This window comes from Bos indicus, chromosome 29 (genome assembly GCF_029378745.1).
Source record: "Bos indicus isolate NIAB-ARS_2022 breed Sahiwal x Tharparkar chromosome 29, NIAB-ARS_B.indTharparkar_mat_pri_1.0, whole genome shotgun sequence".
NCBI lineage: Eukaryota > Metazoa > Chordata > Mammalia > Artiodactyla > Bovidae > Bos > Bos indicus.
The window spans coordinates 38,491,523-38,563,611 of record NC_091788.1 but is presented as its reverse complement, the minus strand read 5'-3'; the positions used below and the strand labels follow the sequence as shown (position 1 = coordinate 38,563,611).

Genomic DNA, 72,089 nt, shown 5'->3' with positions numbered 1-72,089 from the left:
TCTATTTTTCATCTCCACTGTAAAATCATAAGGGATTTGATTTATGTCATAGCTTAATGGTCTAGTGGTTTTCCTTACTTTCTTCAATTGAAGCCTGATTATTGCTTGCTTCTGCCTAAGCAATAGTGCCAGATGACCACCCACCACTCCCAGTGAGTATGGAACAACAACAACAACAACAAAAAACAACAAAAAACAATTTGAGGACTATACAGTGGAAGTGAGAAATAGATTTAAGGGACTAGATCTGATAGACAGAGTGCCTGATGAACTATGGACAGTGGTTTCTGACATTGTACAGGAGACAGGGATCAAGATCATCCCCATGGAAAAGAAATGCAAAAAAGCAAAATGGCTCTCTGAGGAGACCTTACAAATACCTGTGAAAAGAAGAGAAGCAAAAAGCAAAGGAGGAAAGGAAAGATAAAAGCGTCTGAATGCAGAGTTCTAAAGAATAGCAGGGAGAGATAAGAAAACTTTCCTCAGTGATTAATGCAAATAATAGAGGAAAACAACAGAATGGGAAAGACTAGAGATCTCTTCAAGAAAATTAGAGATACCAAGGGAAGATTTCATGCAACGATGGGCTCAATAAAGGACAGAAAGTGCATGGGCCTAACAGAAGCAGAAGATATTAAGAAGAGGTGGCAAGAATACACAGAAGAACTATACAAAAAAGAACTTCACTACCCATATAAACACGATGGTGTGATCACTCAACTAAAGCCAGACATCATGGAATGTGAAGTCAAGTGGGCCTTAGAAAGCATCACTATGAACAAAGCTAGTGGAGGTGATGGAATTCCAGTTGAGCTATTTCAAATTCTGAAAGATGATGCTGTGCAAGTGCTGAACTCAATATACCAGCAAATTTAGAAACTCAGTAGTGGCCACGGGACTGGAAAAAGTCAGTTTTCATTCCAATCCCAAAGAAAGATAATGCCAAAGAAGGCTCAAACTTCCAGACAATTGCACTCAACTCACACGCTAGTAAAGTAATGCTCAAAATTCTCCAAGCCAGGCTTCAGCAGTAAGTGAACCATGAACTTCCAGATGTTCAAGCTGGTTTTAGAAAATGCAGAGGAACCAGAGATCAAATTACCAACATCTGCTGGATCATCAAAAAAGCAAGAGAGTTCCAGAAAAACATCTATTTCTGCATTATTGACTACGCCAAAGCCTTTGACTGTGTGGATCACAATAAACTGTAGAAAATTCCAAAGGAGATGGGAATACCAGACCACTTGACCTGCCTCTTGAGAAACCTGTATGCAGGTCAGGAAGCAACAGTTAGAACTGGACATGGAACAACAGACTGGTTCCAAATAGGAAAAGGAGTACATCAAGGGTATATATTGTCACCCTGCTTATTTAACTTATATGCAGAGTACATCATGATACACACTGGGCTGGAAGAAGGACAAGATGGAATCAAGATTGCCAAGAGAAATATCAATAACCTCAGATATGCAGATGACACCACCCTTATGGCAGAAAGTGAAGAGGAACTAAAAAGCCTCTTGATGAAAGTGAAAGAGGAGATTGAAAAAGTTGGCTTAAAGATCAACATTCAGAAAACTAAGACCTGCTGGGAGCCAGCATGGGAGTTCCTACCCATGACAAGGCCATGCGGGAGAGGCCTGACAGGCAAGGCGAGTCAGGACTCAAGGGTCCCCCCTGGATCTGCTTGAGCATCTACCCCAAAACCAGAATCTGTCTGTTTTACTATTTTACGACTTTCATCAACTCTTCTGACTTTGGCGCGGGGCTATCCCCGACCACATTTCTCTGTAAGAAAATCAACTTAGAGCTCTAGTTAATAAGTCTCCAGGGTATAATAGGTGTGTTCAAGTTCAAATCCCTTGGATAGCTCTCTAATTTGCCTGACAGGTTTCTGGACTCTTACAGCTACACATGTGATTGTTCACAGCCCCCCAACCATGAGAAGCACGGGAAGCTTAAGATATTCTAACAGTGCAGAGCTTCTCAAGGGAGTTAAAATTGTTGGAATAAAACTAATTAGAGGATTTCTTTGTTGAGCTAATGGTTGCTGCCAAGTTTCCATATCCTTTACCCACTCATTGTGTCCCTGAGAGTGTATTGATTAATATAGTTGGTATATAGAAATATAAGTAGCAACTTTGATGTTAACAGCCTTAGACCCCTGAGTTAATAAATTCTTCCCTTGATTATCCCCCACTACACCTTTTGCCCTATAGGAATGCAACTCTATCTAGTGCTTTCAGAGAGTGGCGCCAAACTTTAAGAAAAATCACCTTTGGAGAAAATAAGTTTTTCTGGTTGACTAACCTTTATCAGAAGGAGAATGTTAGCAGATCTCCTGAACAGAAGATGATGTAAATCACCTAAATCCTTTGTATATGATAAGTTTGCAGAAAGAAAGCCTGGTTTCAATAAGAGTCAAGGACTGCTGACCTTGCATGACTTTGCATCCCCTATTATCTTCTATGTACAATTTAGGGTATAAAAGCTCTTTTTGAAAATAAAGCTATGGACCTTGCTCATCAGGCTTGGTCTCCCCGTGTGGTTCTTATTTCCATTTCTCTGTTTTTCTTCTCTGTTCTTCCTTCAGGATGACTAATTGGAGCGTGGGGGCCCTCTAAGACCACTTATTTGCCTGGGCTTCTAAGACCCACTCGAGAAGGTGCGCTAAGGTGGGGCACTGTCCACGATTTGAGAGGGTGCCAGTGGCCTCCGTGGTCAGAGCGAGTTCAGTGTCACAAACTTTATTGGCTTTCTGCGTAAACCAGTTAGATCAAGCCTGTGATCTCTCCGCTTTGCTATCCTTTTGCCGACGCTATCATCCTGAGGGAATTCCTGGATCCAACCAGGGCTGGACCCTGGTAAAGACCATGGCATCTGGTCCCATCACTTCATGGGAAATAGATAGGGAAACAGTGGAAATAGTGTCAGACTTTATTTTTGGGGGCTCCAAAATCATTGCAGATGGTGATTGCAGCCATGAAATTAAAAGATGCTTACTCCTTGGAAGGAAAGTTATGACCAACCTAGATAGTATATTGAAAAGCAGAGATATTACTTTGCCAACAAAGGTCTGTCTAGTCAAGCCTATGGTTTTTCCAGTGGTCATATACGGATGTGAGAGTTGGACTGTGAAGAAAGCAGAGCACCAAAGAATTGATGCTTTTGAACTGTGGTGTTGGAGAAGACTCTTGAAAGTCCCTTGGACTGCAAGGAGATCCAACCAGTCCATCCTAAAGGAGATCATTCCTCGGTGTTCATTGGAAGGACTGATGCTGAAGCTGAAACTCCAATACTTTGGCCACCTCATGTGAAGAGTTGACTCATTGGAAAAGACCCTGATGCTGGGAGGGGTGGGGGAGGGAGGAGAAGGGGACAACAGAGGATGAGATGGCTGGATGGCATCACCTACTCGATGGACATGAGTTTGAGTGAACTCCGGGAGTTTGTGACAGACTAGGAGGCCTGGCATGCTGTGATTCACGGGGTCACAAAGAGTCGGACACAACTGAGCAACTGAACTGGACTGACCTTAAGTGTGTTCTGGCATTTCACATACTTAGCTGTGTGACCTTGATCAAGTCCCTTAATCTCAGTTTTCTCATCTGGAAAGTGGGCACCATGATGATACTTCAAAAATTTCGATTGCATACATGCCTGCAAAGAGCAGGTGGCCCTGAGAGGGCTTTTGGGGTTCCTGAGTCTGGAACAAATATGAATTATTCTGCTACCTGGGGAGAAGGAAATCTTCTGTTTAGAGGTTATGCCTGACATCCCCAAGGTTAAATATTGATTCAAGCCAAATGACATCTATTTCTGAACCATAACACAGAACTCTGACTGAACCAATGTTTCTGTTTTCTGGGGTCCCACAATAGCTAATGATTACTATCTCAGATTACTCCCCTCCTTGGCCTTACCTGTCAGCCTTTCCTTGTTAACTACTTCTAGCCTGAAATCAACTGCAAGGAGAGTTGTAAGGCTTTTGGTCTCTTTTTGGTTTCCCACATCGCCAGCGTAGCAACAAGTAGCTGTTATGGCTACTTGTCATAGCAACAACTATGGCAACCTACACAGTCCAATCTCAGCCTGTTAAATTAAACTGTCCCCATATGGCCCCTCATGGTTAAAATAACTGCAGAGGCCTTAGAAACCTGCCTGTGCCCGCTGTTTAATGAGGAAATATGTGTGCACCTGATCTAGTTTGCTTTCCCAAGCATGAGTCCAACTATGCATTGAAGGAACCAGACATTTAGTCATCTAACTACCCACAGGAACTGACAAAAGCAAACCACCCATCGGGCATTTCTCACTTACCTTAAAACAATATTGAAGTGATCTGATGCAACAATCTGATACATTGGCATGTACACTCTAGACAGGACACTTTTCCTCTGGATTCGTTTTCCACCTAGTGCAGAATGTCTTCCACGAGGCTGGCCCTCCAGCATCTGGTGACCTGGTTTTTGCAGACTTAGCCCACTCCAGATCCCTTCCACACCCATCAGTAAAATTTAGAGAACAAACTCAGTCAAAGTTCTCACTTGTGCAGAAAACAGCTTTTGGGTTTTTTTAAGAAAACAATGTTTGGTAAAACATTTAAAATCTTGTGCTCCTTGCCTTGGATTCAAGGACTTGTACCAGCGGATGGGAAGCTTCCCCTTCCACCTAAATCTTTCTGTACTCCCACCAGGGCCAGAGGCTTCACTGGATCCTGTGCCCTCACTGGTATTGTTCAGTTGCTAAGTCATGTCTGATACTCTGTGGTTACATGTACAGCAGCAAAACAGGTTTCCTTGTCTTTCACTATTTTGCTGAGTTTCCTCAAACTCATGTCCATTGAGTCAGTGATGCCATCTCATCATCTCATCCTTTTGACACCTCCCCTTCTGCCAACAATGTTTCCCAGCATCAGGGTCTCTTCCAATGAATTGGCTCTTCACATCAGGTGGCCTAAATGTTGGAGCTTCGTCTTCAGCATCAGTCTTTGCATTAAATATTGCTCTACAACTTCCAAAACAAAACTCATGTCTCCAATCACCTAACAATATTGTGCGTTGATAAGGTTTAATAGAATAGGGATATTGTCCCCTGGGAAATCCCAGCACTGCCGCCCTGCCTTTCTCTTACCATTCTCTGAACCTGGCATAGAATTGCTTCCCTACAGCTTCTCTTGCTTGAAAAAGCCTACAAATCTATCATTGTCAGCTATCCAGGAACTGTTCCTTCCTCCTTCCCCAAAGACTTCAGCCTGCTTCCTGATTGTCCTCTGTACATCTGTTCAGAGGACTTGCTATATCATGCTAACTTCTCGCTATAATATGGGGTGCAGCACACCAGGCTTCCCTGTCCATCACCAAATTCCGGAGCTTGCTCAAATTCATGCTCATCAATTTGGTGATGCCACCCAACAATTTAATCGTATGTCTTCCCCTTTACCTCCTGCCTTTAATCTTTCCCAGCATCGGGGACTTTTCTGATAAGTCAGTTCCTCCCATCAGGTGGCCAAAGTATTGGAGGTTGAGCTTCAGCATTAGCCCTTCCAATGAATATTCAGGACTTATTTCCTTTAGGGTGGACTGGTTGGATCTCCTTGCAGTCCAAGGGACTCTCAACAGTATTGTCCAACACCACAGCTTAAAAGCATCAGTGCTTTTGTGCTCAGCTTTCTTTAGGTCCAACTCTCACATCCATCACAACTTCTGGCAAAACCATAGCTTTAAATATACAAACCTTTGCTGGTAAAGCAATGTCTCTGCTTTTTAGTATGCTGTCTAGGTTTTTCATGGCTTTATCTTCCAAGGATCAGCGTCTCTTTTTTCACAGCTGCAGTCACTATCTCCAGTGATTTTTGAGCCCAGGAATATAAAGCTTGTCACTGTTTTCATTGTTTCTCCATGTACTTGCCATGAAGTAACGGAATGGGATGTCAAGGTCTTCGATTTTGTGAACTGTACATACCATATCAAGACCATCCCTAAGAAAAAGAAATGCAAAAAGCTTGTCTGAGAAGGCCTTACAAATAATTTACAAAAGAAGAGAAGCAGGAGGCAAAGGAGAAAAGAAAGACATACCCATCTGAAGGCAAAGTTCCAAAGAATATCAAGGAGAGATTAAAAAAAAAAAAAAAAAAAACTTCCTAAGTTATCAGTGCAAAGAAATAGAGGAAAACAACAGAATGGCAAAGACCAGAGATCTCTTCAAGAAAATTAGAGATAGGGAATATTTCATGCAAAGATGGGCACAATAAAGGACAGAAATGATATGGACCTAACAGAATCAGAAGTTATTAAGAAGAGGTTGAAATAATACATAGAACTGTACAAAAAAGATATTAATGACCCAGAAAACCATGATGGTGTGATCACTCACCTAGAGCTAGACATCTTAAGACGCACATCAAGTGGGCCTTCAGAAGTATCACTAGGAGCAAAGCAAGTGGAGATGATGGAATTGTAGTTGAGCTATTTCAAATCCTAAAAGATGATGCCGTTAAACTGCTGCACTCAGTATGCTAGCAAATTTGGAATACTTAGCAGTGGCCACGTGACTGTAAATGTTGTATTCATTCCAGTCCAAAAGAAAGGCGATTTCAAAGAATGTTCATCTCCCACACAGTCGCACTGATGTCACATGCTACCAAAGTAATATCTCCAAGTAAGTCTTCAACAGTACATGAACTGTGATATTCCATATGTTCAAGCTGGATTAAGAAAAAGCAGAGGAACCAGAGATCAAACTGCCAACATCCGCTGGATCATAGAAAAAGCAAGAGAATTGCAGAAAAACACCTACCCCTGCTTCATTGACATTGCAAAAGCCTTTGACTGTGTGGATTACAACAAACTGTGTAAAACTTACAGAGATTGGAATACCAGACCATCTCATCTGCCTTCTAATAAATATGTATGCAGGTCAAGAAACAACAGTGAGAACTGAACACGGAACAGCAGACTGGTTCCAAATCAGGAAAGGAGTATGTCAAGGCTGTATATTGTCACCCTGATTACTAAACTTATATGCAGAGTACATCATGAGAAATGTCCAACTGGATGAAACACAAACTAGAATCAAGATTTCCCGGGAGAAATATCAGTAACCTCAGATATAGCGATAACACCACTCTCATGGCAGAAAGTGAAGAGGAACTAAAGAGCCTCTTGATGAAAGTGAAATAGGAGAGTGAAACATCTGGCTTAAATTCCCCATTCAGAAAATGAAGATCATGGCATTTGGTCCCATGACTTCATGGCAAATAGATCGGGAAACAATGGAAACAGTGACTTTATTTTTAGGGGCTCGAAAATCACTGCAGATGATGACTACAGCCATGAAATTAAAAGACACTTGCTTGTTTGAAGAAAAGCTATGAAAATCCTAGACAGCATTTTTAAAAGCAGAGACATCACTTTGCTAAAAAAAGTTCAGTATAATCAAAGCTATGATTTTTCCAGTTGTCATGTATGGATGTGATAGTTGCATCATAAGGAGTTGTGAGCAATGAAGAATTGATGGTTTTGAACTGTGGTGTTGGACAAGACGTTTGAGAGTCCCTTGGACTGAAAGGAGCTCCAAACAGTCAATGCTAAAGGAAATCAATCCTGAATATTCACTGGAAGGACTGAATCTGAACCTGAAGCTCCAATACTTTGGCTAAACGATGTAAAGAACAGACTCATTAGGAAAGACCCTGTTGCTGGGAAAGATTGAAGGCAGGAGGAGAAGAGGATGACAGAGGATGAGATGGTTGGATGGCATCACTGACTTGATAGACATGAGTTTGAGCAAGCTTCTGGAGTTGCTGAAGGACAGGGAGGCCTGGCGTGCAGCAGTCCATGATGTTGCAAAGAGTCAGACATGACTGAGCGACTGAACTGAACTGAACATACCCCATAGAAAATACTATTTGTAATTTAAATGTTTCTCCAGCAAGACTGGGGCTCCCTAAGGTCCCAACACTTATCCCCAATCAAGTCTGCACCCATGCACAGAAGTCAGTGCCTAGCATTCACAAGGCATTCAGTGAGTTCTGATTGTAGGGGGACCTCCATTTTGGTAGACATAGAGGAGCAAAGGACACATTTATCCTCCTGTCTCAAACAACTCCAAAATAGACAAGATAAATGAAAGAGTAGTTTTTTACATCAAACATCTGGCAGCAGAGAATGGATTCCTGGGGTGGGAGTGGGGAGCAAGCAAGGTGAGTTCTACAATTGCCCCAACTCTATAAATAGTTTCCAACATATACATGGAAGGGGGTATCTAGGCAGAGACAAACAGTCTCCCCAAGAATAGAGATTTGAAACTATAGATAGTTAAGAGCTCACAGGAGAAAGCTACACAGATAGAACTGTGGGAAGGTACAGATGATACCCCTCCAGTTTTCAGTGGAGAGTTGATCGTACTGGTCAGAATTATAGGGAACAACGCTTGAGCCTCAAATTGAGCCAAGTCTAATTGTGTTCTCACCCACCAGAATGGAAATAATTCATAATTCCCATGACATCTGTAGGGTCTTAAAGACAATATTGCCTTGCTAGTGGGGAATAATATATCGGGTCTAAAGGCTGGTCTCATCTCAGCTTAAAAAACTGAACAGCAAGCCTTCAAAAAGTACAACTGTTTCCAAGAAATTAACAGTGTTTGAAAACAGTGCCAGGAATAATTTATAATACTTAAAAATATCCAGCATCCAAAGGGTAAAAATGACCACATTCAACATCCAATTTAAAATTTCCATATAAACTGTGAAAGTATTTGTCCTAGTTCCTTCACAATATTTTAAAGTAATTATCCTCTAATTAAGATATCTAAATTTAAAAAGAAATGAATCACCAGTCCAGGTTCAATGCATGATACTGGATCCTTGGGACTGGTGCACTGGGACGACTCAGAAGGATGGTAAGGGGAGGGAGGAAGGAGGGGGGTTCAGGATGGGGAACACGTGTATACCTGTGGTGGATTCATGTTGATGTAGGGCAAAACCAATACAGTGTTGTAAAGTAATTAACCTCCAATTAAAATAAATAAATTTATATCTAAAAAATGCTCTGATTAAAAAAAAAGAAAAAGAAAAAAAAATTCCCAATGTGCAAAGAAGCAAGAAAATATCCAAAATGAGGGAAAAATCAATCGGTAAAAACACGCTCAATATCTACAAACAAATCCGGATGATATTTACCAAGTCTTTCACATACCCCAGTGAAAAATTGTTTCCTCCTCTTTTGTACTTCTGGCTCTTTTCAACCAACCATGGCTCTTGTGCCACGTCCTGGAATTGTGGTCTTCTGTCGTTTACAGTGATGTCCTAGTTCCATCAGTATATTGTAAAGTAATTATCTCAAATTAAGATGAATGTATTTAAAAAGAACAAAGTTCCGGATGTGCAAAGCAGCAAGAAAATATCCATAATGATGGGAAAATCTATTAGTAAAAACACAGTTAAAAATATACACTACATAATTAGCAAGGAAGGACATTAAAATGCTTACTACAACAATAAGCCTTATATTCCTGAAGCTGAAGAGTATTGAGTATGTTAAATAGATACACTGAAAACAGTAATGGAAAGAATGTGGGAAAAAAATAATTGTCCATCACAGAACTTTGAAACAACTTTAAGAATACTAAAATGTATGTAGATGGAATCCAACAGGAAGTTAAAGACAGTAGAATAGAGAAAAGAACTTCATAATTAATGGCTGAAAATTTTCCAGATATGATGAAAGCTTTAAACCCACAAACACAGAAGCTCAATTAACTCAAGGACAAGAAGTATGACAACTGTACAAAGGCACATCATAATTCATTGCTTAAAACAATCAACCAAAGAAACGTAACCAGAAGGAAAAACAGACACAGCAGAACAAAAAAGCGGAATGACAGCAGATTAGACATATGAAACAATATTAGCCAGAGGACACTGGCACCACATCTTAGAGTGCTGAGAGAAATAGAATTGACTCAGAATTCTATACCCAAGAAAAACACATATCAAAAACAAGATAAAATACTTTCTCAGACGTACAACAACTACAAGACTGTATCACCACCAGCAGACCAATATAATAAACGTTTTATAAAAGGTCTCAAGTCAGAAGGAATTTAAAAGGAAGGGGAAATATGGATCTACAAGGGGAATGAACAGTAGCCCAAATGATCAACATGTAATATATACTAACAGGTAATTATAATGACTTTCCCAGTGGTCCAGTGGTTAAGGATCTGCTTTGCAATGCAGGGGATGCTGGTTTGTTTCTTTGCCTGAGAACTAAAATTCTACATGACACTGAGCAACTAGGCCTGCATGTCTCAAATAGAGTTTACACGCTGCAAGTATTGAGCTTGCCCTGCTCAAATAGAGAGTCGTTACCACAAGGAAGATCCTGCATGCCACACGAAGACCCAATACTGCCAAAGAAATGATAAATAAATATATAATTTAATAATTATTATCATAATTAATAATGATAGACTGGAAAGTTAAAGATGCATACCATGGATATTAAAACTACTTTAAAAAAGTTACAGTTAATAAAGAGACAAATTCTATAAAAGGGAATCATAAAAACTACTCAGTCACAAAAAAGTCAGGGATAAAAAGACATGGGAAGAAAGAACATGGGACAAACTGAAGATGATAGAATAAACCCAACTAGAGTTAACCCCTCAGATGTGAACCCAGACTGAAGATATACGCCAGGGCACAGACGACAGCAGATCCCCATACACTGCACTCTGCAGCCAAAACAGAGCCTGCCAGGCTCCAGGGCCCCATGTGCCTGGGCACAGAACAGCACCAAAAGTTTATATGGAACAGTAAATTAGAAGCCTTCAATCATATGAAGTACATCCTCTGTTTATAAAGAAATGGCATTAGAAATCAATGTTCACTGGACAGAAGAAGAAGAAGGTGCTAGCATAGTGCAGACCTTCCCTCCTTTACTACTCTAATTCTTCCCAGGAAGGAGCAGATAAATTGACAGGACTTACATCTCTTCAATACTAGATATATTTGACCTGGGACACATGCTCAATTTTCATGGTTCATTCTCCTCTCTTTGCTCATACTGAGGAACAGAGACTGCTCCTCTGAACCACAGCTCAATCACTACAAAAAAATCCAGGTGATATTTGCCGAGTCATTCACATAAACCAGTGAAAAGTTGTTTCCTCCTAATTTGCACTCCTGGCTCTTTTCAACCAACCATGGCTCTTGTGCCATGTCCTGGAATTCTGGTCCTCTGTCCCTTGCAGCGATGTTCCCATACACTGGGCCTCAATTATGCTCAATGGAATTCCTATTCAGAGTGGCCATAGTACATGCAAGAATGGAAAGAACAGGCAGCTCCTTACTCTCCTTTCTTGTTCATTCACTACATACAATCACTGAACACCTGTGTAGCAAGTCTGTTACAAACAAACCTTCAAGTTGAAAACTTTCAAACATGTAAAAGTGCATTTTAATGTGCAATCACATCAGTTAGTTCACAGATCTGACACACATTGTCTTGGGCACATCCCAGACAAGTGGGTGTGCTTTTGTGTACTTTACTGTACAGAACTGTATGGAGTACAGTAAGTGTTAGTCACTCAGTCAGGCCTGACTCTTTGTGACACCTTGGACTGTAGCCCACCAGGCTCCACTGTCCATGAGATTTTTCCAGCAAGGATAAAAGGAGTGTGTTGCCATTTCCTTCTCCAGGGGATCTTCCCAACCAAGGGATTGACCCCGGTTCTCCTGCACTGCAGACAGATTCTTTACCGACTGAGCTACAAGAGAAGCTGACAGAGTACAATAGTGCAGTATTTTTATTTCAAGCCTACAATGTCTGAAAGGAAGCATAAATGCAGTGGTAATATAAATGGTACCACTATTCTATTTTTTTCCCAGATTCACAGTTTTAAAAATTCATCCTGTGTACAGTGAATTAGAGTGAGGAGACCTTTCAGATCTGTCGACCTGAAACAGGTGACAGGAGTAGCTGCTATAAGGGTACCAGTGAGTTAGAGAGGAGTGTATGCATTCTGGAGACATTCAGGAGGTAAAACCTACAAGAACTGGTTTTGTTAAACAAATACATGAATGTTGGTGGGAATGCAAACTAGTACAGCCACTATGGAGAACAGTGTGGAGATTCCTTTAAAAACTGGAAATAGAACTGCCTTATGACCCTGCAATTCCACTGCTGGGCATACACACCGAGGAAATCAGAATTGAAAGAGACACATGTACCACAATGTTCATCACAGCACTGTTTATAATAGCCAGGTCATGGAAGCAACATAGATGTCCATCAGCAGATGAATGCATAAGAAAGCTGTGGTACATATACACAATGGAGTATTACTCAGCCATTAAAAAGAATACATTTGAATCAGTTCTAATGAGGTGGATGAAACTGGAGCCTATTATACAGAGTGAAGTAAGCCAGGAAGAAAAACACCAATACAGCATACTAATGCATATATATGGAATTTAGAAAGATGGTAACAATAACCCTGTATACGAGACAGCAAAAGAGACACTGATGTAAAGAACAGTCTTTTGGACTCTGTGGGAGAGGGAGAGGGTGGGATGATTTGAGAGAATGGCATTGAAACATGTATATTATCATATGTGAAACGAATCGCCAGTCCAGGTTCGATGCACGATACTGGATGTTTGGGGCTGGTGCACTGGGACGACCCAGAGGGATGGTATGGGGAGGGAGGAGGGAGGAGGGAGGGGAGTTCAGGATGGGGAGCACATGTATACCTGTGGCAGATTCATTTTGATATATGACAAAACCAATACAATATTATAAAGTTAAAAATAAAATTAAAAATTAAAATTAAAAAATTAAAAAATGGTTCTACCACAAAAAAAAAAAAACATTTCTATTCTATTTTTAAAAGTGTGCTTAGTTGCTTAGCTGTGTTCAACTTTGGCAACATATGGACTGTAGTCAGCCAGGCTCCTCTTGCCTTGGGGATTCTCCAGACAAGAATACCAGAGTGGGTTGCCATGCCCTATCCAGGTACTGCAAGATTAAAAATGTTTATTTTATTGTTTGTGTTTGCTTTTATGTATTATTTGCATGAAAACTATCATAAAGCTATTATACTACAGTAACATATAGCCATTTGTCTTAGGTGGCTGTGTAAGTAACTTTGCTGGACTTATGAAGAAATTGGGATTTTTGAACACCCTTTTGAAATGTAACTTGTTCATACACAGGGGACTTACTGTCCTGCTAAGACCTGTGGATCCAAAAGTAAGAGCTTCCCTTCCAGGTCCAAGGAAGTCACATTCTTGGTTGGGATTTTAGAGGAAACGTGAGATCTCCATAATTCTATCCATATCAGTCCTTCAAAAGACCTAGATCAGGAGAAACTAATATTAAAGTAGAAATAGTCATTGTGTTTCTACACACTTCTAGAAAGTGTTGCTAACTCCTCAGCACTGGATCGTGTAATGCTGGTGACTGGATGGTGAAGTGATGTGAAGAGAAGTAAGAAAGGTGAGACAGGTAGGTCAGAATGTGAGGTAACAAAGACAAGGTATTTAGAAGCTGAAGAATTGATAGACGTTTGGGACCCGAGTTGGAAATGCAGTTTTCAAAACAAATTGGGTCCTGTGGTATGTATAATCCTCACTTCAGTCCTTAGAAGATCTCTACTGACCAGTCTGTCCTTTTTTTTCTGGAGCACAGTTCAGATCCACCCAGCTGTCTCTCATTGCTGCTCCTTCCTCCTGGCTCCCACACTGTGCCCAGCTATTCAGCCTAATATATTCAGAAAAGGTTTGTTCTTTAAGGCAGACACTGCTGGCTGTCTACAAAATGATCTATTCTCTGCTTCTCTTTCAAAACTGAAAATAGTTTGTTGTATAGCCATGAGCCCAGTAGCTACAGGACTGCATTTCCTACCCACTGGTGCTCTTAGTTCATGATTCATGACTGGTGACTGAGATGCAAGCAGACCTGTAAGAGGGATTTCTTGGAAGACTGCTTTCAAGGAGCTGATTTAGCTGGGAGATGAGTCTCTTCCCTTCCCTACTTTCTTCTAACTGTTGTATAGATTTTAGTTGTGTGGCTGGAACTCCTGCAGTTGTAGTGGACAATCATGTAACATTGGAGACGGATACCACCCAAGCTCTGGCTGGCCCACTTCCAGCTTTGTTTCAGTGGGAGAGAAAAATCAATTTTATCTTGCTAAAGCTATAGTTGTTTTAATATTTTGCAATGTGCTTCCAAATGAATCCTGATACTACTATGTATTTAATGTGATATAGGTTTATTGTTTTGTTGGGTTTAGTGAATATATTTATATTTTACATTTCTCTTATTTTTTATTTAATAAATCTATTCACCAACCACAGATATACCTAAATTGTATAACTGTGAAATTATGATTATAAGCATACTTTCCTATAGATTTTGCATTTTTCTACTTTTTTATCTTCTTTGCTTTCTTGTTTTCTCCATATTTGTACAGCCTGGGCCATTTCCTCTCTTATAACCTCATCCATATCCATATCTGCAGGCCAAAACAGGCTAAAAGCTGTGTGGGGGAACCAAAGAAGAATAAATTACAGGGACATGAATGAAGGGTGGCGGCCCTTCGTTCATGAATAACAACTCATCATAAATGTTCTGTAGTAGGATCACATTCCCCTGCCTTTCTGTGGACCCACCACCCCCAGGTTTGCCACGACCATGGAAGATACTTCAGCCTGTGGAATTTGAGTAGAGGTGATATGTCACTTCCAAATGGAAATATTATTTTCTGTCCCACTAGCTGGAATGCAGATGTAATGACAGGGGCTGGAATAGCCATATTAGACCAGAGGTAAGTAGCATAGGTGGAAGGTGTAACAAGAAAGAAGTGGGTCCCCATTTCTGTGGAGAGACCTGTACTAATATTACATGAAAGAGAATTGAAATTGTATTATATTTAAGACAATGTTATTTAAGGTTCGATTACAGTAGTTGAACCTGTAACCTAACACTCATAAAGAATAACGGATCTTAGTGTTAGCCTTGTCTTGTTATTGGATTCTGGTATAATGCAACAAGATTTACTGATGTATACATCCAGGTGAGTCAAGTGATAGTCCTGCCCTCTGGAAGCTGTGGTCTAGTGTGGGTATCAGAAACTCAAGCAAAAACAAAGCGACATGGTGGGGACAGCTTCAAGATGCTGTAGGTACATTTGGGAGGGGAACCTAAATCAGTCCTTGTCTCAGGCAGTTGCTTGAAGTAGCGGACAATCCTCAATTGGTCTCCTTAAAAATAGGCCTGGTGCCAAGTTTCATGTAAATGTTATGTATTTCAAATTCCTTCCAGAGTGTTTTCCCTTTTGATCCAGTGCTTAAGATATGCATTTGAGACCTGACTTGGGAAGATTGCAAGTGCCCCAGGGCAAATAAACTGGCTGGCCACAACTACTGAGACTGAGTGCCCTAGAGCCTGTGATCTGCATCAAGAGAAACACAAGATTGAAAAGCCAGTGTACTGCAATTACAGAGTAGCCCCATATCAGATCAGATCAGTCGCTCAGTCGTGTCTGACTCTTTGCGACCCCATGAATCGCAGCATGCCAGGCCTCCCTGTCCATCACCAACTCCTGGAGTTCACACAGACTCATGTCCATTGAGTCAGTGATGCCATCCAGCCATCTCATACTCTGTCGTCCCCTTCTCCTCTTGCCCCCAATCCCTCCCAGCATCAGAGTCTTTTCCAATGAGTCAACTCTTCGCATGAGGTGGCCAAAGTACTGGAGTTTCAGCTTTAGCATCATTCCTTCCAAAGAAATCCCAGGGCTGATTTCCTTCAGAATGGACTGGTTGGATCTCCTTGCAGTCCAAGGGACTCTCAAGAGTCTTCTCCAACATCACAGTTCAAAAGCATCAATTCTTCGGCACTCAGCCTTCTTCATAGTCCAACTCTCACATCCATACATGACCACTGGAAAAACCATAGCCTTGACTAGATGAACCTTCGTTGGCAAAGTAATGTCCCTGCTTTTGAATATGCTATCTAGGTTGGTCATAACTTTCCTTCCAAGGAGTAAGTGTCTTTTAATTTCATGGCTGCAGTCACCATCTGCAGTGATTTTGGAGCCCCGAAAAATAAAGTCTGACACTGTTTCCACTGTTTCCCCATCTATTTCCCATGAAGTGGTGGGACCAGATGCCATGATCTTCGTTTTCTGAATGTTGAGCTTTAAGCCAACTTTTTCACTCTCCACTTTCACTTTCATCAAGAGGCTTCTGAGTTCCTCTTCACTTTCTGCTTGCTGCAAATAGAGAAGTCCTGAGCAGCAATGAAGAACTAGTGCAGCCATTTTTTTTTTTTTTTTTAATATGGGGAAATTAACAATAACACGAGAATTGTGGAAGACTTTAATATCCCACTCACACCTACGGAGAGATCAACTAAACAGGGAAATAACAAGGAAATACATACTTTAAATAATACAATAGACCAGTTAGACCCAATTAATATCTATAGGACATTTCACAACAAAACAATGAATTTCACCTTTTTCGGAGGTGCACATACAACCTTCTCCTAGATAGAGCACATCCTGGGCCATAGATCTAGTCTTGGCAAATTCAAAATAACTGAAATAATTCCAAGCATCTTTTCTGGTCACAATGCAGTAAGATTAGATGTCAATAACAGGAGAAAACCTATTAAAAATTCCCACATATGGAGGCTGAACAACATGCTGTTGAATAACCAACAATTCGCAGAAGAAATAAAAAAGGAAATCAAAATATGAATTCAGTTCAGTTCAGTACAGTCTCTCAGTCGTGTCTGACTCTTTGCGACCTCATGAGTCGCAGCACTCCAGGCCTCCTTGTCTATCACCATCTCCAGGAGTTCAATCAAACTCATGTCCACTGAGTCAGTGATGCCATCCAGCCATCTCATCCTCTGTCATACCCTTTTCCTCCTGTCCACAATCCCTCCCAGCATCAGAGTCTTTTCCAATGAGTCAACTCTTCACATGAGGTGGCCAAAGTATTGGAGTTTCAGCTTTAGCATCATTCCTTCCAAAGAACACAAGAAATGAATAAAAATTAAAACACAACAACCCCAAAACTATGGGACACTGTAAAAACAGTGTTAAGGGGAAGGTTCAAAGCAATATAGGCTTACCTCAAGAAACAAGAAAAAAGTCAAATAAATAACCTAACTTTCCACCTAACACAACTAGAAAAGGAAGAAATTAAGAGCCCAAGGGTTAGTAGAGGAAAGAAATATTAAAAATTAGGGCATAAATAAATGCAAAAGAAACAAAGGAGACCATAAGAAAAATCAACAAAGCCAAAAGACGTTTTTTTGAGAGGTTAAATAAAATTGACAAGCCATTACTCAGACTCATCAAGAAACAAAGGGAGAATCAAATCAACAAAATTAGAAATGAAAATGGAGAGATCACAGCAGAAAACACAGAAATACAAAGGATCATAAGAGACTACTATCAGCAACTTATGCCAATAAAATGGACAACTTGGAAGAAATGGGCAAATTCTTAGAAAAATAACTTTCCAAAACTGAACCAGGAAGAAATAGAAAATCTTAACAGACCCATCACAAGTACGGAAATTGAAACTGTAATCAGAAATCTTCCAGCAAACAGAAGCCCAGGACCAGACGGCTTCACAGGTGAATTCTACCAAAAATATAGAGAAGAGCTAACACCTATTCTACTCAAATTCTTCCAGAAAATTGCAGATGAAGACAAACTACCAAACTCATTCTATGAGGCCACTATCACCCTAATACCAAAACCAGACAAAAATACTCATTCTATGAGGCCACCATCACCCTAATACCAAAACCAGACAAAGATGCCACATATAGGCCAATATCACTGAGGAACACAGATGCAAAAATCCTTAACAAAATTCTAGCAATCAGAATCCAGCAACACATGAAAAAGATCACACATCCTGACCAAGTGGGCTTTACCCAAGGGATGCAAGGATTCTTCAACATGGGCAAATCAATCAACATAATGCACCGCATTAACAAATTGAAAGATAAGAACCATATGATTATCTCAATAGATGCAGAGAAAGCCTTTTAAAAAAAATAAAATATCCATTTATGATAAAACCCTCCAGAAAGCAGGAATAGAAGGAACATACCTCAACATAATAAAAGCTATATATGACAAACCCACAGCAGACATTATCCTCAAAGGTGAAACATTGAAAGCACTTCCACTAAAGTCAGGAATAAGACAAGGGTGCCCCCGTCATCATTACTATGCAACATAATTTAGGACGTTTTGGCCACAGAAATCAGAGCAGAAAAAGAAATAAAAGGAATCCAGACTGGAAAATAAGTAAAATTCTCACTGTTTGCAGATGACATGATCCTCTACATAGAAAACCAAAAAGACTCTACCAGAAAATTGCTAGAGCTAATCAATGCCTATAGTAAAATTTCAGGATATAAAATCAACACACAGAAATCTTTTGCATTCCTATACACTAATAATGAGAAAAAATAGAAAAGAAATTAAGAAAACAATTCCATTCACCATTGCCATGAAAAGAATAAAATACATAGGAATATATCTACCTAAAGGAACAAAAAACTTACATATAGAAAACTATAAAACACTGGTGAAGGAAATAAAGAGGACACTAATAGATGGAGAAATATACCATGTTCATGGATCAGAAGAATCAATATAGTGGAAATGAGTATACTACCCAAAGTAATCTATAAATTCAATGCAATCCCTATCAAGCTACCAACGGTATTTTTCACAGAACTACAACAAATAACTTCACAATTTGTATGGAAATACAAAAAACCTTGAATAGCCAAAGCAATCTTGAGAAAGAAGAATGTAACTGGAGGAATCAACCTGCCTGACTTCAGTCTCTATTACAAAGCTACAGTCATCAAGACAGTATGGTACTGGCACAAAGACAGAAATATAGATTCGTGAAACAAAACAGAAAGCCCAGAGATAAATCCACGCATCTATGGGAACCTTATCTTTGACAAAAGAGGCAAGAATACACAATGGAGAAAAGACAAACTCTTTAACAAGTGTTGCTGGAAAAACTAGTGAACCACTTGTAAAAAATCGAGACTAGAACACTTTCTCCCACTCCAGTACTCTTGCCTGGAAAATCCCATGGACGGAGAAGCCTGATAGGCTGCAGTCCATGGGGTCGCTAAGAGTCGGGCATGACTGAGCGACTTCACTTACACTTTTCACTTTCATGCACTGGAGAAGGAAATGGCAACCCACTCCAGTATTATTGCCTGGAGAATCCCAGGGACAGAGGAGCCTAGTGGGCTGCCATCTATGGGGTCGTACAGAGTCAGACACAACTGAAGCAACTTAGCAGCAGCAGCACAGAATGCTTTCTAACACCATACACAAAAATAAACACAAAATGGATTAAATATCTGTAAGCAAGATCAGAAACTATGAAACTCCTAGAGGAAAACATAGGCAAAACACTCCCCAACATAAATCACAGCAGGATCCTCTATGGCCCAACTCCCAGAGTATTGGAAATAAAAGCAAAAATAAACAAATGGGACCTAATTAAACTTAAAAGCTTTTGCACCATGAATGAAACTATAAGCAAGGTGAAAAGACAGCCTTAAGAATGAAAGAAAATAATAGCAAATGAAGCAACTGACAAAGAATTTATCTCAAAAATATACAAGCAACTCCGGAAGCTCAATTTCAGAAAAATAAATGACCCAATCAAAAAATGGGCCAAAGAACTAAAAAGACATTTCTCCAAAGGAGACATATTAATGGCTAAGAAATACATGAAAAGTTGCTCAACATCACTCATTATCAGGGAAATGCAAATCAAAACCAAAATGAGGTACCATTTCACTCCAGTCAGAATGGCTGCTATCCAAAAGTCTACAAATAATACATTCTGGAGAGGGTGTGGAGAAAAGGGAACCCTCTTACACTGTTGGTGGGAATGCAAACTAGTACAGCCACTCTGGAGAACAGTGTGGAGATTCCTTAAAAAACTGGAAAGAGAACTGCCATATGACCCAACAATCACACTGCTTGGCATACACACTGAGGAAACCTAGATTGAAAGAGACACATGTATCCCAATGTTCATCACAGCCCTTTTTATAATAGCCAGGACATGGGAGCAAACTAGATGTCCATCAGCAGACGAATGGATAAGAAAACTGTTGCACATATACACAATGGAATATTACTCAGCCATTAAAAAGAATACATTTGAATCAGTCCTAATGAGGTGGGTAAAACTGCAGCCAATTATACAGAGTTAAGTAAGCCAGAAAGAAAAACACGAATACAGTACACTAACACATATATGGAGAAGGCAATGGCACCCCACTCCAGTACTCTTGCCTGGAAAATCCCATGGATGGAGGAGCCTGGTAGGCTGCAGTCCATGGGGTCACTAAGAGTTGGACACGACTGAGTGACTTCACTTGCACTTTTTTTTTTAATTAATTTTATTTTATTTTTAAACTTTACATAATTGTATTAGTTTTGCCAAATATCAAAATGATGCCAGTCCAGGTTCAATGCACGATACTGGATGCTTGGGGCTGGTTCACTTGCACTTTTCACTTTCCTGCATTGGAGAAGGAAATGACAACCCACTCCAGTGTTCTTGCCTGGAGAATCCCAGGGATGGGGGAGCCTGGTGGCTGCCATCTATGGGGTCGCACAGAGTTGGACACAACTGAAGTGACTTAGCAGCCACACATATATATGGAATTTAGAAAGATGGTAATGATAACCCTATACACAAGACAGAAAAAGATACACAGATGTATAGAACAGTCTTTTGGACTCTGTGGAAGAGGGCGAGGGTGGGAGGATTTCAGAGAATGGCATTGAAACACGCATATTATCATATGTGAACTGGATCACCAGTCCAGGTTTGATGAATGAGACAGGGTGCTTGGGGACAGTGTACTGGGATGACCCAGAGGGATGTGATGAGGAGAGGGGTTCGAGGGGGGTTAAGGATGGGGAACACATGTACACCTGCGGCAGATTCATGTCAATATATGGCAAAACCACTACCATATTGTAAAGTAACTAGCCTCCAGTTAAAATAAATCAATTTATATTAAAAATATTCTCATAGAGAAATCAGTGAGGTCTCAGGGGAAGCAGGACATGAAAAAGGACGAAACCAGTCTGCATCTGATATCATGCAAGTCGTGGAGAGGGAAGCTACAGCCTGTTTTCATAGGGAACTTGGGACATAAGTTGTGCCTCAAACGTGCCCCAACCCAAGACTAGGGAGTTGGGATTTCACTCTCCCACTAGCACCGCCCTCTCATCCTTCAACTAATACCGAACTGGTGTCTCGGAGCCTTTGTATTAGATCATCCAAAGACAAATCAAAGGTGACACTGAAGCAAAAAGACACCAAAGCTCAGGAAAATGCAACCTCAGATAATGTCTCGATTTCTTCACCCACTCTGGCATCTCCAGCATCATATCTGGAACCCTGCGAGTCTAAAGAACTACATGAGTCTCTAGACATAAGCATTTTCTAAAATTCAGCTTTTAATTTATACAGAAGAAGACTCTTGAGAGTCCCTTGGACTGCAAGGAGATCCAACAAGTCCATTCTGAAGGAGGTCAGCCCTGGGATTTCTTTGGAAGGAATGATGCTAAAGCTGAAATCAGTACTTTGGCCACCTCATGCGAAGAGTTGACTCATTGGAAAAGACTCTGATGCTGGGAGGGATTGGGGGCAAGAGGATAAGGGGACGATAGAGGATGAGATGGCTGGATGGCATCACTGACTCGATGGACGTGAGTCTCAGTGTACTCCGGGAGTTGGTGATGGACAGGGAGGCCTGGGTGCTTTGATTCATAGGGTAGCAAAGAGTCAGACACAACTGAGCGACTGACCTGGTCTGATCTGATGGTTAATTTACAGTATTGCATTAATATTAGTTGTATGGGAAATTAATTCCCTTATACATACACATATATCCATTGTTTCTTAGATTATTTTCCTATAAAGGATATTACAGATTATTGAGAAGAATTCCTGTGCTGTACAGTAGGTCTCTGTTGATTATCTATTAAATAAAGTAGTATACATATATTAATCTCAAACTCTCAATTTATCTCTCTCCCACATTTCCCCTTTGGTAAATATAATTATTGTTTTGATGGAAGGAAGTGTCTATAGGCACTCTTTGGGCCAGGGTCTGTCCTTGTGAGAGTGGAGTGGCCAGGGAAAGCAAGCCTGAAAAAGACACATTTGAGATGATACTAAATGTTGAGAAAGATCTGGCCAAGCAAAAAGCTGGGAGAAACACACTGTAGATGTGGGAACTAGCCCCTGCTATGGACCAAGGTAACCAAGCTTAATAAATGGCTACCCTTTCACTGCCAACCTTCCTTCCATGCTTGGAACTTGGCCTATAGGTCAACCACCATGACCTTATCCCATGCTTCACTTGTGAGTTAGCAGCAATGAGCCACATCAGCCTTCCCAAGAAGGGAGAACCTCGGGCTATCATGAGGCTGAATATGCTCTGGACTCAGGGATGTGTCCACAAACTGGTTATCACCAGGAGTATCAGGTGCCAGGGACATCACCAATGCCTCTGATTATCTCCATGTACTTGTTCTCAGGAGTAGAAACGCCAAGGAAATGATAGAGCAAAGAAACAAGTAATGACACTTGTTTCATCTTCCCCTGTGTGATTCCCATGGCCCTTTGATCACACTGCTCTCTGGCCAAAAACTCCTTCCTCTATTCCTCTTCAAAGGTGGCTTGCGAATAACATCAGCACTTAACTCTGAAGCCTGGTGGCTGGAAGTCAACTCAAAATCAGCTGGGACCCAGAGATGTCCAGCCTTATCCTGTGTTTCTTTCCTTTTTCTCCAAGCAGATTCATAAAGCAAAGTGCTGAAAAAACATAAGTGTGATTGTAGCCCTCTAAAGGCCTTTGAAGCTCCAAGGTCTATTTTGTGCATCAAAGAGGGAACACATACGTTTCATGCAGGTTAGTCTCAGACCCCAACCTCAATCACCAGGGGTTCCCTGAGGAAACATAAGACACTTATGTAATTTACCAGAAGGCTGAGAAAGGAATGCTTCTCGCTTGAATGCAGGTGCATGTTATCCAGTCACCCAAGGTCTGTGTTGTGTGAATGAGGAGTTGGAGCTCTGGGGATTCTGATTTGGGAGTGAGTCAGTCACCACCTGCACGACTGCCTCCTGGGATCACTACAGCTGGGGCTCCCCCACTGTTCCTGGAATCCAGAAGAAACAGCCCTGAATATTGCTTTCCTGCTGCTACATGGAGGCAGGTCTGATGATAAAATCGGAACCAGACTTCAGGGGCAAAGGGAATGGAACTTCCACTCTGGTGCTTGCACACATCTGAGAGCTACCCAGCAGTGGATGCAATTGAGCTTTCTCTCATCTTTCCCTTCCTGGAAGTCTCCTAGCCTGGGAACCATAGTTCCTGGGTCCCAAGTCTTCACTAACTTACCTGCAACCTTAAGGTGAGTCATACACCCCAGGGTACAGTTTCCCATCTCTTGGATAAGGGAGACTAGACTTCCTCCAGAGCACTTGTTCCAGACTGAGACTCAATGCCAATCAGTGGACAAGTGACTCAGAGGTGGGTGTTGCTGAGGATGCTGAGGCTGCCTCTGGTGGGCAGGGGGCTGTAACTGTCTGGTGATGTTCATGGGTCCTGGGCTCAGGACTGGGAGTGGTAGACCACTTGGCACACAGCTGCTATGACACCGAGGACTTTAGAGGCCTTGCCCACTGGAACTTACCATCATTTGGGTTCTGAGGGATGATATCAGGTAGTTATAACTCAGAAGTTACCAATGGGGAAGCTTGTAAAATCCTCAGCAGAACCCGAATTAGACTAAAGAATCATCTCTCCTAAAAAATTCTGGGAACAAGATATGCCAGGAGTCTTAGACAAATTTTGTAGTATTTTAAATACTATTTAAAGTAGGTCATCTTTTGGATGACCTGCCAAGCTCTCTGGCTTGGGATGATATCCACAGTTAAAGTGGAATCCAAGGGCTCCTGGAGGAGGCTGTCCCTCTCCCCATGACTCATTAGCAGTGAGTACAGCTCTATCCCTTCTACATCTGGAGCAGAAATTAAAGCAGGGAGGACACAACCTCCAACTTTAACAGGAAGACTCAGGTAGGTCTGGCCCTCAGGTAGGCACTATTTGTTTCCCAGTGCTTCTTCCTTCCCCCCTGGGTCCTGTGCAAGCTCCCCACCTCCTGGTTATTGGGTTGTGAATTCCTCCTCCCTTCTCCTACAAATATCTGTGCCGTCTCACTTGTGGCTTCCTCTCTACCCAGGCCCTATCCCTCACCTGCAGATGGCAATAAAGAAAGGAAAAACCAAGGAAGGGTCTGCCCAGATCATTCTTTCTAAAAACATTTACATTACTTCTCCTTTCAGACCCTGTCCTGAATCATCAAGATCTCCAACTAGATGAGTCAGTAGCTTAGCAGGGGAGTGGAGATGCAGATAGGGATTGAGGTAAGGTTGTTAGGTATGGGGGGATGTTTTTCAGATGACAAAAGAAGAGTTGGAGTAAGGAGCATGTGGTCCTCCAACCACTCACTCATCGGGGACCTGCCTGAATTTGCTATCTTGGGCCTCTCATGGTATCACTAAGACAGAAACTTCATTCTATAAACTTCTTATTACAAAACGATTTCAAACATAACAAATATAGGAAAGAAGAAGGTCATGAACCTTATATTTCATCATTCAGCATCAATAACTGCAAAAATAACCTCTTAGTCCCACAGGTTGTCATAGACCGGAGACTATGAAACATCAAGGTGGTGGACACTTGAGTTCCCAGTGAAGATATTCTTGACTTGCATCAGGTCTTTTTCTTCTTGCTGTGTTCTCATTTGTGGTGAGGGAAGGGAAGCAGGAAGAGGGAGAATAAGAGAGAAAAAGAGGGAGAGGATAATCCCATCATGAGGGACCACCATCAAAACCCCATGTCAACTTGCATACCTCCCAAAGGCCCTATTTCCTAATACCATCACATTGGGAGTCAAGGATGGACACAATTCAATTCATAGCAGCTATGCAGATCTGTTTTTAAATCAAGACAGACCCTCATTTCATTCTCTCTTTTACCCCTTGTTCATTTTCCTGAAGTGTTTTAGGGACGAGATGAACATTTCACAAAATATACATTCATTAGGGGTATTTGGGGTAAAATGATAGGATGTGAAAAAAATGCTCGTTTGTCCCAATAAAATTAACATCCAATATCCAGTCCATGTACAAATTCCCCTGATTCTCAAAAAGCAGTTTTCACAGTTTATTGAAAGAATGTAGTCATATGTTGCACTTGGTTGTTCTCCTTTAAGAATAAATAACTGTTCCTCTCCCAATTTTAATGTCATTTACTTGTTTGAAAACTGGGCAGAAGCAGGGCGGTTTCTCTTACAGAATGTCCCACTATTGGTTTTAGAGCAGGAGTCCACAATACCAGAACAGTGGGTCAGGACCAGTACTGGTCCTTGGTCTATTAGGAACCAGACCTCCACAGCAGGAGGTGGGCTGCAAGCCACTGAGTGAGGCTTCATCTATGTAATAACTGCTCCCCATCACTCTCTCATCATCCCCAGAAGGGACAGTCTAGCTTGTTTTCCTGGAAATGTTTGTAGTTACATAACCTATGCTTAATAGAAACAAAAATAGCATAAATATTGATGATTATTTTCCTTTCTCAGTGCTCAGAATGGTGAGTTGGTGCCCTAGCAATCTATCAGTGATAAATTAGATGTTGCCTATTAACATTTGGACACGTTCAGCCAGCTTAAAAATCTTATTTAAAAAAAAAATAAGATCATGGGATCCAGCCCCATCCTTCACGGCAAATAGAAGGAGAAAAGGTGGAAGCAGTGACAGATTTCTTCATCGTAGCCTCTAAAACCACTGTGGATGGTGACTGCAGCCATTAAATCAGAAGGCATTTGCTTCTTGGCAGGAAAGTTATGAGAAACATAAACAGTGTTTTGAGAAGCAGAAACATCAATCTGCCCAACAAACTGGTAGATGTTTGGCCTTTTCATTTGGATTCCTGAACTTTCTGTCTAGTCCCCATTGGTCTTTGAAGTCCCTCAGCTTTCTGGTCCTTCAAGATACCCAAGATTATTTTGTGCTTTTCTTTACCCAATCCTGACATCAGCCATCTCTTTAAGATCGTCTGATGGGAAATGTATTTAGAAGCTACATGTTAGACCTCAAAATAGCCACTGTTATCAAGTTGTCACTCCTTCTAGGCTTTGCAGTGGTAGGAGGAGGAAGTACACATTTTCCTTAAAAATTAATATAACAAGGAATATAATTATTTCATACAAACTTATGCTTTCAGTTCAAGATTTAAGACAGCGGGGTTTGAATTAAACTTCTATATGTTATGTGTGAACCTCTTTTTCTAGCCACTGAAAGGCTTACTTCAAAACAATAGTTTTAATTATTGTCTTGCTTGCTTTTACCTGTTAACATACATACGATTCTGTCACAATAACAGAAACAATATGAGGAACAATAAGTTGTTGAATTATTGCTCTCTGCAGCTGTGATGGTGGTGCAGATGCATGGCGGATGCAACAGGAGCACAGACGCACGGCAGAGATGAACTACCCCACGTCCAAATCAGGGGTGGCCACCAAGAGGAGCTCCCTTACTTCCAAGGTAAGGAGAAGCAGCTGTGCTTTGCTGGAGCAGCTGTGAAGAGACACCCCATGTCCAAGGTAAGAGAAACCCAAGTAAGATGGTAGGCGCTGAGAGAGAGCATCAGAGGGCAGACAGAATGAAACCACATTCACAGACAACAAGCCAATCTGTCACACAGACCACAGCTTTGCCTAACTTGATGAAACTAAGCCATGCCTTGTGGGGCCACCCAAGATGGACGGGTCATGGTGGAGAGGTCTGACAGAATGTGGTCCACTGGAGAAGGGAATGGCAAACCACTTTAATATTCTTGCCTTGAGAACCCCACGAACAGTATGATAAGGCAAAAAGATAGGACACTGAAAGATGAACTCCCCAGGTCGGTAGGTGCAAATTATGCTACTAGAGATCAGTGGAGAAATAACTCCAGAAAGAATGTAGGGATGGGGCCAAAGCAAAGACAACACCCAGTTGTGGGTGGGACTGGTGATAGAAGCAAGATTCGGTGCTGTAGAGAGCAATATTGCATAAGAACCTGGATTGTTCGGTCCATGAATCAAGGAAAATTCATTTCATTTCAGTTCAATCTCTCAGTTATGTCCGACTCTTTGAATTGCAGCATGCCAATTCACACCAATGGCCTCCCTGTCCATCACCAACCCCCGGAGTTCACTCAAACTCACGTGCATCGAGTTGGTGATGCCATCCAGCCATCTCATTCTCTGTCATCCTTTTCTCCTCATGCCCCCAATCCATCCCAGCATCAGTCTTTTCCAATGAATCAACTCTTCCATTGAGGTGGCCAAAGTACTGGAGATTTAGCTTTAGCATCATTCCTTCCAAAGAACACCAAGGGCCAATCTCCTTTAGAATGGACTGGTTGGATCTCCTTGCAGTCCAAGGGATTCTCAAGAGTCTTCTCCAACACCACAGTTGAAGAGCATCAATTCTACAGTGCTCAGCTTTCTTCACTGTCCAACTTTCACATCCACACATGACCATTGGAAAAACCATAGCCTCGACTAGACGGACCTTGGAAGAGGTCAAACAGGAGATGACAAGAGTGAACATAGACATTCTAGGAATCAGCGAACTAAGATGGACTGGAATGGGTGAATTTAACTCAGATGGCCATTATATCTACTACTGTGGGCAGGAATCCCTTGGAAGAAATGGAGTAGACTTCACAGTCAACAAAAGAGTCTGAAATGCAGTATTTGGATGCAATCTCAAGAATGACAGTGTGATCTCTGTTCATTTCCAAGGCAAACCATTCAAAATCACGGTAATCCATGTCTATGCCCCGATCAGTAACACTGAAGAAGCTGAAGTTGAATAGTTCTATGAAGACCTAGAAGACCTTCTAGAAAACACCAAAAAAAAAAAAAAAGAGGTCATTTCCACTATAGGGGACTCGAATTAGGAGTCAAGAAGCACCAGGAGTAACACACAAATTTGGCCTTGGAGTACAGAATGAAGCAGGGCAAAGGCTAATAGTGTTCTGTCAAGAGAACACACTGGTCATAGCAAACACCCACTTCCGACAACACAAGAGAAGACTCTACATATAGACATCACCAGATGGTCAATGCCAAAATCAGATTGCTTATATTCTTTGCAGCCAAAGAAGGAGAAGCTCTATACAGGCAGCAAAAACAAGACTGGGAGCTGACGGTGGCTCAGATCATGAACACCTTATTGCCTAATTCAGACTGAAGTTGAAGGAAATGGAGAAAAGCACTAGACCATGCAGGTATGACCTAAATGAAATCCCTTATGAATATACAGTGGAAGTGAGAAATAAATTTAAGGGACTAGATCTAAAAGACAGACTGCCTGATGAACTATGGATGGAGGTTCATGACATTGTACAGGAGGCAGGAATCAAGACCATTCTAAAGAAAAATAAATGCAAAAAATCAAACTGGCTGTCTGAAGAGGGCTTACAGATAACTATGAAAAGAAGGGAAGCAAAAAGAAAGGAGAAAAGCAAAGATATACCCATTTGAATGCAGAGTTCCAAAGAATAGCAAGAAGAGATAAGAAAGCCTTACTCAGCAATCAATGCAAAGAAATAGAGGAAAACAACAGAATGGGAAAGACTAGAGATCTCCTCAAGAAAATTAGAGTTACCAAGGGAATATTTCAAGCAAAATGAGCTCAATAAAGGACAGAAATGGTACGGACCTAACAGAAGCAGAAGATTTTAAGAAGAGGTGGCAAGAATACACAGAGGAACCGTACAAAAAAGATCTTCGCAACCCAGATAATCACGATGGTGTGATCACTCATATAGAGCCAGACATTCTGGAATGTGAAGTCAAATGGGCCTTAGGAAGCATCACTACAAACAAAGCTAGTGGAGGTGATGTAATTCCAGTGGAGCTATTTCAAATCCTGAAAGATGATGCTGTGAAAGTGCTGCACTCAATATGCCAGAAAATTTGGAAAACTCAGCAGTGCCCACAGAACTGGAAAAGCTCAGTTTTCATTACAATCCCAAAGAAAGGCAGTGCCAAAGAATGCTCAAACTACAGCACAATTGCACTCATCTCACACGCTAGTAAAGTAATGTTTAAAATTCTCCAAGCCAGGCTTCAGCAATACACGAACCATGAACTTCCAGATGATCAAGCTGGTTTTAGAAAAAGCAGAGGAACCAGAGATCGTATTGCCAACATCTGATAGATTATCAAATAAGCAAGAAATTCCAGAAAAACACCTACTTCTGCTCTACTGCCTATGCCAGACTTTGACTGTGTGGATCACAATAAACCGTGGAATTTTCTTAAGGAGATGGGAATACCAGACCACCTGACCTGCCTCTTGAGAAACCTGTATGCAGGTCAGGAAGCAACAGTTAGAACTTGGCATGGAACAACAGACTGGTTCTAAATTGGAAAGGAGTATGTCAAGGCTGTATATTATCACCCTGCTTTTTTAAATTATATGCAGAGTATCTCATAAAATCGCTGGGCTGGAGGAAGCACAGACTGGAATCAAGATTGCTGGGAGAAATATCCATAGCCTCAGATATGCAGATGACACCACCCTATTACAGAAAGGGAAGAAGAATAAAGAACCTCTTGATGAAGGTGAAAGAGGAGATTTAAAGGTTGGCTTAAAGCTCAACATTTAGAAAACTAAGATAATGGCATCTGGTCCCATCACTTTATGGCCAACAGATTGGTAAACAGTGGAGACAGTGGTTGACTTCATTTTTCTGGGCTCCAAAATCACTTCAGATGTTGATTGCAGCCATGAAAATAAGAGACGCTTACAGCTTGGAAGGAAAGTTGAGACCAATCTAGACAGCATATTGAAAAGCAGAGAAATTACAATGTCAACAAAAGTCCATGTAGTCAAGGCTATGGTTTTTCCAGTGGTCATGTATAGATGTGAGAGTTGGACTATAAAGAAAGCTGAGCCCCGAAAAATTGATGCCTTTGAACTGTGGTGTTGGAGAAGAGTCTTGAGCATCTTCTGAACTGCAAGGAGATCCACCCATCCATCCTAAAGGAAATCAGTCCTGAATGTTCACTGGAAGGACTGATGTTGAAGCTGAAACTCTAATACTTTGGTCACCTGATGTGAAGAGCTGACTCATTTGAAAAGACCCTGATGTTGGGAAAGATTGAGGGCAGGAGGAGAAGGGGATGACAGAGGATGAGATGGTTGGATGGCATCACCAACTCAATGGACATGAGTATGTGTGGGCTCTAGGAGTTGGTGATTGACAAGGAGGCTTTGCGTGCTGCCGTTCATGGGCTCACAAAGAGTTGAACATGACTGAGCAACTGAACTGAAGTTGTTGAATACAGTGTCAGATTTCTTTCCTTTTTTTTTTTGGTTTTTTTGGTTTTGTTTTTTGATGGGCAAGATTTTTGTTTTTCCTTTAGAAGTTATTCCACTCTGAATGTAGAGTCATAAGTCTGAATTTTAAAGCCACTTAAGTAATGTGTTGTTATAGGTAGCTAGTCAACAACTTGATGCAATTAGATTTCTTAGTCTTTGTTCTCAATTTGTTCAGTTCATTTCAGTCCTTCAGTTGTGTCTGTCTCTTTGCAACGCCATAGACTGCAGTATGCCAGGCTTCCCTATCCATTATCAACTCCCGGAGCTTTCTCAAGCTCATGTCCATCGACTTGGTAATGCTATCCAACCATCTCATCCTCTGTCTTCCGCTTCTCCTCTTGCATTCAATCTTTCCTAGTATCAGGGTCTTTTCCAATGAGTCAGCATGTTTAGTATGCAATCAGACTCTTTTTAAATCAGCCAACATGAATTAAATTCCTCTCTGTCCCTACTGCACTCCCAACTCTATGCCAGAAACAAAAAAACTGCAGAGACTGAAGGTTGATTCCAGCACGTCACTGTGGAGATTTTGTTCCCTCTTTTTTACTGGAAAAAAAAAAAAGTTTCTAACATTAAAATCAGTAGATTGTACATAAATATCCAAACTTCTGATTCTCTTAAAAACATGGCCAACTGGAGTGCTTTACAGTATGGGTGAAGTAGAGGAAAGGCTGCTCCCAGTGATAAGGCCTGTGCTGCCTGGATTCCAACAAGACCACCTAGTCCTAGTATCATATCTCCTGCATCCTGAGGCCACGAGTTAGAGAGAGCTAGACTTCTAGCTCTCTTAAGATAGACTACTTTTGTCTTGATCAACTTTGACTTTGAAGCCTTTAACCCAGAACCTAGCACAGTTCTTCCTTGTACAGTTGTTGGATGATATAAAATATCTTGTGGATGGGTATGAAATTTTTTCCAATACTGAAACCATGTAATGGAAATACTGGTCTACCCTAAATCTTTGATGCAGCCTGGCATCATAGGTGCCCTGATGTCTGCCATTAGACCCACTACCTAAAGCCAGTTGTATGCCCCTGGGCTGTCCCTGAAGTCTTCACTTTGCCATTTGACAATTTATCCTCCTAGCAACCTCCTCTTCCACGAAGACAGCAATGCCTATCTCATCAAGTGGCTAGGAAGATGACATGAAACCACACGTGTCGAGCATGGCCCCTAGTATCCATTTTCATAATGTTCACAGCAGTTTTCTTTCTCCAAGTAGGCAAGGTTCTCTGTCTTCTTAGATGTCCATGCAGATCAGTTTGATTTTCCAGCCAAAATTCAAGGAAGAGATTACAGTTCAATTCTCTGTATTCTGAGAAGCTTCAAAGGCCACTCACCAAGGACACTGATGAAGGTAAAGATTTTACCAAGATCTTTATGTTTTTTTCAGATCTTTTAGTGGCCTAAAGGCAAAAACTCGGGTAGGTCAGAGCATATATAACTAGGGGCTCCTGGTCACCACTACATGCTAAGAACCCAAACTTCCCTGAGTACTTGGATGTAGGAAAGAAGCATGAAGTGGCTTGTGGTCCTTGGGCTGGTGGCCTTCTCAGAGTGCATAGTCAAGTAAGTATGGGGACTGTAAGTCTCATCATATTCCTTTCTCGGATTTTTCTTTTCATCTGATTATTCTTCCAGCCATCAGGTTTAGAAGGGAATGGAATATTTCCCTAAGAGTCTTAAAGTTCAACTCTCACTTATTGATAAGTAACTTGCTAGAGGAACTGTGGATCCCAAGGTCTTGGTGTAAATTTGGATTGCACAGCTCTTGGGGTCCAGTCATGTCATGACCTGTTGAAAATGCAACTCCTTGCAACTGTTCAATGCACAGTCTATGCAGATGTTGATGTGGTCCTGTGGAATAGCACTTTCTACATTTTATTCAACACATCCTCTTTTTTCCCTGTCTATTTCAGTGTGTATATGCCTATGTCTGCATCTCGGTATCACTGTCATTTATCTCTCCATCTCTTTGGAAGTCACTGGGAGTGTATTTTTCTTTGTGTTGTTTGCTTTTAATTTTTCACTTGACTCTTCCTTCCTTCTCAAGCTTCTGAATTTCCCTTATTTGTTGCCTATATCTTGGATTCTTCCTTTAACTCTCTCTTCTCTTTCAACTTGGACAAAAATACACTGTTTTATATACACTGTTTTATATCTGACAAGCAGTGTGACCACAGCCAACTCAGAAACCTCTTGCATTTCAAATTGCTCCCTTGTAAAAGAGGATAAGAGTCCCCCTTCCACCTCCTTCCTTGACATTCTATGAGAAGGAATGAGTGGGATGGCAAAAGCAATATAATGGCTGTAATTTTTTGAGACTTCCTATTTATCAGGTACCTTATATCCATCACTTCACTTATCCCCAAGATATTTTATTTGGAGGGTTTGTATTGTTACATTCCACCATTTCACCGAAGTGGAGACTGAGACACCACATGGTCATATGGCTTACCCAAGATTGCAGAACAGAACCTGTATTCAAATCTATGCCTTTGCTATGGTATATGCATAAAATTTTGATGATAATTTGCCTCATAAAAATGATTAGAAAATACACAGGGCCATTACAATGACAGTTATACCTTAACACTGACAGTTTGTTGTAGCATCTTCTTTGTTTTCTTTGTCAAAAGCTTGGTGAAAGAATACCTCTAAGGAGAGTGAAGACCATGACAAAAACCTCAGTGGAAAAAACATGCTGGACAACTTCCTGAAGGAGCATATTTACAGACTGTCCCAGATTTCTTTTCATGGCTCAAATCTAACTATTCACCTGCTGAGAAACATCAGGGATGTGAGTATTTTGGGAGGATGGTGCTCCACAGCGCCCCCTGGTGCTCTAGCCTAGCACTGGGGCTCATCTGGAGGTGCCAGGTGGGATGTTGAGGTTGGGGTTCCTGCAGGAGGCAGAGACATTGGAAAACAGGGACCCCACCAGAGGAGAAGTCACTCTCATCCTTAACTGTTGGTCTTTGTGACTGGGCCTGGCAATTACCAGGTGGCAGGTAAATATCCATTTCTGTGTCAAAGATGTGTCATTAGTTTGAGGGTGATTGTTCCTTCTGAACAAAGTGAGCCACTCAGTTACAGATGAAGAGTGAACCATCACTGATCAAAAGGTAGAGCCAACTGCAAAGCAATTGTGAATCCCCAGGCAGAGGAATTCAGTTTCCACAGATGCAAGAACCACAGCAGTAAAAAGTTACTGAACCTGTATTCCGTGTATGGTCATAAGAATCACTGTGGTTTCTGTTTTAAGATTAGAAAAAGGGCTTATTTTGTCTTCAAGATGTCTTCAAGAATGCCCATGCCAGCCTGAGAGATAGGCAAAGAGTAAATACGTGTCAAATGAAAGGGTCACCTGTGTGGTGTTGATTAAATGTGGCCTGAGTTTAGAGGGAGTGCCTGGGGTTGAACAAAAGGACCTCCTGGAGAAGCCGGTGCTTAGGCTGGGTTTGAAGAGACTACAGAGTTTCTCAAATGAAGGCACCAGGATTTCCCTGGGTGTCCAGTAGTCCTGGAGGCCCAGTGGTTTTGCCTCTGGGCTTCCCATGCAGAGGTACCACTTCAACGCCTTGTTATAGAGTCAGTATCTTGCATACAATGTAGCACAGGAAAAATATATCAAATGCAGATACCTCTGTGACCAAAGTCTGTGAGCTTCACGGTGGTTAGAAAGTGATCTCAAGAGATACGTGACACCCAGAGGGAGACATCTGTGTGGGAATAGAGGGTAGCCAGTTCTGCACTAACCCACTCCCTCTTTTTCCCTGTAGATGCTCTACGTGGGTAACATCACCATTGGAACACCCCCTCAACAATTCCAGGTTATCTTTGACACAGGTTCATCTGACTTGTGGGTGCCCTCCATCTTTTGCACCAGTCCAGCCTGTTGTGAGTACTGACACCCCGTACACGGACCATCCTTCACTTGCCCTGCCACCCTGTTTCCACACTTGGCACCTGATGACACTCATCTCTTGTGTCTGCAGCTACACACATTAGGTTCAGACATCTTCAGTCTTCCACCTTCTGATCTACCAATAAGACCTTCAGCATAGCCTATGGATCTGGGAGAATGAAAGGAGTTGTTGTTCATGACACAGTTCGGGTAACACTGTAAAAAATGCTGAGGCAGGACTGGCTATGGCGTGACCAGTGGTTGCAAAACAGATGCAGGACCATCTGGCAGGACCCTTCCTAGCCTAACTCCCATAGATATTGGCCATCTTATCCACAGGGTCATGTCTCTGGGGAGGCAATGGCCATGGTGGCACATGAGCAAACAAATTAGCTAACCCAGACAGTGGCTTGAGGTGTGGACTTGCAGTTCCTCTGCCTATGAGAAGTTCAAGGTTCATTTTTCTGGGAACAAGAAGAAAGGATAAAAGCACCCACTTTTATATTCATGGACTATTCCAGGAACTTTCAGTTGATAACTGTTTTAATCCTGCAACAACCCCACACCACAGTTACTCTGGTTAGCTTATGAGACATATGAGGAAACTGAGGTGCAGACAGCAAGGACCTTGCTGAGGGCACACATATGGTAAAAGGTGGAGTTAGGCTGGCTTTTCAGGACTGAAGTTGCTGTGGGGTGTTTGGGGACAGGATAAAACTGATCTGGGGACCCTGGAGGCAGTCAAGTGCTTCAGGTATCCAGAGTGGAAAACTGGGGACCTAAGAAGTCAAGGGGCCTGATAAATGAGTTCTCACCCTAGAGGACCCTTGAGAGTCTAATAAACCTATGGCCTCCCTCCCCCCCTTATACTTGAGTAGTTCCCCTCTCTCTCTCTCTCATACACACTTACATAAATATACACATATCCCCAAAAGTGAATTTCCCAGGCAGTAATTTCATAGAATCCTGCAAGCAAGATTGTGTTTTTGGCTTCTGTCTTCCTGGACAGATGCAGAATCCACAGTACCTTACAGAGAATGCAGTCGATTCCTGTCATTAGGTCATGCCATAGAGAAGGCTCTCTTGCTCTCGATAGTTTTATCCACAAGGTGGCACCAATGGGTCCTGGCCTGACTCTTGGTTGCCCGACCTGGACAGAAGCCACAAGGCCAATTTGACTCACTCGGGTGGTGTTTTTCACAAGGGCAGATGTTTTAAAATTCACAGCCTCTCCCAAATGGAACCCAAATTCCCCTCCCAGCTTGGTCTAACCTTCTGAGGTCCACCAAAGACACAGCCCAGCCTCAATTCTTCTTTGAGGATCTAGCAGCAGTGCACCCCAGCCCAATCCTAGCCCCACTTCACGTATCTGTAAGTGGGAACACTCTTCTCTCCCACAGATTGGGGACCTTGTAAGTACTGACCAGCTGTTTGGTCTAAGCATGGAGGAATATGGGTTTGAGGGTATACCTTTTGATGGCATCTTGGGTTTGAACTACCCCAACATATCCTTCACTGGATCCATCCCCATCTTTGACAAGCTGAAGAATCAAGGTGCCATTTCTGAGGCGGTTTTTGCCTTCTATTTGAGCAAGTAAGTCTAAGATGGACACTCCCTATCTCCACATTAGCTATAAGATGCTTTCAGTTGCAGGAAAATTATAGAACACTTGATAAAGAAGTATCCTGAGATATAATCTAACCAAGGACAATTTTGGACCCAGAGACTACCTGGCTTCACTGCTGGATTTTATAAATAAAAGTTTATTGGAACACAACCCAACTCCTGGGCTTAAGACCAGTAACTTGGTCTAGGGAGCTGAGTGAGGAGGAAGGCTAATGGAAGGCAACAGGAAACAAGTTGAAGTCAAAGGCATTACAATTTGCTTATAAATTTGATAAGGAAGGAAGGAGAAGGATGGTAGATATCTTCCCTTCCTAATTAGCATATCACTGGGAGCCCATTTCCAGCAACCCAACCCAATTTGTAGGAGCCAGTGAGAAACGAAAGTGTGGGACACAAAAGTGTGGGACCCCTTGTTCAAGAAATATTAGGCATTTCAAGACAGGGAGAGCACAGTGGGGTCCCTTCTGAGTGTGGGGCCCTTTGGATAGTAGAGGTCTTAGGCCAGTGGAGCCAACTCTGGGTGACCTGAACCCACACCCTTAGAACTCCCAGGCCTTGATTTTCCTGAAAAATGACAAGATGGTCAAGGGGAAAGCAAAACGCTTCAGCACCCTTTCCTCTGAGATTGTCTGAGCACTCAGGTCACAGGTGGTCCAGGGCGTCTTCAGAAGACATAGTGGGTGGAGTCCAGCCAGGTGACTCAGCTTCTAACCTCCTTTGTGCCACTCATTAGCCTGTAACAGGGCTCAGTCTGGATCTCAATCTCTCCTAGACTCAATTTCTGCACCTGTACATGGGGACATTATTAAGGCCTTGATGGGTGGACAAGCACAGCTCTCAGACAGTGCTGTTGTTACTGTCCTCCAAGGATCCCCCCATCACTTCTCTCTACAGAGACAAGCGGGAGGGCAGTGGGTGATGTTTGGTGGGGTGGACAATTGCTACTAGAAGGGAGAGCTCAACTGGGTACCATTGATCCAAGCAGGTGACTGGATTGTACACATGGACCAGTAAGCCTCTCCCTCTGAGGGTCAGCCCAAGTGATGCTCCCACTACTATACGTGGACATAGGCAGACACACACAAATTCATTCTCAGACATACACTCACACAGACATACACACCACCTGCAACGTCACAGACAGACACACAGACACATGGAAACACACAAGCAGACACTTATAAACGTGCACAGAGACACATAAAAAAATGCATAGCTAGTCAGAGACACACAAGCACACACAGAGACACATAGAAACACACATAGAAACAAACACACAAGCACATAGATACAAAAACAACCCATGGGTTGATAATCCCAGGCCTTCTGAGAAAGGCTCTGACCAGGGTCCTAAAAGGCACCAAAGAGGTCTGTGCAGCTAGGAGAGGGCTGCACCAACTGCCCTTTGAGGTGGGGAGCATGGTTATAGGACTCTACAGTGTGGTGAACAGAGGATCAGGGATAATTTCACCAGCCTGAAAAGAGCTATAATAAGATGACCAACTGTCCAGGGCTACCTAGGACATGGAAGTTCTCAGTACAGATAAATGTCATTTTAAAAACAGGGACAGTCCTGAGAAAATGGGGAAAACTGGTCTTCTTAGGGAGCAGCTACTGAGCAGTGAAGAGAGGTTAGCTGCAGTCTTAAGACGTGAAAGCAAATAATAAAAAAGACACCCCACGTTCTTGAGCATAGAGTGGGACCAGGGCTATAACAGAGAATCAGGAAGGTGGGATCCAGGACCGACCTGAGGAAAAGAGGCACAATTGATAGGATTCTGTGTGATACCCTCAGACAAAAGGTGACCTGTCCTTTGGAGTTTCTGTGGGCTAGTCATGTATTTCCTGGCCAGGGTCTCAGGATCTGAGCTGGTTGTAGGAGCAGTGCTGGCAGACACCCTCTCCCATAGGAACCCCTCTTTCCCCTACTATGAGAATCTGCTGCCCCTGCAAATATCCATCTTCACTCTGTGTGTGACCCAATATGTGTTCCCCACCAGATACAGCTCTCTGGAGGTTTCTTATTGTTTCTCAGTCTTCATTCACTCATTGAACAGACATGCATTGGGTATCCACTGTGTTCCAGGCACTTTAGGGAGGCAAGGAGAATAAAACTCGTCCTCACATCTAAGAAGGCATATATACATGAAGTGACTCGCCCACATAGTGAATTGTGACTTTTGTGCATGCTAGACTTGAGGAGGAGAGGGCAATGGCAACCCACTACTCTTGCCTGGAAAATCCCAGGGACGGTGGAGCCTGGTGGGCTGCCCCCTGAGGTCGCACAGAGTCGGACACAAATGAAGTTAGTTAGCAGCAGCAGCAGACATGAGGAAGGGTCTACAGAGAGTGACTAAGACAGGAAACTGATAACCACCAAGGGAAAGACTTCCCGAAAACAATACAATAAAGCAGGAATCTGGAAGATGAGAAGCAATTTGCTAGTCAAAGAGAAGTGGAGTCTTCTAGGAAGGAAGACCAGCTTGTGTCATGGTACAAAAGATCCTGGTCTATTCAAGTAGTGCATTTGAGGATGTCAAGAAATGTGCTGTGTCTAGAGCAAAGGAAAAGAGGGTGAGAGATGAAGGGCTGTTTAGGAGACAATCAGGAAGGGGACAACTCTGGGGAGACTCAGAGTGACCTTGATGCCCGCTTTCTTCCTTTGTCTCAGCATCTCCATGAAAAGAAAGGTTATTGCTTGTTCTGGTGGCTGCGAGGCCGTTGTTGACATCCGGGTATCACTGATCAAAGGCCCAAGAACACTGGTTGATAACATCCAGAAGCTCATCGACGCCATGCCACGGGGTTTCAAAGTGAAGGGTCATGCCCCAGGGTCAATCCCAGTCTCTACACACAACAAGGATCACCAGGGCCAACCTCTCACCCTCTCCCTCTAACAGCACTACGTTTCATGTTCTGTGGTTAATACCCTGCCCTCTATTACATTCACCATCAACGGTATCAACTACCGAGTGCCAGCTCGAGCCTACATTCTCAAGGTGAGGGGACAATACTGAGGGTTGGTTCTCAAACTGGAGCTTGCAGGAACACTTGGGCTGCTGCTGGGAGGAGGGCGCCCTCTTCAGGCCATGTCACACAATTGCAGATGCTGCTGAGCCCTGTAGCTTTGACAGTACCTCCCACAAAACCAATTACTTGAGAGTAAAGGGCCGTGTGGAACACTGATCTTCCTGAAATATGTGGACAGGCCACACCATATGGCATGGTGGGAATCAGGGAGAGGGGAACACTAAGATCCTCAGTCTCAAAGTGCTTCAATTCAATCCAAACCCTTAGTTGCATGAACATGAAATTCAGCTATGGCAGTCCCTGAAACAGCCCATGTTACAATGAGAATGGCTGGGGACAGTCCCAGTGTGATATCCTAGCATAAGTTAACAGTCTCCCTTCCCTTCTCAAAGTTTTCCTGGTTTGGATAATAAATTACATGGTTAGCCTAGGTCTTGGCTGCACCTTCCCCTTGCTCTGGCCAGGTGCCTCCTTTGTGAGTTGGGGTACCCGATCCCTCTGTGGGGAGGTTGAATGCTAATGTGAATAAAGGGTGCACAGTGACTGCTCAGCCCCAGCACAGGGTGGAGGCTTCATGTCAGCTCCCTGTGGGAGTTCAGAGCAGGCTGATGGGCTCAAAGAAGGCTTTGAGGAAGAGAGGGAATTTCAGGAATTCTAAAACCAGAAACTCATTGAGCCATATGGAAGGTTGCTTGATCCCAGGCAAAACTGCACTGGATTCCATGCAAATGACATCCCAAGGTGCTCTGCATTGGGGCACTGGGGACTTAACTCGGGGTGATGAGGGCTACAGACTCACCAGTGGGAATGGCGAACCAGAGTACACTACCCAACCAAGCCTGGAGTGGCCAAAGAGGGTGAGTGCGGGCTGAAGGAGGGTTCTCAGAGTTCCTGAGTTAAGTCTTCAGGGACGTGTTGTGGGCACTGCTCTACTTAAGATGGATAACCAACAATGGGTTGCTGTGTAGCCCGGGGAAATCCACTCAGTTATACGACAGCTTGGATGTCACAGGACATCCAGGGTACACGGATACATATGGTTAAGTCCATTTACTGTCCAACTGAAACTCAGAATATTGTTAATCAGCTATACTCCAATACAAAATAAAGTTTTTTAATAAAGTACGGATTGTGGAGATGCATGACGAGAACCAGCATTCTCTGCAGAGAAAACAAAGAGCAGGAGCCAGAAGGAAAGAAACAGGGAGAGAGGAGAACTATGGACAACTTGTTCTTTTCTAAAAAATTATATTGAACTGTGGCTAATCTTCAGTGGTGCGTTCAGTTCTGCCACACAACAATGTGACTCAGTTATACACATTAAAAATATATATGTTTTCTTATTCTTTTTCATGTGGTTTATGACTGGATAGTTAATATACTTCCTTATGCTCTACAGTAGGACTTTGTTGTTTTTCATTCCTCTGTTTCTCCAAATCCCAGTTCTCCCCTTGCCCACACCCTTCCTCATGGAAACCTCATCTCTTGGCCCTTTTTGGTTGTGGATGAACTCTCATATCCCCTGCTAATGAGAAAATCCCTTGATACTTACCAAAAGAGGGAAATAAAACAAAGAATTGTGATGGGTCTGGATATTGGGGGAGTCACTGGTAAGGGTTCATGCTGACTATTGTATGTCTCTGACTCCCCCAGGATTCTAGAGGCCACTGCTATACCACCTTAGAAGAGAACACAGTGAGGGCATCTAGAGAGACCTGGATGCTGGGTGACATCTTCCTGAGGCTGTATTTCTCAGTCTTTCATTGAGGAAATGACAGGATTGGCCTGGCATGGGCAGTGTAAATGCTTGGAGTGGTTCAGGAATCAGTAAGGACACTCCTAACACACACTCACTCACACTTTGGGCACTGCTGCCCAGGATACTGGTGAACTGTATTTGGTGGTCTGCACACCCTATTCTCAGTAAAGAATAAAGGATTTCACTCTTAATAGTGCTGAAACAAATGGTTACCTCTGTTTGTGTCTGGGTGTGAAGGATCTAGAACCAAGTCTGAATCAAAATTGAGAGGAGGCCTACTCCAACTGGCTTCAAGAAAAAGGGAGACTCATTGAAATGATTCTGGGAATCCAGGACACAAGAATCAGAGAAATACAAAGATCTCAGTGACTGGACCCAAGAAATCAGAAGTCATCAATTCTCTCTCACCCCCAATCTTTCTCTTTGCTCTTCTTTGATGGTCTTAGCCTGGCAACTTTCTTCCTTAAGGCTTCTACACCTAGTGAGGGAGTCCAGGCTACCTGCCCTAGGGTTTTAAATCCTGAAGGCATCAGCTAGTAAAGAAAGATTGCAGATATCAGAGTTCAAGGGTGTTCTCTGAATGACCCCTCTCAGATCACATGTACAGTCCTAGATCAGCCATCCTGGCAGGGACATGGGGTCTTATGACTGGCTTTACATGGTCTTTGGCCCTGACCCAACAGCACACATAATTGTCAATTTCCTCCAGAACTACATGACTGAAGCTGGGGAGAGGCTGCCCCAAGGAAAGTGACTGGGAGATGGTCTAGGCCATGGAAGAGTTTGTGGGCACCCACCAACTCCACCACCTCCTCATTCAGGAATTATAAGGGGTAATGAAATAGACTCTCTTCATCCCATCTCAGATGATCTTATTACTAGGATGTGATAAGACTGAGAGCTGTGTGGGGAGAACCAAAGAAGAATGAATTACAGAGACATGAATGAAGGGTGGTGGCCTTTATTACTCATCATGAATGGTCTTCAGTAGGATCACATTCCCCTGCCCTTCTGTGTGCCCACCACCCCCAGGTTTGCCATGACCATGGAAGATACTTCGGCCAGTAGAATTTGAGTAGATATAATATGTCACTTCCAAATGGAAGTATTATTTTCTGTCCCACTAGCTGGAATGCAGATATAATGACAGGAGCTGGAGCAGCCATGTTAGACCAGAGGTATGTAGCATAGATGGAAGATGTAACAAGAAAGAAGTGGGCCCTCATCTCTGTGGAGAGATCTGCACTATATGACAGAGAATTGAGATTGTGTTGTATTTAAAACAATGTTATTTAGGGTTTCACTACAGTCATTGAACCTGTAACCTAACACTCATAATAGAATAACTGATCTTTGTGTTAGCCTTGTCTTGACATTAGGGTCTGAATGAGACAATATCTACTGATGTATACTTACAAGTGAGTCAGGTGACAGCCCTGTCCTCTGGAAGCTGTGCTCTAGTGTGGGATTCAGAAACTGAAGCAAGAACAAAGCCACATGGCAGGACAGCTTCAAGATCTTGCAGGAACCCTTGGGAGGGGAACCTCAATCAGTCCTGATCTCAGGAGGTTGCTTGAAGCAGGGATGATCCTCTATCAGTCTCCTGATAAATAGGCCATGGTGCCAAGTTTCATATAAGAGTGATTTATTTCAAATTCCTTCCAGAGTGTTGTCCCTTTTGATGCAGGGCTTAAGATATGCGTTTGAGTCCTGGTTTGGTAAGATTGCAAATGCCCCAGGGCAACTAAGCTGGTGGGCCACAACAACTGAGCCTGAGTGCCCTAGAGCCTGTGATCTACATCAATAGAAGCACGGGATTGAAAAGCCAGTGCACTGCAATTACAGAGTAGCCCCTGCTCGCTGCAAATAGAGAAGTCCTGAGCAGCAATGAAGACCTAGTGCAGCCAAATTTTTTTTTTTTTTTTTTAAAGTTCTCCCAGAGAAAGCAGTGAGGTCTCAGAGGAAGCAGGACATGAAAAAGGATGAAACCAGTCTGGGTCTGATTTCATGCAAGTCATGGAGAGGGAAGCTACAGCCTGTTTTCACAGAGAACTTGGGATGTAAGTTGTTCCTCAACCGTGTCCCAACCCAAGGCTAGGGAGCTGTGATTTCACTCTCCCACTAGTGCCTCCCTCTCATCCTTCAGCTAACACCAAGCTGGTGTCTCCAAGCCCTTGTATTAGATCCTCCAAAGACAAAACAAAGGTGCCACTAGAAGCAAAAGACACCAAAGCTCAGGAAAATATAACCTCAGAAAATGTCTAGATTTCTGCACCTGTTCTGCCATATCCAGCATCATATCTGAAATCCTGCAAGTTGAAAGAACTTCATGGGTCTCTACATGTAAGCATTAAAAAAAAAAAAAAATTCAGCTTTTAATTTATATAGAAGCATAGTTGATTTATAGCATTGTATTAATATTAATATTAGTTGTTCAGCTCAGGTCAGTCGCTCAGTCGTGTCCGACTCTGCGACCCCATGAATCGCAGCACGCCAGGCCTCCCTGTCCATCACCATCTCCCGGAGTTGACTCAAGCCACGTCCATCGAGTCAGGGATGCCATCCAGCCATCTCATCCTCTGTCGTCCCCTTCTCCTCCTGACCCAAACCCCTCCCAGCATCAGAATGTTTTCCAATGAGTCAACTTATCACATGAGGTGGCCAAAGAAATGGAATTTCAGCTTTGGCATCATTCTTCCAAAGAACAGCCAGGGCTGATCTCCTTCAGAATGGGCTGGTTGGATCTCCTTGCAGTCCAAGGGACTCTCAAGAGTCTTCTCCAACACTACAGTTCAAAAACATCAATTCTTCGGCGCTCAGCTTTCTTCACAGTCCAACTCCTGCATCCATACATGACCACTGGAAAAACCATAGCCTTGACTAGACGGACCTTTGTTGGCAAAGTAATGTCTCTGCTTTTCAATATGCTGTCTAGGTTGGTCATAACTTTTCTTCCAAGGAGTAAGCGTCTTTTAATTTCATGGCTGCAGTCACCATCTGCAGTGATTTTGGAGTGCAAAAAGATAAAGTCTGACACTGTTTCCACTGTTTCCCCATCTATTTCCCATGAAGTGATGGGACCAGTTGCCAAGATCTTCGTTTTCTGAATGTTGAGCTTTAAGCCAACTTTTTCACTCTACTCTTTCACTTTCATCAAGAGGCTTTTTAGTTCCTCTTCACTTTCTGCCATAAGGGTGTTGTCATCTGCATGTCTGAGGTTATTGATATTTCTCCCGGCAATCTTGATTCCAGCTTGTGCTTCTTCCAGCCCAGCATTTCTCATGATGTACTCTGCATAGAAGTTAAATAAGCAGGGTGACAATATACAGCCTTGACGTACTCCTTTTCCTATTTGGAACCAGTCTGTTGTTGCATGTTCAGTTCTGTTTGTTCCTGAGTTGTATGAGAAATTAATTCCCTTATACATAGATATGTATCCATTCTTTCCTAGATTCTTTTGCCATACAGGATATTACAGACTATTGAGCAGAATTCCTGTGCTGTACAGTAGATCTTTGTTGATTATCTATTAAATAAAGTAGTATACATATATTGATCTCAAACTCTCAATTTATCCCATTCTCACCTTTTCACATTGGTAACTATAATTATTGTTTTGATGGAGGGAAGTGTCTAGGCACTTTTTGGATGAGGGTCTGTGCTTGTGAGAGTGCAGTGGCCAGGGAAAGCAAGCCTGAGAGAGACTCATTTCAGATGATGCTAAATGTTGAGAAGGACCTGGCCATGCAAAATGCTGGGAGAAAAACATTCTAGATGTGGGAAGTAGCCCCTGCTAAGGACCGAGGTAACTAAGTTTAATGAATAGCTATTCTTCCACTGCCAATCTTAATTCCATGCTTGGAACTTGGCCTATAGGTCAACCACCATGACCTCATCCCATGCTTCAGCTGTGAGTTAGCAGCAATGAGGCATGTCAGCCTTCCCAAGAAGGGAGAACCTGGGTCTATCATGAGGCTGAATATGCTCTGGACTTAGGGACATGCCCATAAACTGGTTATCACCAGGAGCATCATGTGCCAGGGGCACCACCAATGCCTCTGACTATCTCTATGTACTTGTTCTCAGGAGTAGAAACACCAAGGAACTGATAGAGCAAAGAAACAAGTAACGACTCCTGTTTCATCTTCCCCTGTGTGATTCCCACGGCCTCTACCACATTACTCTTTGCCTGAAAACTCTTTCCTCTTTTGCTTCCTCAAAAGTGGCTTGTAAATAACATCAGCACCTGACTCTGAAGCCTGGTGGCTGGAACTCAACTCACAATCAGCTGGGACCCAGAGATGTTCAGCCTTGTCCTGAGTTTCTGTCCTTTTTCTCCAACCAGATTCATAAAACAAAGTCCCTTAAAAAAAAAATAGGTGATTGTAATTCTCTAAAGGCCTTTGAATCTCCAAGGACTATTTGGAGCATCAAAGAGGGAACACATTCCCCTGCATCCAGGATAGTCTCAGACTTCAGCCTCCCTCAGCCAGGGGTTCCGTGAGGAAACATAAGACCCTTATCTAAGTTGCCAGAAGGCTGAGAAGAGAATACTTCTCACTGTGAATGCAGTTTCATGTTATCCAGTCACCCAAAGGTCTGTGTTGTCTGAATGAGGAGTGGGAGCTCTGGGGATTCTGAGTTGGGAGTGAGTCAGTCACCACCTGCACAACTGCCTCCTGGGGTCACTCCAGCTGGGGCTCCCCCACTGTTCCTGGAACTCAGAAGAAACAGCCTGCAGTATGGCTTTCCTGCTGCTACAAGAAGGCAGGTCTGCTGATAAAATCAGAATCAGACTTGAGGGGCAACAGGAAAGGAATTTCCACTCTGGTGCCTGCAGATATCTGAGAGCTGCCCAGCAGTGGATGCAATGGAGTTTTCTCTCATCTTTCCCTTCCTGGAAGTCTCCTGGTCTGAGAATCAGAGTTCCTGGGTCCCAAGTCTTCACTAACTTACCTGCAGCTTTAGAGTGAGTCATACAACCCAGGGTTCAGTTTCCCACCTCTTGGATGATGGAGACTGGACTTGCTCCGGAACACTTGTTCCAGACTGAAGCTCAGTGCCAGTCAGTGGACAAGAGGCTCAGAGGTGGGTGTTGCTGAGGATGCTGAGGCCGCCTCTGGTGGGCAGGGGGCTGTGACTGTCTGGTGATGTTCATGGGTCCTGGAATCAGAACTGGGAGTGGTAGACCACTTGGCACACAGCTGCTGTAACACCGAGGACCTTAGAGGCCTTGCCCACTGGAGCCTACCATCATTTGGTTTCTGTGGGATGAGATCAGGTACTTAAAAGTCAGAATTTACCCATGGGACGTTTATAGATTCCTCAGCAGAAACCCAAATTAGGCTGATGAATCATCTCTGCTAAAAAAAAAAAAAAAAACTCAGGAAACTTGATATGCCAGGACTCTTAGACAAATTTTGTAGTATTTTAAATACTATTTAAAGTAGGTCATCTTTTGGATCACCTGCCATTTGCTCTATGGCTTGGGATGATACCGTTAGAGTGGAATCAAAGGACTCTGGGGGAGGCTGTCCCTCTCCCTATGACTCAGTAGGAGTGAGTACAGCTCTCTCCCCTCCACATCTCTAGCAGGAATTCCAGCAGGATGGATGTGACCTCCAAGTTTAAGTGGAAGACTCAGGCAGGCACTACTCATTTCCCAGTGCTTCTTCCCTCTCTCCTGGGTCCTGTGCAAGCTGACCACCTCCTGGTTCCTGGGTTCTGAATTCCTCGTCCCTTCTCTTGAAAATATCCATGCAGTCCTACTTGTGGCTTCCTCTCTGCCCAGGCCCAATCCCTCACATGCAGATGGCACTAAAGAAGGGAAAACCAAGAACGAGTCTGCCCAGTTCATTCTTTCTAAAAATGTCCACATTCCTTCTGCTTCCAGACCCTGTCCTGAATCACTAACATCTCCAGCTAGATGACTCAGCTTAGTAGGATAATGGAGATGCAGATGGTGTGGTGACGGGGTGGGGGAGCATTAAGGTTGTCACGTGTGGGAGATGGTTTTCAGATGACAAGAGATGAGTTGGAGTAAGGAGCATGTGGTCCTCCAACCACTCATTCAGTGGGGACCTGCCTGAATCTGCTATCTTGGGCCCCTAGTGTATCTCTAAGACAGAAACTCCAAAATGGACTTTCTATAAACTTCTTAGTACAAAACAATTTCAAACATAACAAATATAATAAAAAGAGTCTCATAAATCCTATGTTATATCATTTGACATCAATAACTACAAAACTACCCTCTTAGTCCCACAGGTTGTCATAGACTGGAGACTATGCAACATCAAGGTTGTGGCCAGGTGAGTTACGAGTGAAGACATTCTTGACTTGCATCCATCTTCCTCTTCTTGCTATCTTCTCATATGTGGTGGCTGAAGGGAAGGAGGAAGAGGGAGAATAAGAGAAAAATAGGGAGAGGCTAATCCCATCATGAGGGACAACCATCAAAACCCCTCAACCTGGGTACCTCCCAAAGGCCCTACTTCCTAATACCATCACATTGGGAGTCAAGGGTGGACACAATTCAATCCATAGCAGCTATGCAGATCTGTTTTTAAATAAAGAGAGACATTCATTTCATTCTCTCTTTTACTTCTTATTCACTTTTCCTGAAGTATTTTAGGGACAAGATTAACAATTCACAAAATGTACATAATGAGTATTTGGGGTAAAATATTGGGATGTTTAAAAAAAATGCTCTTTGTTCCCAGTAAAATTAACATTTAATATCCAGTCCATGTGCAAATTTCCCTGATTCTCAAAAAGCATATGTATTTTCACAGTTTATTGAAAGAATGTAGTCATATATTGCACTTGGTTGTTCTCCTTTAAGATGAAATATCTGTTACTCTAACAATTTTAATGCCATTCATTTGTTCAAAAACTGGGAGGAAGCAGGGTGGTTTGTCTTACAGAATGTCCCACCATTGTGTTTAGATCAGGAGTCCACAATACCAGCACAGTGGGTCAGGACCAGTACCAGTCCTTCATCTATTAGAACCAGACCTCCACAGCAGTAGCTGAGCTGCAGGCCAGTGACTGAGGCTTCATCTGTATTATACCTGCTCCCCTACACTCTCTCATCACCCCCAGAAGAGACAGTCTACCTTGTTTTCCTGGAACTGTTTGTAGTTACATAACATATGGTTAGTAGAAACAAAAATAGCTTAAATATTGATGATTATTTTCCTTTCTCAGTGCTCAGAATTGTGAGTTGGTGCCCTAGCAATCTATCACAGCGACAAATAAGATGTTGCCTCTTAACATTTGGACACATTCAGCCAGCTTAAATTTAAATATTAAATAACTAAGATCATGGGATCCAGCCCCATCCTTCATGGCAAATAGAAGGAGAAAAGATGGAAGCAGTGACAGATTTCTTCATCTTAGCCTCTAAAACCACTGTGGATGGTGACTGCAGCATGAAATCAGAACACATTTGCTTCTTGGCAGGAAAGCTATGAGAAACACAAACAGTGTGTTGAGAAGCAGAAACATCATTCTGCCCAACAAACTGGTAGATGTTTGGCATTTTCATTTGGATTCCTAAACTTTCTGTCCAGTCCCCATTGGGCTTCGAAGTGCCTTAGCTTTCTGGTCCTTCATGATTCCCAAGATTATTTTGTGCATTTCTTTACCCAGTCCTGAAATCAACCATCATCTCTTTAAGAATCCACACATCGTCTGATGGGAAATGTATTTAGAAGCTACATGGTAGACCTCAGAATAGTCACTGTTATCAAGTTGTCAATGCTTGTAGGCTTTACATTGGTCAGAGTAGAAAGTACACATTTTCCTTAAAAAGATAAAATAAAAAGGAATATAATTAGTTGGTACAAACCTATGATTTCAGTTCAAGATTTAAGACAGCAGGGTTTTAATTAAAGTTCTTTATGTTATGAGTGAACTTTTTTTTCTATCCACTGAAAGGCTTACTTCAGAACATTAGTTTTAATTATTGTCTTGCTTTTACCTGTTAATGTATGTATGATTCTGTCACAATATCAGAAGCAGTATGAGGAACAATAAGTTGTTGAATATAGTTTCAGATTTCTTTTCTGTTTTTCTTTTGATTTTCTTTGGCTTTGTTTTGGATGGGCAGTATTTTTATTTTTCCTTAGAAGATATTCCACTCTGAACGTAGTCATAATTCTGAATTTTAAAGCCACTTATGTAATATGTTGTTATGGGCAGCTAGTCATCAACTTGATGCAATTAGATTTATCAGCCTTTGTTCTCAATTTGTTCAGTTCAATTCAGTCCTTTAGTTGTGTCAGTCTTTTTGCAATGCCATGGACTGCAGCATGCCAGGCTTCCCTATCCATCACCAACTCCTTGAGCTTACTCAAGCTCATGTCCATCGACTTGATGATGCCATCTAAACATCTCATCCTGTCTTCCCCTTCTCTTCCTCCCTTCAATCTTTCCTAATATCAGGGTCTTTTCCAATGAGTCAGTTCTTCCCATCAGGTGGGCAAATAATTGGAGCTTCAACTTCAGCATCAGTTTTTCCAGTGAATATTCAGGACTGATTTTTTTTTTTTTTTTTTAGGATGGATTGGTTTGATCTCCTTGCAGTCCAAGGGACTCCTCAAGAGTCTTCTCCAACACCATAGTTCAAAGGGCATATATGTGTTTCATTTGTCAGTGACGTCATATTCCCCCTGTTGGGATTTAACCACCAGAAATGAATGTAAACAATGCGCAAAAATGAGTATTAAGACACAGTGTCCCATCTACACACATCTGGTGACTAGGAGAGGCTCCTGTTGTATTCAAGGGACAGTCATTGATAGATCTCAGGAAGGAATAGGCCCTGGGAGTCCTGGATGAGTCATTAAACCCAATTGTCTTTACTTGGCTGCCACAGTTGTTTTGTCTTCTTTGATTGGGAAGACATTTCACAATTATTATTTCTTTTTTTTTTTTTTGTATGTTTGGTTTGGCAGACAAAATTTTTCACAGCATAGACCCTAGGAGGCAATTATATCAGAAATATATCCATTTATCTTCAGCAGTTAAATCTGTTGGTTTGTATGTCCCCGGTGATATTTCTTTATAAATAGAAAGGAAACAAACATGTTCAGTATGCATTCAGTCTCTTTGTAAATCAACCAACATGAATTAAATTCCTCCCTGTCCCCACTGTACTCTCAACTCTAGGAGAGAAATGAAAACCTGCAGAGACCAAAGGCTGATTCCAGCACATCACTGTGGAGATTTCATTCCCACTGCTTTTTTGGGGGAAAAAAATTAGTTTCTAACATTAAAATCAGTAGATTGTACATAAATATCCAAACTTCTAATTTGTCAGAAGCCACGTTAGGCATTACTGACAAAATGGAGGCATAGCCCCAGCCCCCTCCCCTCATTCCACAGGGACGGACCCAGGATGAAGGAGTTAGGCCTTGTAATTCTGACTTGTTTTTTCCTCTCCTCGGCTGAGTTGACTGAAAAGGAATATTAAGGTGCTTATTGTTCTTGAGAGGAGCATGAGAAGGCATAAAGCCTTATGCAGCTATGCTCAAAGAATAATTCATAAAGTTAATCACTGACATTTGTTCAAGGACTTTTACAAAAGAGTGTTCGAGGATGAGCACATAGGCTGTAGCTTGAGGCCATGCGAGGGCTTCCTATCTGAAGCCTATTTGTGAGGAAAATGTTTATGGCAAAGGAGTTTACTGAATTTAGGGCTTAGAAATAATTAAAATAGTTAGAAGTTAAAGATTTAAGGAATGTTGTAAAGTCAGCATATTTTACTATAGCTTATAGAAGTTAGGAATTTTTAGAGACACTATAGCTAGAAGCCTTGTTAAGAGACAGTAAGCTCAGGATGTTAGAGGCAAACAGGATTTAGGAAGATAAGTAGTAAACTGAGGAATGTAGCATGAGTTACAATGTAATCACAAGTTAACTATAGGACACATTAGAGTAAGTAGATAATAGAGGGTAAGGCTGATTCTGAGAGAATCACTGAAGCAGGAACTCTGAAGAGCAACAATGATTTATGGACATAATAAATCTGGGTGAGGGGGAACTTAAAATGTCAAACTTCTGACCTAATGCTTTTGTAAAAGTATAAACGAAAATCTTACACTTGAAATAAATAGGCAGCCCAAGAAAACTGAGAGGCTGTCTCATTACTCACCGACACCATTCATCTCTTCAGGTTGAACCCCTGGCTGATGGAGCTGGACTCCAGCAATGATTTCTCTTGAAAACATGTCCAATTGGCCTGCTTTCCAGAATGGTTGAAGTGTAGGAAAGGCTTCTCCCAGTGGTAAGGCCTGGGCTGCCCAGTGTCCAACATAGCAACCTAGTCCTAATATCATTTCTCTTGCCTCCTGGGGCCATGAGTTTATGAGAACAAGGCTGCAAGCTCTCTTAAGAAAAGACTACTTTTGCCTTGATCAACTTTGACTTTGAAGCCTTTAACCCAGAACCTAGAACACACTTCTTCCTTGTATAGTTGTTGGATGATATAAAATACCTTGTGGATGCATATGACATTTCTTCCAATACTGAAACCATGCAATTAAAGTACTACTCTGCCCTAAATCTTTGATGCAGACTGGCATCATAGGTGCCTCTGATGTCTGCCATTAGACCCACTACCTAAAGCCAGTTGTATGTCCCTGGGCTGTCCCTGAAGTCTTCACTTTGCCATTTGACAACTTATCCTCCTAGCAAACTCCTTTCCAATGAAGACAGCAATGCATATCTCATGAAGTAGCTAGGAAGATGACATGAAACCAAGAATGTTGAGCATGGCTCTTAGTATCCATTTTCATGATGTTCTTGGCAGTTTTTTCTAGAAGTATGCAAGGTTCTCCATCTTCTTAGATATCCATGCAGATCAGTTTGATTTTCCAATCAAGCTTCAAAGAAGAGATTACAGTTCAATTCTCTGTATTCTGAGAAGCTTCAAAGTCCACTCGCCAAGGACACTGATGAAGGTTAAGATTTTATTGAGACCTTTGTGTTTTTTTCAGACCTATTAGTGACCTAAAGGGCTAAACTAGGGCATGTCAGAGCATATATAATTAGGGGCTCCCGGTCACCACTACATGCTAAGAACCTGAACTTCCCTGAGTACTTGGAGCCAGGAAAGAGCATGAAGTGGCTTGTGCTCCTCGAGCTGGGGGCCTTCTCTGATTACAGAGTCATGTAAGTATGGAGACTGTAAGCCACATTATATTCACTTCTGTGATTTTTCTTTACATCTGATTATTCTATTCATCAGGTTTAGAAGGGAATGAAATATTTCCCTGACAATCTTAAGGTTCAACCCTTACTTATTGATAAGTACATTACCCAAGGGTCTTGGTGTAGATTTGCATAGCTGCACAACTCTTTGGGTCCAGTCATGTCATGACCTATTGAAATTAGAACTCCTTGCAATTGTTCAGTGCACAGTCAATGCAGATGTAGGTGTGGTCCTGTGGAATAGCACTTTTCTACATGTTATTTAGCATGCCCTCTTTGTTCCCTCTCTACTTCAGTGTGTATATGTCTATGTCTGCATCTCTGTATCACTATCATTTATCTCTCCATCTTTTTGGAAGGCTCTGAGTGTATTTCTCTCTGTGTTCCTTTCTTTTAATTTTACATTTGACTCATCCTTCCTTCTTGGGCCTCTACATTTCCTTAACTTGTTCCCTATCTCCTGGATTCTTTTTTCAGCTATCTCTTCTCTTTCAACTTAGAAAAAGATTTGGAGAGCTACTTATACACTGTTTTATATCTGACAAGCAGTGTGACCACAGCCAATTCACAAACCTCTTGCATTTCAAATTCCTCCCTTGTAAAAGAGGATAGGAGTCCCCCTTCTACCTCCTTCCCTGAGCTTCTATGAGAAGGATACAGTGGGATGGCAACAGCAGTGCTAATGGCTGTCATTGTTGAGACTTCATATTTATCAAGCACCTTATATCCATCACTTCACTTATCCCCAAGATATTCTATTTGGAGGGTTTGAATCATTACATTCCACCATTTTACCGAAGGGGAGACTGGAACCCACGTGGTCATATGGCTTACCTAACATTACAGAACAGAATCTTTATTCAAACCTATGTCTTTACCATGACATATGCATAAAATTCATATAATAAGGTGACTCATAAAAATGATGAGAAAATACACAGTGCCATTGCAACGACAGTTATACCTTAACACTGACAGCTAATTGTAGCCTCTTCTTTGTCAAATACTTGATGAAAGAATACCTCTAACAACAGTGAAGACCATGAGAAAAACCCTCAGTGGAAAAAACATGCTGAACAATTTATTGAAGGAACATGCTTACAGACTGTCTCAGATTTGTTTTCGTGGCTTAAATATAACTATTCATCCCCTGAGGAACATCATGGATGTGAGTGTTTTGAGGGGATGCTGCACCACAGCGCCTCCTGGTGCTCTAGTTTAGCACTGGGGCTCATCTGGAGATGCCAGGTGGGATGCTGGGGCTGGGGCTCCTGCAGGAGGCAGAATCCCTGGGCAACAGAGGCCCCACCCAGGAGAAGGCACTATCATCCTTAAGTCTTTGTCTTGGTGACTGGGCCCAGAAATTACCAGGTGGCAGGTAAACGTCCATTTCTGTGTCGTAGAAGCATCATTAGTTTGATGGAGATTGTTCCTTCTGAGGAGAAGGCAATGGGGACCCACTTCAGTCCTGTTGCCTGGAAAAACCCAAGAACAGAGAGGCCTGGTAGGCTGCAGTCCATGGGGTCACTAAGAGTCGGACACAACTGAGCGACTTCACTTTCACCTTTCACTTTCCTGAATTGGAGAAGGAAATGGCAAGCAACTCCAGTGTTCTTGCCTGGAGAATCCCAGGGACTCAGGAGCCTGGTGGGCTCCTGTTATGGGGTTGCACAGAATCGGACATGACTGAAGAGACTTAGCAGCAGAAGCAGCAGATCTTTCTGAACTAAGGGAGTCACTCAGTTACAGATGAAGAGTGAACCATCACTGATTAAAAGGTAGAACCAACTGCAAAGCAATTGTGAATCCCCAGGCAGAAGAATTCAGTTTCCACAGATGCAAGAACCACAGCAGTAAAGTTACTGAACCTGTATTCCATATAAGGCCATAAGAATCTAACACAGTGCTTACTGTTATTAGATTAGAAAAGGGCTTATTTTGTCTTCAAGAATGCCCATGCCAGCCTGAGAGATAGGCAAAGAATAAAAACATGTCAAATGAAAGTCACCTGTGTGGTGTTGATTGGATGTGCTCTGAGTATAGAGGGAGTGGCTGGGGTTGATCAAGAAGGACCTCCTACAGAAGGGGGTGCTAAGGCTGGATTTGAAGAGACTACAGAGCTTCTCAAATGAAGGCACCAGGACTTCCCCGGGTGTCCAGTGGTCCTCGAGGCCCAGTGATTATGCCTCTGGGCTTGCCATGCAGGAGGTACCACTTCAACGCCTGGTCTTAGAATCAATATTCTGCATACAATGTAGCACAGGAAAAATATATCAGCAGACACAGCAGACACCTCTGTGACCAAAGTCTGTGAGCTGCACAGTGGTTAGAAAGTGATCTCAAGAGATATGTGATACCCAGAGGGAGGCATCAGTGTGGGAATAGAGGGTAGCCAGTTCTGCACTAACCCACTCCCTCCTTCTCCCTGTAGATGCTCTATGTGGGTGACATCACCATTGGAACACCCCCTCAGGAATTCCAGGTTGTCTTTGACACAGGCTCATCTGATTTGTGGGTGCCCTCCCACTTTTGCCTCAGTCCAGCCAGTTGTGAGTACAGACACCCCCTACCCAGACCATCATTCACTTGGCTGCTGCCCTGCTTCAAACCTTGGCACCTGATGACACTCATCTCTTGTGTCTGCAGCTACACAAGTTAGGTTTAGACATTACAAGTCTTCCACCTTCTGGCCTACCCAAAAGACCTTCAGCATCGCCTATGGATCTGGGAACACGAAGGGATTTCTTGCTTAGGACACTGTTCAGGTAACGTGTAAACAGAAGCTGAGTCAGGACTGGCTATGTAGTGACCACTGCTTGCAAAACAGATTCAGGACCATCTGGCAGGACCCTTCCTACCCTACATCCCATAGACGTTGGCCATCTTACCCACAGGATCATGTCTCTGGGGAGGCAGTGCCCGTGGTGACACATGAGCAAACAGATTAGCTAACCCAGAGAGTGACTTGAGGTATGGACTTGCAGCTCCTCTGCCCATGAACAGTTCGAGGTTCACTTTACTGGTAGGGAGAAGAGGGGATAAAAGAACCCACATATATTTACAGACTGTTCCAGGCACTTTCAGGTAATAACTGGTTTAATCCTGCAACAACCCCACAAGCAGGTGGTCTGATTAGCTCAGGAGACTTACGAGGAAACTGAGGTACAGACAGAAAGGCCCTTGCTGAAGTCACACATGTGGTAAGTGGTGTAGCTGGGCTGACTTTTCAGAACTGCAGTTGCTGTGGGGTGTTTGGGACAGGATAAAACTGTTCTGGGGACCCTGGGAGCAGTCAAGGGCTTCAAGTATTCAGAGTGGGAAACTGGAAGCCAGAGATGTCAGGGGGCCTGATAAATGACTTCTCACTCTAGGGGACCTTTGAGAGTCTAATAAAACCTATGGCTTGCCTCCCCAAAGTACTTGAGTAGTTCCCCTCTCTTTCTCTTTCATACACACTCACAGAAATACACACATATGCCCAAAAGTGATTTGCCAGGAAGTAATTTCATAGAACCTTGCAAGCAAGATTGTGTTTTCAGCTTCTGTCTTCCTGGACAGGTGCAGTATGCACAGTACCTTACAGAGAATGCAGTCCATTCCTGTCATTGGGTCATGCCAAAGAGAAGGCTATATTGCTCTCAATCATTTTGTCCACAAGGTGGCACCAATGGGTCCTGGCCTGACTCTTGGTTGCCCCACCTGGACAGAAGCCACAAGGCCAATTTGACTCACTCAGGTGGTGTTTTTCAGAAAGTCAGATGTTTTAAAATTCACAGCCTCTCACAAATGGAATCCAAATTCCCCTCCCAGCTTGGTCTAGCCGTCTGAGGTCCACCAAAGGCAGAGCCCAGCCTCAATTCTTCTTTGAGGATCTAACGGCAATGCACCCCAGCCCAGTCTTAGCCCTACTTCACGTATCTGTAAGTGGGAACACTCTTCTCTCCCACAGATGGGGGACCTTGTAAGTACTGAACAGCCATTCAGTCTAAGCATGGCGGAAAATGGCTTTCAGGGTATACCTTTTGCAGGTGTCTTGGGCTTGAACTACCCCAACATATCCTTCATTGGAGCCATCCCCATATTTGACAAACTGAAGAATCAAGGTGCCATTTCTGAACCTGTTTTTGCCTTCTACTTGAGCAAGTAAGTCTGAGATGGACTATCCCCTTCTCCAAATTAGCTGTAAGATGCTTCTAGTTGCATGAAAATTATAGAACACTTGATAAAGAAGTATTCTAAGAGACAATCTAATCCAGGATTACTATGGCCCCAGGGCCCTACCTGTCATCACCGCTGGTTTTTATAAATAATGTTTTATTGGAACACATTCCTGCTCCTGGGCTCAAGACCAGTAACTTGTTCTAGGGGGGTGAGTTAGGAGGAAGAATAATGGAAGGCAACAGGAACAGAGTTGGTGGAAAAAGCAATACAATTTGCTTATGAATTTGATAAGGAAGGAAGGAGAAGGATGGTGGATGTCTTTCCTTCCTCATTAGCATTCCACTGGGAGCTCAGGACCAGCTACCCAATTTGCAGGAGCCAGTGAAAAATGAAAGTGTGGGACACAGAACAAACATGTGGGACCACTTGTTCAAGAAATATTAGTTATTTTAAGACAGGGAGAGAAGAGGTGGGGTCCCTTCTGAATGTGGGGCCCTTTGGACAGTAGAGGTCACAGGCCAGCGGAGCCAACTCTGGGTGACCTGAACCCACATCCTTAGCACTCCCAGGCTTTTATTTTCCTGAAAAATGACAAGCTGGACAAGGGGAAAGCAAAAACTCTTTGGCTCCCTGTCATCTGAGGGTTTCTGAGCACATAGGTAGCAGGAGGTCCTGGGCCTCTTCAGAAGACATAGTAGGTGGAGCCCAGCCATGTGACTCAGCTTGTAACCTCCTCTGTGCCACTCATTAGCCAGTAACTGACCTCAGTCTGGTTCTCAATCGCTCCTAGCCTCGATTTCTGCATCTGTAAATGGAGACCTTATTACGGCCTTGATGGGTAGACAAGCACAGACAGAAGCTCTCAAACAGTGTTGTTGTTACTGTCCTCCAAAGATCTCCCCCTCTTTTCTCTCTGCAGATGCAGGGGGAGGGCAGTGTGGTGATGTTTGGTAGGGTGGACAAAGCCTACTACCAGGAAATGCTCAACTGGGTACCATTGATCCAAGTGGGAGACTGGCGTGCACACATGGACCAGTAAGCCTCTCCCTCTGAAGGTCAGCCCAAGTGATGCTCCATATCTGAAAACAGACACAGGAAGACACACACAAATAGATTCTCAGACACATAGTGACATAGACGTATACACCACCCACAACGACACATACAGACACACAGACACATGGAAATACACAATCAGACACATATTAACAGAGACACATATAAACATGCATAGCTAGTCAGAGACACAAACGCACAATTAGAGACACATACTAACACATATACAAACAAACGCATAACACATAGATACGCAAACAACCCATGGGTTCATAATCCCCAGGCCTTCTGACCAGGGCTCTGACCAGGCTCCTAAAAGGGTCCAGAGAGGACTCTGCAGCTGAGAGAGGGCTGCACCCACTGCCCTGTGAGGAGTGGAGCATGGTTAGAGGACTCTACAGTGTGGTGAACAGAGGATCAGGGGGAATTACACCAGCCTGAACAGAGTTATAAGATGACCAACTGTCCAGGGCTACCTGAGACCAAGGAAGTTCTCAATAAAGATAAATGTCAGTTTAAAAACAGGGAAAGTCCTGAGCAAATGGGGAAAACTGGTCTCCTTAGGGAGCAGCTACCCAGCAGTGGAGAGAGGTTGGCTGCAGTCTTAAGACTTGAAAGCAACCAATAAAAAAGACACCCCATGTACCTGGGCACACAGTGGGGCAGGGGCTATAACAGAGAATCAGGAAGGTGGGAACCAGGAGTGACCTGAGGACAAGAGGTGTAATTGATAGGATTCTGTGTGATACCCTCATACAAAAGCTGATCTGTCCTTTGGAGTTTCTGTGGGCTACTTATATATTTCCTGGCCAGGGTCTCAGGGTCTGAGCTGGTTGTAGGAGCAGTGCTTGGAGACACCCTCTCCCAGAGGAGCCCCTCTCTCCCACCATTTTGAGAATCTGCTGCCCCTGAGAATCTCCATCTTCACTCTGTGGCTGACCAATTATTTGTTCCCAACCAGATACAGCTCTGTGAATGTTTCTCATTCATTATTTTCACAGTCTTCATTCACTCACTAAACAGACAAGCATTGGGCATCCACTGTGTGCCAGGTACTTTAGCGAGGTAATGAGAATAAAACTCGCCCTCACATCTAAGAAGGCAGATGCACAAGAAATGACATGCCCACATAGTGAATTGTGCCACAATTCACTATGTGTGTGTGTCATTCTTGTGCATCTGCCTTCTTAGATGTGAGGGCGACATAGTAAGTTGTGACTTTGGTACATGCTAAACATGAGAAATGGAGAAGGCAATGGCACTCCACTCCAGTACTCTTGCCTGGGAAAATCCCATGGATGGAGGAGCCTGGTAGGCTGCAGTCCATGGGGTCATGAAGAGTTGGACACAACTGAGTGACTTCAGTTTCACTTTTTATTTTCATGCACTGGAGAAGGAAATGACAACCCACTCCAGTGTTCTTGCCTGGAGAATCCCAGGGACGGGGGAGACTGGTGTGCTGCCGCCTATGGGGTTACACAGAGTCAGACATGACTGAAGCAACTTAGAAGCTGCAGCAGCAGCAGACAAGAGAAAGGGTCTACAGAAAGTGACCAAGACAAGAGACTGATAAACACCAAGACAAGAGACTGATAAACACCAAGGGAAAGACTCCCTGAATCAATGACAATTAAGCTGGAATCTGGAAGATGAGAAGAAATTTGCTAGTCAAAGGGGAGGGGACTCTTCTAGGAAGGAAGACCAGCTTGTCTCAAGATATAAAAGATCCTGGTGTATTCAAGTACTGTATTCAAGTATGTCAAGGAAGGTGCCATGTCAAGAGCAAAGGAAAAGAGTCAGCGCAAAAGATGGAGGGCTGTTTAGGAGACAGTCGAGAAGGGGGCAGCTCTGGGGAGACTCAGAGTGGCCTTGATGCCCACTTTGTCACACTTCTCTCAGCATCTCCATGAAAAGAAAGGTTATTGCTTGTTCTGGTGGCTGCAAGCCTCTTGTAGACACTAGGACATCACTGATCCTTGGCCCAAGAAGACTGGTCAATAACATCCAGAAGCTCATCGGCGCCACACCACAGGTTTCCGAGGTGAAGGGTTATGCCCCAGGGTCACTCCCAGTCTCCACACACAAGAAGGATCTCCAGGGCCAACCTCTCTCCCTCTCTCTAGTAGCACTACATTTCATGTTTTGCGGTCAATACCCTGCCCTCTACTATCTTCACTATCAACGGCATCAAATACCCAGTGCTAGCTCGAGCCTACATCCTCAAGGTGAGGGGAGAACCCTGAGGGGTGGTTCTCAAATAGGAACTTTCAGGAACCCTTGGGCTGCTGCTGGGAGAAGGGCACCCTCTGTAGGCCATCTCGCACTATTGCAGATGCTGCTGAGCCCTGTTGCTGGGCCAGAGCCTGCCACAAAACCAACCTCTTGAGAGTAAAGTGCCGTCTGGGACACTGATCATCCTGAAATAAATGTGGAGACGCCACACCATGCTGGCATGGTGGGACTCACAAGGAGAGAGGAACACTATGGTCCTCAGTCCTCAAAGAGCTTCAGTTCAATCTGAAACCTCAGATGCATGAACACAAAAGTCAGTTTTAGCGGTCGCTGAAATAGGCCATGTGAAAACGAGTGAAAGGTTGTTGTTGAATCACGCAAAGACACTGGGATTCTTGGCCCCCGGAGGAGAAGAATTCAATCCGGGGCCAGAGACGAGGCTTGATTGCTCAGAGCTTTTGTGTAATAAAGTTTTATTAAAGTATAAAGGAGATAGAGAAAGCTTCTGACATAGGTATCAGAAGGCGGGAGAAAGAGTACCCCCATGCTAGTCTTCAGCTGGATATTATATAGTCACTAGCAGTCTGTTAATGAAAGAAAGGAATGTCTTAAAACTCAGAATGGCACCAGGCCCCTCACCCATAAGATGCATTTTGGGATAATCTTGGCACCAAATGGTTCAACCTGGGCCATAAAATGGTTAACTTGAATCTTGAAGAAGGGCAGATCACCATACAAATAGTTTTGTTTACATAGATTAAGGGAACAATATCTGAATATACCACACTGGTTTGTCAAGTAGGTTCTGAGCCAAGAGGCAGAACCGACTTGAAGATAGAGTTTGGGGTAAATGCATAGTACATTAGCATAGATTAAGATAAACATTTCCATAAGAGAAATGCATTTGTTATCTCTAGGTTTGAGAATATTTAACTTCAGGTGAAACCATGCGTCATTATGGCAACACAGTATTTGAAGAGAAACCTCCTTTTAAATTTGTATAGAGAAGGAAAAAATATCCCTAGTTTGTTTCCTCCTGCCGCTTAAGAGAGATAAAAATGTCTGACACTTGCAGGCTATTTCCTCCTTTTGGAGACCCCTGGCCTTCCTGCCTGTTACCTTCTCAGGAGGATGACTGGGGACATTCCAGCGTGCTCTCCCAGCATAGAGATTAATAGTCTCCCTTCCCTTCTCACAGTTTTTATGGATTGGATGATAAATTACATGGTCAGCCTAGTTCTCGGATGCATCTTCCCCTTGCTCTGGCCGGGTGCCCCTTTTGTGAGTCAGGCTACCGGACCCCTCTGTGGGGAGGCTGGATGCTAATGTGAATAAAGAGTGCACAGTGACTGCTCAGCCCTGGCACAGGGTGGAGGCTTCATGTCAGCTCCCTAGGGGAGTTCAGAGCTGGCTGATGAGCTCAAAGAAGGCTTTGAGAAAGGGAGGGAATTTCAGGAATTCTAAAACTGTAAACTCATGGAGCCACGTGGAGGGTTGCTTGGTTCTAGGCAAAACTGCACTGGATTCCATGCAAATGGAATCCCAAGGTGCTCTGCATTGGGGCACTGGGGACTTACTCGGGGTGATGAGGGCTGCAGACTGACCAGTGGGGATGGGGAACCAGAGTACGTTACCCAACCAAGCCTGGAGTGGCCAAAGAGGGTGAGTGCAGGCCGAAGGAAGTTTCCCAGAGTTCCTGAACATTCACTCTTCAAGAACGTGCTGTGGGCACTGCTCTATTTAAGATGGATAACCAACAACGAGTTGCTGTGTAGCCCAGGGAACTCCACTCAGTTATATGACAGCCTGGATGGGAGGGGAATCTTTGGGACCAGGATACACGGATACATACGGTTAAGTCCCTTTACTGTCCACCTGAAACTCAGAATATTTTTGATCAGCTATACTCCAATACAAAATAAAGTTTTTTTAATAAAGTACAGAGTGTGGGAACGCAGGAGGAGAACCGGCATTCTCTGCAGAGAAAACAAGGAGCAGGAGTCAGAAGCAAAGAAACAGGGAGTGAGGAGTACTATGGATAGTCTTGTTCTATTCTAAAAATGTTATTGAAGTATTGCTAATCTTCAGTGTTGCTTTAAGTTCTTCTGCACAGCAATGTGGCTCAGTTACACACATAAAAAATATACATTCATTTAAGAATGTATATTCTTTTTCATGTGGTTTATCACTAAATATTGAATATAGTTCCTTACACCCTACAGTAGGACTTTTTTTTTTTATTTATCATTTTGCCATATCCCCAACTCCCAGTCTTCCCCTACCCAACACCGTTCCTCATGGCAACCACATGTCTTGTCACGTTTTGGTTTTGGATGAACTCTCACATCCCCTGCTGCTCATAAAACCCCTTGATACTTACCAAAAGAGGGAAATAAAACCAAGAATTGTGCTGAGTCTGAATATTGGCAGGAATTGCAAGTAAGAGCTCAGGCTGACTGGTGTGTGTCTCTGACTCCCCCAGGATTCTAGAGGCCACTGCTATACCACCTTTAAAGAGAACACAGTGAGGACATCTAGAGAGACCTGGATGTTGGGTGACGTCTTCCTGAGGCAGTACTTCTCAGTTTATGATCGAGGAAATGACAGGATTGGCCTGGCACAAGCAGTGTAAATGCTTGGTGTGGCTCAAGAATCAGTAAGGCCGCTCCAAGCAAACACTCACTCACACTTAAGGCAGTCTTGCCCAGGATGCTGGTGAACTGTGTTTGGTGGGCTGCAAACCCTATTCTCATGAAAGAATAAAGGGTTTCACTCGTAATGGTGCTGAAACAAATGGGTGTCTCTGTTTGAGTCTGGGAGTTGTACAATGATCGGGAAGGATCTAGAGCAAAGTCTGAATCACATTTGAGAGGAGCCCAACTCCAACTGGCTTCAAGGAAAGGGGAGACTCATTGAAATGATTCTGGGAATCCAGGACACAAGAATTAGAGCAAATACAAAGATCTCAGTGACTGGACCCAAGAAATCAGAAGTTATCAGTTCTCTATTTCTCACCCTCGCTCTTTCCCTTTCCTCTTCTTTGATGGTCTTAGCTTGACAACTTTCTTCCTTAAGGCTTCTATACCTAGTGAGGGAGTCCAAGCTACCTGCCCTAGGGTTTTATATCCTGAAGGCATCTCCTAGTAAGGAAAGAAGTTTGGAGCCATTAGAGTTCAAGAGTGTTCTCTGAATTACGCACCGCAGTTCAGATGTACAGCCATAGATCAGCCATCCTGGCAGGGCCATGGGTCCTATAATTGGCTTTACATGGTCATTGGCCCTGACCCAGCAGCACACATGATTGTCAATTTCCTCCAGAATTGCATGAGTGAAGCTGGGGAGAGGCAGCCCCAAGGATAGCGACTGGGGGATCGTCTACACCATGGAAGACTCTGTGATGACCCAACAACTCCACCACCTCCTCATTGAGAGGAATTATAAGGGATAATGATATAGACTCTCTTCATCCCATCTCAGATGATCCTATCTCTGGGCTTCTCTTCCAGGGGATTTTGGGTGAGGTACTATATGCAGAAATGATTCCCTTTTGTTCCCACACCCCAGTCACCAGCTCTCTGCCACATATGCCTGCTCTGTCCTTTTCAGTCTTACTTGTGGACTTACTTGATGGCCCCAGTGGATCCCTGAGCCACCCCCCTCCTCAAGGGCCCAGAATGCCCATTCCTTGGCCTCCAGTGCTGCTGGGGAGAATGCAACGCATGTATCTGGGTACCCAGGGTATGCAGAGCCTTCAGCTTTTCTGAGTTTCCTCCAGGGGTGGAGTGACAAACTTTGCTTGGAGCTGCCATGGTTAGGCACTTCTGCAGTGGAAGCATCCATTCTTTCCACCTGGAGTCCCTCAGTAGATGCCTCAGCTAAGAGAGCAGGGGTCAGAGGTTTATTTCCTTTCAGATTGACTAGTTTGATCTCCGTGTTGTATAAAGGGCTGTCAAGCATCTTCTCAAGCACCACAGTTTGAAAGCTCAATTCTTTGGCACTTACCCTTTCGTATGGTTCAAATCTCATATCTGTACATGATTACTGGAAAAATCATAGCTTTGACACTACAGACCTCTGCAGCAAAGTGAGTCTCTGGTTTTTAATACACTGTCCAGGTTTTTCATAGCCTTTCTTCCTTCCAAGGAGCAAGCGTCTTTTAATTTTGTGGCTGCAGTCAAGGTCCATAGTGATTTTGGAACCCAAGAAAACAAAATATGCCACTGTTTCCACTTCTCCCTCATCTATATGCCATGAAGTGGTGGGACTGGATGCCATGAATATTGAGTATTTTTTTGTGAATATTTTTTTTTGAATGGTGAGTTTTAAGCCAGCTTTTTTCATCTCCTCTCCTTATCAATTGGTCTTTAGTTCTTTGCTTTCTGCTATTAGGGTGGTGTCAACTTCAGATTTGTGGATGTTGATATTTCTCCCACCTATCTTGATTCCATCTTGGGATTTATGCAGTCCAGCATATCGAATGATCTTTCCTACATACAAGTTCAATATCCAGAGTAACAATGTATACCTTGTCATGCTGCTTTCCCAATTTTAAATCTTTTAGTTGTTCCGTGTCTGATTCTAACTGTCACCTTTTGATCTACATACAGACTTTCAGGAGACAGGTAAGGTGATCTGGGACTCCCATTTCCATAAGAATTTTCCACAGTATGTTGTGGTCCACACAGTGAAAGGCTTTAGCATAGTCAGTGAAGCAGATGTAGATGTTTTTCTGGAATTCCCATGCTTTCTCTATGGTCCAATGGATGTTGGCAATTTGATCTCTGGTTTCTCAAACCAGTTTGTACATCTGGAAATTCTCAGTTCATGTACTATGAAGCTTAGCTTGAAGGATTTTGAGCATTACCTTGCTAGCAAGTGAGAAGAGCACAACTGCATGATAGGTTGATCATTCTTTCGAATTGCCTTTCTTTTGCATTGGAATAAAAACTGACCTTTTCCAGCACTGCGGCCACTGCAGAGTTTTCCAAATTTGCTGACATATTGAATGCAGCACTTTTACATCCTCATTGTTTAGGATGTTCTAAACAGTTCAGCTGGAATTCCATCACCTCAACTAGCTTTGCTTGTAGTGGTGCTTCCTAAGGCCCATTTGACTTCATGCTCTAGTATATCTGGCTTTACATAAGTGACCCCAACATCATATCTATCTGGGCCATTATGACCATTTTTGTATAGTTTTTCTGTGCATTCTTGCTACCTCTTCTTAATCTCATCTGCTTCTGTTAAGCCTTTGACTTTTCTGTCCTTTATTGTGCCATCTTTGCATAAAGTATTCCTATGGTATCTCCAATTTTCCTGAAGAGATCCATACTCTTTACAATTTATTATTTTCCTCTAATTCTTCTACTTTTCACTTACGAAGACTTTCTTATCTCTCCTTGCTGTTCTCTGGAAGTCTGAATATCATTGGATACATCTTTCCCTTTCTTGTTTGCTGTTCACTTCTCTGATTTTCTAAGCTGTTTTGAAGGCCTCCTCAGACAACCACTTTGACTTCTCACATTTCTTTTTCTTGGGGATGGTTTTGGTCACTACTTACCATACAATGTCACAAAACTCCATCCATAGTTTTTCAGGCTACCAGACCTAATCCCTTGAATCTATTTTTCATCTCCACTGTATAATCATAAGGGATTTGACTTAGGTCATAGCTTAATGGTCTACTGATTTTCCTTACTTTCTTCAATTGAAGCCTGAATATTGCCTACTTCTGCCTAAGCAATAGTATCAGATTACCACCCACCACTCCCAGTGGGTATGGAGCAAAAAACACAATTTGAGAACTATACAGTGGAAGTGAGAAATAGATTTAAAGGGCTAGATATGATAGACAGAGTGCCTGATGAACTATGGACGTAGGTTCATGACATTGTACAGAAGACAGGGATCAAGATCATCCCCATGGAAAAGAAATGCAAATAAGTAAAATGGCTGTCTGAGGAGACCTTACAAATACCTGTGAAAAGAAGAGAAGCTAAAAGCAAAGGAGAAAAGGAAAGATATAAGCATCTGAATGCAGAGTTCCAAAGAACAGCAAGGAGAGATAAGAAAGCCTTCCTCAGCAATCAATGCAAATAATAGAGGAAAACAACAGAATGGGAAAGACTAGAGATCACTTCAAGAAAATTAGAGATACCAAGGGAACATTTCATGCAAAGATGAGCTCGATAAAGGACAGAAATGGTATGTACCTAACAGAAGCAGAAGATTAAGGAGAGGTGGCAAGAATACACAGAAAACTGTACAGAAAGAGCTTCACGACCTAGATAAAAAGGATGGTGGGGTCCCTCACCTAGAGCCAGACATCCTGGAATGTGAAGTCGAGTGGGCCTTAGAAAGTATCACTATGAACAAAGCTAATGGAGGTGATGGAATTCCAGTTGAGCTATTTCAAATCCTGAAAGATGATGCTTTGAAAGTGCTGCACTCAATATGCAAGCAAATTTGGAAAGCTCATCAGTGGCCACAGGGCTGGAAAAGGTCAGTTTTCATTCCAATCCCAAAGGAAGGTAATGCCAAAGAATGTTCAAATTTTGGCACAATTGCACTCATCTCACACCCTAGTGAAATAATGCTCAAAATTTCCCAAGCCAGGCTTCAGCAGTACGTGAACCATGAACTTCCAGATGTTCAAGCTGGTTTTAGAAAAGGCAGAGGAACCAGAGATCAAATTGCCAACATCCGCTGTGTCATCAAAAAAGCAAGAGAGTTCCAGAAAAACATCTATTTCTTCTTTACTGACTATGCCAAAGCCTTTGACTGCATGGATCACAATAAACTGTGGAAAATTCTGAAACAGATGGGAATACCAGACCACCTGACCTGTCTCCTGAGAAACCTGTATGCAGGTCAGGAAGCAACAGTTAGAACTGGACAAAAAATAACAACTGGTTCCAAATAGGAAAAGGAGTACGTCAAGGCTGTATATTGTCACCCTGCTTATTTATCTTATATGCAGAGTACATCATGAGAAACGCTGGGCTGGAAGAAGCAGAAGCTGGAATCAAGTTTTTCGGGAGAAATATCAATAACCTCAGATATGCAGATGACACCAACCTTATGGCAGAAAGTGAAGAGGAACTAAAAAGCCTCTTGATGAAAGTGAAAGAGAAGAGTGAAAAAGTTGGCTTAAAGATCAACATTCAGAAAACTAATATCATGGCATCTTGTACCATCACTTCATGAGAAATAGATGGGGAAACAGTGGAAACAGTGTCAGACTTTATTTTTGGGGGGCTCAAAATCACTGCTGATGGTGATTGCAGCCATTAAATTAAAAGACGCTTACTCCTTGGAGGGAAAGTTATGACCAACCTAGATAGCATATTGAAAAGCAGAGATATTATATTACTTTGCCAACAAAGTAGGCAACAAAGCCGTCGAGTCAAGGTTATGGTTTTTCCAGTGGTCATGTATGGATGTGAGAATTGGACTGTGAAGAAAGTTGAGAGCCAAAGAATTGACGCTTTTGAACTGTGGTGTTGGAGAAGACTCTTGAGAGTCCCTTGGACTTCAAGGAGATCCAACCAGTCCATCCTAAAGGAGATCAGTCCTGAGTGTTCATTGGAAGGACTGATGTTGAAGCTGAAACTCCAATACTTTGGCCACCTCATGTGAAGAGTTGACTCATTGGAAAAGACCCTGATGCTGGGAAGGATGGAGGCAAGAGGAGAGGAGGATGACAGAGGATGAGATGGCTGGATGGCATCACCTACTCGATGGACATGAGTTTGAGTGAACTTCGTGAGCTGGTGATGGACATGGAGGCCTGGCATGCTGTGATTCATGGGGTCGCAAAGAGTCGGACACGACTGAGCGACTGAACTGAACTGACCCTAGGTTTGTTCTGGCATTTCACATACTTAGCTGTGTGACCTTGATCAAGTCCCTTAACCTGTTTTCTCATCTAGAAAATGGGCACTATGATGATACTTCAACCTTTTAGATTGCATATGTGCCTGCAAAGAGCAGGTGTCCATGAGAGGGCTTTCTGGGTTCCTGAGTCTGGAACAAATATGAATTATTCTGCCACTTGGGGAGAAGGAAATCTTCTGTTTAGAAGTTATGGCTGCCATTCCCAAGGTTAAATATTGATTCAAGTCAAATGACATCTATTTCTGAACCATGACACAGAACTCTGACTGAGCCAATGCTTCTGTTTTCTGGGGTCCCACAAGAGCTAATCATTACTGTCTCAGATTACTCCCTTCCTCAGCATTACCAGTCAGCCTTTCCTTGCCAACTACTTCTAGCCTGAAATCACACTGCAAGGAGAGTTGTAAGGCTTTTGGTCTCTTTTCCATTTCCCACGTCTCCAGCATAGCAACAAGTAGCTGTTCCGGCTACTTCTCATAGCAACAACTATGGCAACCTGCACAGTCCAATCTCAGCCTGTTAATATAAGCTGTCCCCATATGGCCCCTCATGGTTAAAATACCTACAGTGGCCTTAGAAACCTGCCTGTGCCTGCTGTTTAATGAGGAAATATGTGTGGACCTGATCTAGTTTGCTTTCTCAAACATGATTCCAACCATGCATTGAAGAAACCAGACATTTAGTCATCTACCTACCCACAGGAATTGACAAAAGCAAGCCAACCATCATGCATTTCTCACTTACCCCAAAACAATATTGAAGTAATCTGCCACAACAGTCTGATACATTGGCATGTACACTCTAGATGGGACTCTTTTCCTCTGGATTCATTTTCCACCTAGTGCAGAATGTCTCCCAGGAGGCTGGTGCTCCAGCATCTGGTCACCTGGTTTTTGCAGACTTAGCCCACTCCAGAACCCTTCCACACCCATCAGTAAAATCTAGAGAACAAAATCAATCAAAGCTCTCACTTCTGCAGAAAACAGCTTTTGGTTTTTTTAGAAAACAATGTTTGGTAACACACTCAAAATCTTGTGCTCCTTGTCTTGGATTCAAGGACTTGTACCAGAGGATGGGAAGCTTCCCCTTCCACCTAAATCTTTCTCTACTCCCATCAGGACCAGAGGCTTCACTGGACTCTGCGTCCTCACTGGTATTGTTCAGTTGCTAATTCATGTCTGGCACTTTGTGGTTATATGCACGGCAGCAAAATAGGTTGCCTTGTCTTTCAGTATTTTGCGGAGTTTCCTCAAACTCATGTCGATTGAGTCGGTGATGCCATCTCATCATCTCATCCTTTTTATACCTCTCCTTCTGCCAACAATCTTTCCCAGCATCAGGGTCTCTTCCAGTGAGCTGGCTCTTCACATCAGTTGACCTAAATGTTGGAGCTTCATCTTCAGCATCAGTCTTTGCATCAAATATTGCTCTACCACTTCCAAAACAAAACTCATGTTTCCAATCACCTAACAATATTGAGCATTGATAAAGTTTAATAGAACAGGGATGTTGTCCCCTGGGAAATCCCAGCACTGCCGCCCTGCCTTTCTCTTACCATTCTCTAAACCTGGCATAGAATTGCTTCCCTACAGCTTCTCTTGCTTGAAAAGGCCTACCAACGTATCATTGTCAGCTATCCAGGAACTGTTCCTTCTTCATTCCCCAAAGACTTCTGCCTGCTCCCTGATTGTCCTCTGTACATCAGTTCAGAGGACTTGCTATATCATGCTAACTTCTTGCTATATCATGGGGTGCAGCACACCAGGCTTCCCTGTCCATCACCTATTTCTGGAGCTTGCTCAAACTCATGTTCATCAAGATGGTGATCCCACCCAACAATTTCATCTTCTGTCTTCCCCTTTGCCTCATGCCTTTAACTTTCCAAGCATCAGGGACTTTTCTGATAAGTCAATACTTTCCATCAGGTGGCCAAAGTAATGGAGGTTCAGCTTCAGCATCGGTCCTCCAATGAATATTCAGGACTTATTTCCTTTAGGGTGGACTGGTTGGATCTCCTTGTAGTCCAAGGGACTCTCAACAGTCTTGTCCAACACCAGAGTTTAAAAGCATCAATTCTTTGGTGTTAAGCTTTCTTTATGGTCCAACTCTCACATCCATCACAACTTCTGGCAAAACCATAGCTTTGACTATACAGACCTTTGCTGGTAAAGCAATGTCTCTGCTTTTTAGTATGCTGTCTAGGTTTTTCATGGCTTTATCTTCCAAGGATCAGCGTCTCTTTTTTCACAACTGCAGTCAATATCTCCAATGACTTTGGAGCCCAGGAAGATAAAGCCTATCCCTGTTTTCATTGTTTCTCTATGTATTTGCCATGAAGTAATGGAATGGGATGTCATGATCTTCATCTTTTGATCTGTACATACCATATAAAGACCATCCCTAAGAAAAGGAAATGAAAAAAGCTTGTCTGAGAAGGGCTTACAAATAACTTAGAAAAGAAGAGAAGCAGGAGGCAAAGGAGAAAAGAAAGACATACCCATCTGAATGCAGAGTTTCAAAGAAAACAGGAAGAGATTTTTAAAAATCCTTCCTAAGTTATCAGTGCAAAGAAATTGATGACAACAATAGAACAGGAAGACCAAAGATCTCTTCAAGAAAATTAGAAATAGGGAGGGAAATTTTAATGCAAAGGTGGGCACAATAAAGGACAGAAATGAAATGGACCTAACAGAATCAGAAGATATTCAGAAGGGGTTGAAAGAATACATAGAACTGTACAAAAAAAGATATTAATGACCCAGATAACCATGATGGTGTGATCAATCACCTAGAGTTAGACATCCTGAGATGCACATCGAGTGGGCCTTCAGAAGTATCACTAGGAGAAAAGCTAGTGGAGGTCATGGAATTGCAGCTGGGCTATTTCAAATCCTAAAAGATAATGCTGTTAAACTGCTTCCCTCACTATGCTAGCAAACTTGGAAAACAGGAGTGGCCATAGGACTGGAAAGGTCGTATTCATTCCAATCCAAAAGAAAGGCGATTTCAAAGAATGTTTATCTCTCACACAGTTGCACTCATCTCACATGCTACCAAATTAATTTCTCCAAGCAAGTCTTCAACAGTACATGTACTGTGAAATTTCATATATTCAAGCTGGATTGAGAAAAGGCAGAACCAGAGATCAAATTGCCAACATCCGCTGGATGATAGAAAAAGCAAGAAAATTGCAGAAAAACAGCTACGTCTGCTTCATTGACTTTGCAAAACCCTTTGACTGTGTGGATTACAACAAACTGTAAAACTTACAGACACTGGAATACCAGGCCATCTTATCTGCCTTCTGAGAAATCTGTATGCAGGTCGAGAAGCAACAGCAACAACTCAACATGGAACAACAGACTGATTCCAAATCAGGAAAGGAGTATGTCAAGCCTGTATATTATCACCCTGATTACTTAACTTATATGCAGAGTACATCATGAGAGATGCCCAACTGGATGAAGCACAAACTGGGATCAAGATTTCCAGGAGAAATATCAATAACCTCAGATATGCAGATGACACCACCCTCTTGGCAAAAAATGAAGAGGAACTAAAGAGCCTCTTGATGAAAGTGAAAGAGGAGAATGAAACATCTGGCTTAACCTCCCCATTCAGAAAATGAAGATCATGGCATTTGGTCCCATCACTTCATGGCAAATAGATGGGGAAACAATGGAAACAGTGAGAGACTTTATTTTTAGGGGCTCCACAATCACTGCAGATGATGACTACAGCCATGAAATTAAAAGATGCCTGCTTGTTTGAAGAAAAGCTATGACAAACCTAACATTTTTAAAAGCAGAGACAATACTTCGCTTAAAAAAAAAAAAAAAGAAGTTCAGTATAATCAAAGCTATGATTTTTCCATTTGTCATGTATGGATGTGACAGTTGCACCATAAAGAGTGGTGAGCGATGAAGAATTGATGCTTTTTTTTTTTTTTTTTTAATGGGACCAGATGCCATGATCTTAATTTTTTATTTATTTTTTTAATTTTATTTTATTTTTAAACTTTACATAATTGTATTAGTTTTGCCAAATATCAAAATGAATCCATCACAGGTATACATGTGCTCCCCATCCTGAACCCTCCTCCCTCCTCCCTCCCCATACCATGCCTCTGGGTCGTCCCAGTGCACTAGCCCCAAGCATCCAGTATCGTGCATCGAACCTGGACTGGCGACTCGTTTCATACATGATATTTTACATGTTTCAATGCCATTCTCCCAAATCTTCCCACCCTCTCCCTCTCCCACAGAGTCCATAAGACTGTTCCATACATCAGTGTCTCTTTTGCTGTCTCGTACACAGGGTTATTGTTATCATCTTTCTAAATTCCATATATATGCGTTAGTATACTGTATTGGTGTTTTTCCTTCTGGCTTACTTCACTCTGTATAATAGGCTCCAGTTTCATCCACCTCATTAGAACTGATTCAAATGTATTCTTTTTAATGGCTGAGTAATACTCCATTGTGTATATGTACCACGGCTTTCTTATCCATTCATCTGCTGATGGACATCTAGGTTGCTTCCATGTCCTGGCTATTACAAACATTGCTGCGATGAACATTGGGGTACACGTGTCTCTTTCCCTTCTGGTCTCCTCAGTGTGTATGCCCAGCACTGGGAT

At 42.8% G+C, this 72,089-nt stretch overlaps 2 pseudogenes; both read left to right on the top strand.

Moving 5' to 3' along the window:
- The first annotated feature begins 32,081 nt into the window (after positions 1-32,081).
- LOC109554690 (pregnancy-associated glycoprotein 1-like) lies at positions 32,082-40,932 on the top strand (annotated as a pseudogene).
- Positions 40,933-52,013: 11,081 nt separating this feature from the next.
- Positions 52,014-62,186, top strand: LOC109554689 (pregnancy-associated glycoprotein 1-like; annotated as a pseudogene).
- The last annotated feature ends 9,903 nt before the right edge of the window (positions 62,187-72,089 follow it).